This window comes from Ornithodoros turicata, chromosome 5 (genome assembly GCF_037126465.1).
Source record: "Ornithodoros turicata isolate Travis chromosome 5, ASM3712646v1, whole genome shotgun sequence".
In the NCBI taxonomy this organism is placed as follows: Eukaryota; Metazoa; Arthropoda; class Arachnida; order Ixodida; family Argasidae; genus Ornithodoros; species Ornithodoros turicata.
The window spans coordinates 28,391,819-28,463,907 of NC_088205.1; the positions used below are offsets into that span (position 1 = coordinate 28,391,819).

General features: G+C 45.6%; 5 long non-coding RNA genes across 5 annotated transcripts; 4 read left to right on the forward strand and 1 right to left on the reverse strand.

Annotated features, from left to right (window-relative positions):
* Positions 1–22,729: 22,729 nt before the first annotated feature.
* Positions 22,730–23,978, forward strand: LOC135394274 (uncharacterized). The gene is made up of 2 exons (XR_010422812.1): positions 22,730–23,190; positions 23,638–23,978. It is a non-coding gene; the product is annotated as an uncharacterized LOC135394274 (long non-coding RNA).
* Positions 23,979–31,749: 7,771 nt separating this feature from the next.
* Positions 31,750–33,570, forward strand: LOC135394273 (uncharacterized). The gene is made up of 3 exons (XR_010422811.1): positions 31,750–31,852; positions 32,745–33,010; positions 33,417–33,570. It is a non-coding gene; the product is annotated as an uncharacterized LOC135394273 (long non-coding RNA).
* Positions 33,571–41,494: 7,924 nt separating this feature from the next.
* On the forward strand, positions 41,495–43,723 carry LOC135394272 (uncharacterized). Its single transcript, XR_010422810.1, has 3 exons — positions 41,495–41,604; positions 42,977–43,241; positions 43,576–43,723. It is a non-coding gene; the product is annotated as an uncharacterized LOC135394272 (long non-coding RNA).
* An 18,522-nt stretch (positions 43,724–62,245) lies between these two features.
* LOC135395435 (uncharacterized) lies at positions 62,246–64,658 on the reverse strand. The gene is made up of 3 exons (XR_010423084.1): positions 64,558–64,658; positions 63,709–64,484; positions 62,246–62,710 (listed from the first exon to the last, which is right to left on the reverse strand). It is a non-coding gene; the product is annotated as an uncharacterized LOC135395435 (long non-coding RNA).
* A 4,988-nt stretch (positions 64,659–69,646) lies between these two features.
* Positions 69,647–71,819, forward strand: LOC135395436 (uncharacterized). Its single transcript, XR_010423085.1, has 3 exons — positions 69,647–69,751; positions 70,722–71,014; positions 71,695–71,819. It is a non-coding gene; the product is annotated as an uncharacterized LOC135395436 (long non-coding RNA).
* The last annotated feature ends 270 nt before the right edge of the window (positions 71,820–72,089 follow it).

Sequence of the window (72,089 nt, forward strand, 5' to 3'; positions counted from 1 at the left end):
TGCATAGTCTGATGGGGAGCCTTGCAGAAACCAAACGCCATTCTTAGGTACTCGTACTTCCCATCTGGCGTTATGAATGCTGTCTTGTGGACATCTTCTGGCTTTATGCGAATTATTAGGAAGGCAGTCTTGATGTCCATCGTTGTGAAGTAGCGAGTCTCGTTCCTCAAGATATCATCCAGAGAATCTTCGATTATGGGCATCTGGTAAGGTGTGTTTATAGTCTTTTCATTAAGTTTGCGGTAGTCATGGACCATTCGTCTTGGGGTCGTAGGGTGGTGTGGTTGATCTACCACTATTGTTGGAGCGGCGTATTCGCTGTTGCTTCTCCTGATGATTCCTTGATGCGGAATGATTTGTATTTGTAATGATTTGTATTTGTATTGATCTGTATGAATTGTCGATCTGCAGGTGAACAGTGATACGGTCGAGTCGACACTGGGATATCATCCCGTAGTTCGATTGAGTGCTCTGTGTGTGGGCACGTGCCTAGGAGATGATGGCTGGTCGAGAAGGCTTGGTGATGTTTAGCAAGAATTTCTCGTAGTTGTTTACGCTCTTCTGGAGATGCATCTGGGGTCATCATCTTCTCCAGGGGTCCAGTCGATGTGGGGCCTTTTCCAGCATGGCGTTTTTGGCGTATATGTACTGGACTATGGTTTCGTTTCGTCGCAACTTTCGCTCCTTTTGATAATCAAGAAAAACTAGCAGCGACATTTTTCGGTGAAAGCGTTCTGTAATCGCGCTCTTCCAGGTGTCCCAGTCGTGTATGAGACAACCGTACGATCGTTGCCAATGACGGGCTGCGCCACGAAGACGTGTCATTGCGTTGAGCATCGTCAGGTTTGGCGTCCAGTTCGCCAGTGATGCGATTCGTTCGACATCCAATATCCAGTCCCTGAGACTTTCCTTTTCGTCGCCAGCGAAGGTTGGGATAGCGGCGCACGCGTGACCAGTGGAGTGGACTTGGAACGGCTACGAGGGACGTTGTAAGGTGTTCACTAAAGCTTCGATGGTGCTCGTATTGTCCGTTACGTTCAGTGAACCTGACGTGTGGGATGCGGAGGTTGACGTTGCCAAAGCTTGTGCCGATTCGTCGTTGCGTTGTTCGTTATTCGGCAGAGCTTCGTGTTGCGTTCCGCTCGGTTTTGTTGCGTTCGTCAAGGCATTCAATGTCTCCTTGATGGCACGTATTTGCTCTTTGATTTCCAGTATTTCGTTGCGGAAATCATCGTTCGAGCCGTTTTCTGCCATGTTTCTTACGTCTGTAGCCTCGTAGGTGTCAACATTTCGATGGGCACGTTGAAACTTTACTCATGGCTGAGATCTGTCGTCAATCCTGTCGTGCTGCGCCATGTTAGCGGTTTCCCTGGGATGACCAGCGTTACATTTTTACAGATGGTTTTATTTAACTGAGATTACAAACGATGACAAAACAGACTCATTGCCGGAGCGCGTACACCCATTGTTTTGATCGGGCCGGAAGTTCTCTTGTCTATGACACTGCGGCGGGCTGTGTCGCTTTTTGATGTCTGCTGCACTGGCGCTGACACCGATACTAGATCTTGAAGATCCGATTGTAAGCCCATCCTTCCTGATATATGTCTCTGTATCCGCAGAACAACCATCGACACTATTCCTCCTCGTAGTAACGACTGAAAACCATTCGTTGTCGCGTTCGCACAAATTATTTTAACAAATAACAGACGAAGAGACTGAGGGCGTGACCTCGGCTCCGTATTCTGAGCCGCCGACGAGGACACAGGCAGGACACAGGCAGGAGTGGAGGTGGAGGTTTGACACGAGTTTGAGGGCGGCGCTAGTGGAGAGCGTTTGGTGCAACGCTCGGAAACTGGAACCGAGCTCAAAGCTCCGCGATCTCAGTTCAGCGTTGAGCGTCGTTGGTGCATCCGGGGGGTAGTCCTGGAAGTTTTTAAGCTTCGCCTTCTAGATTTCGTTTCATTACCACAAGGCTCGCAATAGACCGTGTCGCGTTACTCTCAAACCACCTCTCCCCGTGCTCTGCCTTGTTCCGAGCGACGGCACAATAGAGGTGGTCTGCCAAAACGGTCTGCTTCTGCTGGGATGAATGCCGGTGGCCGCCGTCTTTAATGAGTATGACTGAAGAGACCGTCAACATTCCAAATATAACTAGCCACCCGGTAATCACCTGAGCAGCGTATGAATGTTTGCAAGATCGAGGAAAAAGAGGATTGCTCGCTTCCGCGTGCGATATGCACAGGTTTCCACGTGAGGGGTGCTGGTAGATGCGATATCGTTTCTACACCGGTTCGTGAGTGAGGAAAAATGAACCAACACGAAATGAACGCCAACAACATGAAAATCAACGAGCACGCACGCAGGAAAATTAAGGAACTCGTCTAACGGCAGTCCACACGAGCACAGTTCCTATATGACTGCAACGAGGTGCCAGCACTAATGGCGGCGCCCATTCATTGCTTCGCGTTTTTGTGTATAGTCTGCTCACACTGGACGCGGCGTCACTACTTTCCCTCGTGTACGTATGGTGCTGACCGCCTGCGAGTAAGGGCAGCTTCCCTGGGTTGTCAAACTGTAGGAATTGTGCCTGACCTGTACCTATACATTCACCACTCACTCACCCCGTACACCGATGTCTCGCATATGGACCGTGCTCAGGGGCTTTCTGCCCTAGTTGCTCAGCGGAACCCATTCCTATTCTTATCACTAGCTTCCGGGCGCTCAGTTCTGCAGATCGCTGAGGAGTACTGCGCACGTCTCACCACGCTCTCAGCCTCTGCGCTGTCTTCTGCACGTGATATCCTTATCGTGCTCGATTCCTCTTCAGACCCTGCCTTGGACGTACCTTTCTCGCTTGTTGAGCTTGAATCTGCCCTGAGGAACTCCCTCAACACACGTCGTCTGAAGCTGACCAGGTGACGTAAAAACCCCTCAGGAATCTCCCCTTATGTGGGCGTCGGCTCCTCTTGAGGCTCTTTAACAGAACGTGGCGGACAGGTGAAGTTCCACGCGGATGGAAAACTGCGATGGTTGTTCCTCTTTGGAATCCAGGAAGGTCGCCGCATGATATTGATTCCTTTCGCCCGATTGCCCTCACAAGCTGCGTTGCGAAGACTAGGAGGGCATGGTTTTCCGCCGCTTGAACTGGTATCTGGAAAGCACGCGCTTTTTTCCTGAATTGATGGCAGGCTATCGTCAGGGACGTTCAGCAATTGACTACGTACAGGATCTCTTCACTGAAGTCCAACAAGCAAAGGCTGAAGGCAACCTCACCGGTGCAGTTTTTCTCGACGTAGAGAAAGCTTATGACAACGTGTTCCACAGCGTCATCGTCGCGACGCTACAAGAGGCGGAAATAGGAGGTTGCGCCGTCTCATGGATCCAAGACTTTCTATCTGACCGACGCATCTTTGTGCGCACAATAGAAGGTGACACCGCTTTACATCCCGTCCGTCGTGGTGTCCCACATGGAAGTGTATTGAGCCCTCTCCTCTTTAATGTTATAATGGCTTCGCTTCCCGCCCAGCTTCGTGATCATACCCGCATCACTTTGTACGCAGACGACATCTGCATATGGACCTCTGCCACCCGTCGAGACACTGTCCAACGCCGGTTACAATGCGCCTTGGATTCTATCGTAGAATACCTTGCCGACCGAGGCCTTATCGGTCTCTCCTGCTAAGACCGTTGCCATGGCTTTCACCCGACGCTCATTCCAAAGGTATCCATTGTTCGTCAGTGGGACACAGCTCAACTTTGTGCCTCATTGCAAGTACCTTGGCGTGACATTAGACAGAGGCACGACGTGGTCCTGGCACGTGAAAACAATAGCCACCAAGACCACCGGTTTTGTGAATGGTCTACGTTGCATTGCTGGATCGTCGTGGGGCCCTTCATGCGCTGACCTCCGTCACGTGCACACAGCGTTGATTCTGGGTACATTGCGGTACAGCCTGCCTATTCTACACGGCCTCAGCTTATCCATTGTTGACCGCCTGAAAGTGCACCTTCCCACCACACCATCAGTGCATTCCTATGCCCCGCCAATATGGACTCTTCGCAGGCCTCCTGTATGTGACCACATTCCTGGTCTTCCGAAGAAAAACTCTGTACCTCCCGTTGTTGCTCACCAACTTACACTGGAGCACCTTAACTCAGCGTACTCTCAACGACTCCCTGTGTACACTGATGGATCAGTGTCTCAAGGCGGATCCACTGCAGTCTTTTATATGCCACATGAAAACCTTGAAGTGGCGCACAAGCTCCCCTACGAAACGTCATCTACCGAGTCCGAGCTCCTCGCCATGCTGACCGCGTTGAACCACATAGCGGTATCAGCGCCTGGGTTGTGTTCACGGACAGTAAGGTGGCGCTAGAAGTTCTTGCAAATTATTGTTCCAGAACAATCGGCGGCCTAGACCCCATGATAGTCGCAATATACAACCGACTTCTATCCTTTGCTCATAGCCTGTGTTTCCAATGGGTACCCAGTCACACCGACTTGCAGCAAAAACACCCACGCAGACGTCTTAGCACGTGGGGCACATGGGGACGGCACCTCCAATAACTGTCTCCTACTACTTTCAGCCTCATCGTGTCGGTTACAGACACAGCGACTCCGTCATAACGGCACTGGGCAGTTTCAAGAGGACGCTGTCCGACTGAACGACCATCTCCGGTCTATCGACCCGTCGATGGATGTCGTTGCCACACACCACTGCTCGCGTCAAGAAGCATCCATTCTACACCGACTACGCCTTAATGCCGCCAGGGCACCTCTACTTCTCTGTAAAATGGGTCTTCTCCAGTCGCCCAAATGCCCCACTTGCGCTGTTGAAGCTGATATTCCACACCTTCTCCTCAACTGTCACAAATTCGACACCCCTCAAGCCAGGCTGAGACGACGCCTACTCGAGCTGCAGTGCACGGACTTTTCTCTGGCCACTCTGCTCGGACCAGTACGACATCACACACAGCGGCCTGTGACCAAAGTGGTTCTGACTTTCTTGAGCGATTCAGGTCTTATGAACAGCCTGTGAACTCAGTCGTGCAATCTCATTCTTCTGTGCCCCACTCTCACCCTCAACGCATTAACCTCATGCTTTCCTTTTAAAGTAATCTTCTGTGATCCATCTCATCATTCTTTCACCGTTTGTTAGTCATATTTTTTTGTCATCTTTGCCTTTAATCTACCTCATCCTTCATCCTTCTTTCATCCTTTGTTAGATTATCATTTATTTCCTAATTCCTTTTCTTTTCTTTTTATTTATTTCTTAATTTTATTTATTTATTTACTTCCGGAATAGCAAGCCGACGTCCCGTTTGGCTGACCTTTCCCCGTTTTTTTTTTCCTTTTCGTCTAATAAATATATCCTCCCCCCTCCGGAACTAAATGGTATCATCCCTAGAAATCAGCATAGGTCTATCCAAACAGCCGTCCACAGAATTCGCCTGGGACAACTCTACACTCAGGCGACTGTTTACCGAATGAGGAGATCAGCATCGCCACTATGCGCAATATGTAAGACGCGGGAGGATACGCTCCACGTGATCATCCAATGCCCCGCCTTCAAACACCACCGAGAAACGCTGGAAGCTGTCCTAAGCAAGCTCGACTCGCGCCACTTCAGTTTTTGTAAGCTGCTAGGTAAATGGCCCTGCTCAAAATTGCAAAAGAAAGCGGAGGAAGTCCTCTTCGTTTTTCTTAAAAGCGGTATCGCAGGCCGCTTCTAAACCTGAACTAAAAAACATGAGACCCAAAGTAAAAGTGTCACGTGTATTCACTCAAGAGTGACATATGCTAAAGACTTTTTTGTGGATATCACCTATTCCACCTACAAGAAATGGAGAAATGGAGAAATGGATAAATGGCGGTAGCAATGCGGGGGAAGTAAGCATTGCTCCCAGCACGGTGTGTCGGAGATTTCGGGCGCACGTCAAAAGAACCCCAGATGGTCCAAATTATCCGCAGTCCTACCCTGCGACACGTGCAACATGTCGCCACACTCTTAAAAATGAACTTCACCGCATAGCACGCTCCTAGCCAACCAACATCTGGAATGATGTCGTTATCTGCCCTGAATTGTTAAAAAACGGAGGGCGTACAAAAAAGGCGTACGCCTCCCATTTCCAACAAATCAGGGCAGATAACGATATCATTCGAGATAATGGTTGGCTAGGAGCGTGCTATGCGGTGAAGGTCATTTTTAAGAGTGCACAATGCGCAGACAAACCTTACGTGTAACATCACAGTACCTTTATTAGTTGAGGGACCTCCTCAGCTGAACGTGTTTTGAGTAAACTCAAGCGCTAAGCCGGTCTTGTGGAAGCGGCGTCTTAAGCCGAGATTGGTGCAACCGCCCGTCGGTAAGAAATCTGCGCGTTGCACTAAAGCCTCCGATGCCCGAAACCCATCTGCCACGCTTAAAAAAAAGGGTGTACTCCAACTCCTTTTTTGGGAGTACACCCTTGCCACATATACCACTCCCGTAGGAGTGTATACCGTTACTCTCCTCCTTAAAGGGGGTACCAGCACTCCCCCCATGGAGTGTACGGGTACTCTCGTTAGGGAGTCTCCTCACTCCCTTATTATGGTTGCCAGTAGACCTTGAGAGGAGTCTAGTAACGCACATGGGGGGGAGGAGTATCACAACACCTAGAGAGGAGTATCATAACACCTTGAGAGGAGCATAGTAACTCCCATGGAAGTCAGTGTCAGTCCCCTTGAGGGGGATTTGCAGTGCTTTGGGACAGCCCTTCACGTGGCAGTAAATACAGTACAAAATCGGAGATTGATGATCCAAAGGCATGTACATAGCGGGGGAGTCAGCCAAGATATACGCAAATGGAAACTGAAGAATTGACAGACTGAATAAGTGGTACCTTTGCTTATTTAGATGATACACAAATTCTACAATAGATACTACGGACAACAAGAATCATAAACTTGTCTCAAATTATGTTACACTTCTGACTCTCGATTTAAATAGTGTTTGTCAGTTATACCGTACTCTTGCAATGCATACAGGAGAACATGTGACTGGTAAAAGATGTAGCCCAATAGTTTTTACTGAGGACTACTAGAACCACAAAATAGACTCATCATTTAAAACGAAATATTTCTCACCCATGCCTTTTTCTGGGACTACAAGGCATGAAGTTTTTTGTACGGCAAGCAATTGTGTTTGCAATGCAGAGGGTAGGAAGAATTTCTCACAGCAACATGCACATGTCCGTAAGACATAGGCTATCACTGCAAGGGGATTAAACCCAAACACATACTAAACCATGACAGGCGATGTGAGTAAGTGAATCAGATTCACACCAGTTCCATGAGCCAAAAGAGCTAATTCTCCTTCGGAACCCATGGCAGCCATTTCAGAACACTCAGAGTAAATAGTCTGGAAACTAAAAGCACTATATTACAAACTATTTCAATTGAGTCGAAATATTAAAAAAAATAAAAAAAACTGCATCGCAATCGAATAAGCAACATGAAATGCATATGCTCCTGAGAGAAAAAAAAGAAAGCAAGTTTCCAAAATGGAAATTGGCAAACGTGGCTAAGCTAGCTGGGTAACGTCCATTTCATCTGTTTAATAAAATGCTTTTGAAGCTCAAGTTTACAAATTTCACAGTTCACATAAATGCGTTACATGGAAAATAGTAGTGAATAATCGACCACATCAGCTCCCATATTCATAGTATATAAATATACATACAAATATTGATACGATACTTCTTTGCTTCAAAACCCTTGTTAAGCACAGTGATGAAACTGTATATACAAGTATTTATATAAAAATATTAATACAAGTACCCATAACATTCCACCATAACTGGTGAAAGATCAGATTTAAATGAAATTATTCCAAAATTTGTGACTGAAACAACTTTTGCAACTCTGAAATAAAGTATATTAAGTGATCTGACAACTAACACTTACATGTGTCAAAAACTCATGAGTCCGATATGAATATGTACTGCCTGTCCTGTTCCTCTTCGAGTCTGTCCATGTTCAGTCAGTTTACTTCTGCTCTGCAAGATCTCCTTTTGTATGCCATATTTAAAGTCTTGTGTCCAGATACTTTGATAAATATCAGTATTGGTGTGTCAGCATCCACATTTATGACTTGTTTGGACTCACTGCGAATCTGTAATGCACAAAAAAGACGGTGTTAATGTTCTGAAAGGCTTTGAGCTCAAAACGCTAAGCACTTAGTATTCTAGTCAGGCAGCAAATATAATACCAATGCAGATCGCAACTTATAATTGATTTCAAGAACGAAAACTATATTCATCACAAAGTAAAGTGCAGACGTGTTGGAACGTCCTGAAGACACTTGACCTCTGTCGTCTAGACATCCTTTTCTGTTGACCTGTGATTTTTTTTCTCTCTCCTTTTTGTGCGTACGTGCCAAAGTTCGGCAAACAGTGCTCATAGGTACTCTCAAATTTACTCTTTACTATTAGACTTACCCTTATCAACAGTTACTCTCGCAATGTCACTCTTTCGCAGGTTACGCTGCATACAGCCGCAGTTGCTTCGCGGCGCTACCACGAAATAATAAATAAAATAAAATATTAATATTAGGCAGACCCTGGCACACATTGCTGTACAATGGTGTTGCAGTTCTGAGTTTTGCTGGATAATTGTTCCTTTGTCCCTGTCAATATATCAATTAAAATCAGGTCAAGCACCGTTAAGAGCAAACCTGTAAATACTAGAATCAGGATATTACATACTTACAGATAATGCACTGAACTCGCACGGCTTTACGTGAAAGACTACGATACTATGACTACATAAAAAATATATTATGAATTACACTTGTAACTTTGAAAACTCACCTGCGCGAGCAAAACATGTGTAACTCAGAGAGCGAAAGGTGATTCCTTCCGAGAGGCTATGACACCCACTACGCCTTTTTCGTAGACTCGAGAAAATACAATAGAAAGTACTCCACTGGATCTCGATCTGTGTCGCATGCTATTTGGGATGCCTTCCCATCAGTGCGCAGACTTGCAGAAATGTTGATGTCAGCAAATTTTCATTTCTTGCTTGCTGCAAGTTTTTCTCGTTGCTTTATCTTTGCTGTCACAGCATAATTATTAGTTTGTTCCTGGAGGGTTAAGTAACCGGGGGGCTAAGTGATCCTGAGGGTTAAGTAATCGGTATTTGTAGGTTATACTAATGTCTTGTATATATGAGCAGTAAATAGGCAGCTGAACTGTGTTCATAGCCTTTTAATATACTTCTTATTGACCACGTTTCCAAATGCCAATTAATATTTGTACCAATATTGGGATTTAACACTTGATTAACTCTGTTTTACTAAAAGGAGTACTTGTAACTGATTCATTATCACGTCACCGACTAACATTTGTAAAGAAAGACTTGAGGGCTGACTTCAAGTATTTTCAACCCTTCGGATCTGGGTGCAAAGTCAACCATGCAGCATTGGTGTGCATAGTACTCCAAAATGGCTATATAATTTATTGCATAAGTTCTCTGTTACTGTAATTGAGATGTACTTTTGTAAATTACTTTTGACAGCCCCGTAAACTGCAACTGGCTTCAGTGTACACAACAAATGCATCGTAACGTTTAATTTAAATATAATATAAGAGCAGAAGCAACATTTTATCATACCTCAAAATATATATTTCTTTTTATTGTCCAGAAATTTAGGAAACATAGTAGGACTTCTTGCCCTCTGATGTTTTGACGTACGTACTTGATAGAGTTGTAAAACCTGCAACAAAATAAACAAGAGAAGTATAAACATTTTTGTCTTTCCCTTTTGAATTTAACAAGCAAGTTATTAACGATGAAAGATGAACGTCACTGAAAAGGTTAGCCAGCTGTAGGACTCGAACCCACATCTTCTAGATTACCGATCCAGGGCTCTACCAATTGAGCTAAGCTAGCACGCCTTCTCTGCGACTTCCAGGGTGCGTCATCTGAAGGGACAACCCAGTCACTCTCTCTCACTCGTCCTCCTTTCACTCTTACATTTTTGCACACTGATACACACATTCATACGACAGGGATCGACGCAAGCGGCAACTGTTGAACATGAGACAACTGATGTTCTGAGGCTGGAACAACATAGAAAGGACAATCACATACAAGGCCTCAAGTTGCCTAAGGAATTAACGTGGGTTAATGTGGGTTCGAGTCCTACAGCTGGCTAACCTTTTCAGTGACTTTCATCTTTCATCGTTAATTCCTTAGGCAACTTGAGGCCTTATATATGATTGTCCTTTCTATGTTGTTCCAGCCTCAGAACATCAGTTCTCTCATGCACATGCAAGTCATGTTTCACCATGTGTGCACTTTTGTATTATCTTGTTGATGAGAAAATTACAGGAACAACATCCTGCATGCTGCAGATAGATCCAACAATGACCTGTCATCTTCATGAAGATGATAACTTTTCTTCACGCGTGCTAAGCAAGACAAAACAAATGTACAATGAAGGCTGTACAAAAACAGAAAATCTCCGTCGACTAAAATTTTATATATGTGGATGCTATCACATCGTGCAGTTTCCATCCAAAAGTAGGACTAGGCAAGATTGTTTAGTTGTTGTTGGCAAGTTGTCGGCATGTTGATGTGCTATACAGTTATAGCACATCAATATAGATGAGGGGCAAACACAGTAGACAGCGTGATGGCTGCAAATTCTCAATTGAAGATTTATTCAATAGAACAAGAAACTGAAAGCATAAGTAGAAAAAGCATAAGCAGTGCCCATGCAACGCAGGACCACCTTAATCTAGGAGCAAATTTAGGACCAATATGATGTAGCCTTGTGTGACTCACTGCAGCTGTGACGCGCTTTGAACAATTCCAGTACGGGTGCTTCGAATACAATGAACTTTCGCTGTTTCAGTGGGCATTCATGTGTAGAGGATGCATCTCTAGAAAATTAATTAACATTCCCTAGTCATAACTGTACCTCAACAGGAAGTAGTCCTCTACCCTTCAAAGAAGCTAGTAGTTCTCATCGGTTTCTTCTCCTGCTGTTGGTGTCATACTAATGTTCTGCACCCGCCCAAAGACGCCAAACATGTCACGAAGTCTGCAACACGTAATAGATCTAGTGATTCTATGTGTGGACTTTGCATACCTGCTTTCAGCTATTTCTGTCAGGTCAACTTGAGTGCCTGGATCACACACACGAAGCAGTCTTGCGCCACTTCAACACTGAAGGGCCCCTAAACTCAAGTTTGTTGATGTTGACAATGCTCAGTAAGGGACACGTACACTCTTAGAAATGAACTTCACCACATAGCACGCTCCCAGCCAACCATCATCTCGAATGCCAACGTTCTCGCCCTTGATTTGTTGAAAACGGGAGGAGGAGCCTATTTTGTGCCATTATGCACGGCACAAAATAGGCTCCACCTCCCGTTTTCAACAAATCTAGGGTAAGAACGTTGTCATTCGGGGTGATGATTGGCTAGGTGCGTGCTATGTGGTGAAGTTCATTTTTAAGAGGTACCCGGGTTCGAATCCCGGTGCCGGCTGTGCTGTCTGGGGTTTTTCCTGGGTTTTCCTCAGACGCTTTCAGACATATGTCGGCACAGTTCCCTTAGAAGTCGGCCCAGGACGCACATTCCCCCAGGGTGTCAGTCGTGACGTTGCCCACCTACGTGAGGCCGACAACGGCAAGCCCTTTCACCACCCACCACCACCACCACCATCATTTTTAAGAGTGTAGGATAACATAAGTTAAATGGAATTGTTATATTATAATTTATACATGCGAGACACCTACACATACCTAAGACGTTGTGTTGAACTCGTCACCTCGATGAAGCAAAATCACTGGTTACTGAATGACAGCTTGCTTCGGACGTCTTCGCAATTCGCTTTCTACGTCGTCTTCGTAGTCATCGGCAGCAAAATGAGCTCAGCACACACGACACTACTGCTGTATCTAATAGCAGAGTGCCTGGAACCACATTCGTTTTCGCGAACTCTCCTGTAGAGTCTTGTGGTAGGAAACGCCCGTCGTCGAAGATGAACGAAGATGATTTTTGCATCCCCGAACACCAAAACTACGCCATGCGGTCTCTCGAATATCATTCACTTCAATTTTCTGCTTCGCGCGACCAGCATGACCAGCATGACCACCCACGAACGTAGACAATAAACCACAATAAACGCCTAGCAGATGGCGTTGCGGATCGTAGCTCGTAGCGGCAGGAGCGGTGGAGTAGCAGAATGCTTTATTAACGCTTTATTAATGTAGAAACTATGGAAGTGAGCGTCATTTTTAAAATGGCGTTTAGCTGTAAGATAGTGTGCGTCAACTTTGTTCTCTACAAAATTAACTCTCACGTGGAAAGGGTTGACTAATCTCTGGGACCCCTGGACCCGAAACCCAAGTTGCTCTTTTTCGCCGTTCGTTGGCAGCACCGTCCATGTTCCGGCAATCTTCAAAATATTTATACGTAAAAAATATGCCGAATTGAGAAGTAATGCTTTCTGTGTGTTATCAAACAATGATGTTGTGCACGATAGTGGGCAAAAATATGGGGGTTATTTTTCACTTTTCAGTCCCTTTAAGAGTGTGGCATATGGTCGGCATGCTGCCCGCGACAAATCCTTCTGAGAAGTGTCGCGGAGACAGTGGCAATGGCTAGGAACCTGGTGACCGTAGTAGGGTGGATAAGTTTTGCATTTCGTGTAGCAAAAATATTAGTCGGAACTTCAATTTACGGTATTTCGCTTGCGGTTTTTCCACTTTCAGAACTACAAATAAAAAATCACCAACTTATAGTGCCTGTACCATTGTCAGTGCCTACATCTGGATTTTTTGCGCCTTTTATAGGAGCCTAAAACAAGGCTTTTTCGTGCCTAAAATTCGGGCTCTAATTATGGACCAATAGGTAGTCGGGAGAGAGCTTAGAAATCTAACAACAACAAGTTTATTTTGGCTTTGGAGAGTGGGGAGGTTCATCGCCACAAGCGATCTCTACCCCATTGCTGGTGGGAATGTGGGAATAAAATAACGAGCCCCTTCACAATAACGATCGAAGTCCATGCCATTACCACATCCAGAAGAATGCCATTACCACATCTGTGACTAGGAGTGCACGAACTTTTCTCTGGCCACTCTGCTCGGCCCAGTACGACATCACACACAGCGGTCTGTGACCAAAGCAGTTCTGACTTGTAGCACTTCTGACACTTCTTGTAGCACTTATGACAAAGCACCTCTGACTCAAGGAAGAAGACAGCATCTCGCGCACCCGGCCGCGGGTTTTTCCAGGTCCCATTAAAACCATCTTCACTTCTCGCTTGATCCTATCTCTTTTGGTCGCTCCTATCTTAGCTCCCACAATTGCGAGACTCAACTGCCAACAGTCAACTGAGAAATCTAGAGATGAGCGGAAGTGGCCAATGAGTGGTTCTCTAGTTCGAAGTAAGGAACAATAAGCAGTTGGGAGGGAGCTTAGGGTTGAGCGGAATTGAACAATGAGTAGATGCCCTAGCTGGACCATCTCCACCAACCTATGAGTGGAATTGACCAATGATCTCTACGATGCAGATGGCGCAATAGCAGTCTACCAGCCTATGAGTAGAAGTGATCAGTGATTGGCTGTCTTAGCCAGACCAATAAGCAGTTGGAACTGTGTGGCTGTTCCCCTGTTGAAAAAAAGCCAAATAGGTTGTATGCGATCCTATTTATCCTATACAAATTGATGTAGGATCCTTTATGTCCTATTTTGTATCATGTGGGAAAGTTGTGGGATCCTACATGTCCTATATTCATTCACATATAGGTGAGTCATAGGATCCTACATGTCTCATATTAGGCTATGTAGGAGAGTTGTGGTGTCCTACTTGTCCCATATTCGGCAATATAGGAGAGTTGTAGGACACTACATTGCCTATATCCGGCTACGTAGCAGACTTGTAGGATCCTACAAGGCATCAAAAAGGAGCTATGGGAGATCTTACGTGACCTGTTTGGTTTCATGTGGGGAGGACGTTAGGAATTATTTTGAGATATGGAAGTGATATATTAACACAGCAACAAACATTATTTGATTGCATATATATATATATATATATATATCCTTCAAAACTGGGGCCCAGAACGAACTAGTCATATTCAATCATGTTTGCCAACGCGCACACATACGGCAGGTTATCAAGTGCGAATTCTATTAGAACCACTGCAAATTAATTTTTTTTAGGTTGAAAACAAATTTTTTTTAGGTTGAAAACAACTGAATGGACTGGTTGCATTCATTTATGGAACATATGCATAGAGTATGTCCATTACTAGTCGACGGAACATCAAGCATACAATGATGCGTGCATTCCTTTGAGTGCTATTTAAGCACAAACTTCGACAGCAGTGCGCAACAGGTCGAGGTGGCGGTTGAACCCCATCGAGCGACATTGCGGTGTCGATGGGGTTCTCGGTCTAATTTCTAGGACTAAACCGGTTCTATCAGGACGCGGTTTGTTGTGACGGATTCCCCAATCCTTCGCCTTCACGTGCGGCTCGCAGGAAATCCTAAGAGTAGTCGAGATACTTGAAAATTCCAGGCCTCCGTCTGCACTACCGATACATTCGGAGCTCCATCACATCCGCCCCGCTGGTCATGTCGACGCCAGAATTTCCGTCCTAGTAGGACTTGAGTCGCTCTACGATCGGTCAAATGGAACCATGGGTCGGTCTTTAGCGGTTCGGGGGTTGTGGGCAGAGACGCGTTCGTAACTCTTGTTTTTCTAAGCTTTGATGCCCTTTTTCGGACGGAAGTCCGCGTCGGACAGTTTTCATCTTTCTAGAGTGTACTCGCCTCAACTCGGTGAAAGTGGCAAAATTTACTACAGCTGTCAAAGTCTTCTGGTTCTCGAGCTACCGGTTTCCGTGTTTACACTCTTCCCACATGGGACTGCCGGCTGTTTTTTTTTTTTTTCATAAAACCGTTTCCATCGCACCTACAGAGTCGTGTTTGACATAGTTTTGAAGCTCTTGACGTGCTCTTTCCAACCGCTTTAATCCCGTAAGCGCGCGACTCTCCGTTCCGCAGATATGGGCTTTGGAGTTGGAGGTCATGGCACTGGCGCCAGCAAGTCCGGCTGACGCCGCTCGGAGACGCTTCCGTGGGTGCCGTTCCTTTAGTGCCGTAATCTCGCTTACCTAACGTCCAATTTACTGGAAATTTTGGATGCGTGTTCTTCGTTCTTTGCTCTACAACTTTTCAATTCGCACCTTCCCTCTCTCTACTACAGGTTATGGCGTTATTCCCGAAATTCCTTAGGCTGACTCTCCTTCTGCAACCTTCGTCCCTGTTTTTAGGTTGGAACCCTGTGGGAGATCTGAATCACCTATTAATGGATTCGTGTACTCCGAACACCGAACGGCTAGAAACTTGCGGGATCTTTTTATCTCTCTCCATTCTCGAGTGAGGACAACATACCAAAAGCGGCTCGTTATACATGGGGCTGGGGGCATTTTTTTCGATGTCGGCTGTTTGTTGGCGTAGAAATGTGATTCAAGACTTATTTTGACGAGAAAAACGTCCTCTTTCCAATGGCACTGGTCACCCGTACGCGCGACTTTCGGCTTTCTGGGTGTAGCGCGAGGAGAGCATGGTGGAGAACCGTTACAGCCAGGAGGCGCCCTTGGAGCTTGGAATTCCTCCAGCTCATTTGGAAGGGAAATCTTAGAAGCGTTCGGACGCATGTCCTGAGAGCTCTCGTTCGGGAAGCGTCTTTCATCGTAGTTTTGGTGCCCCGCAGTGCTGTGACTGTATTTCATGCCTTACTAGTGGTATCTGGACCTGTTTCTGTGTGTGTACCTAGGAAGACCGAAAGCTGTTGGATTTCGTGAATTGAAGGTTAGTTGTGTGCATGTAATGCCATGTTTCGTGCACCTTTTGCTTTGTATTCTTCCTATAGCGTGTGGGTTCCTATAACTTTATCCGCTCAGTGCGATTATTACCCTATTGTTACCTATTTCCTTGTCCCCCATCTGTAATCTTGTGCTCTTACCCTGTTGGTTAACCTGTATCATCACTTAACATCAGGTTGATATCATGTGTGATGCTTCAGCGTCCCTGCTACAGGGTACCGGTGCTCTAAAGATACAGATCTTCTTTTTTTGGTTATTAATTCATAATAACTCAGCTTGGGTCATGCATATTTTCCCCGAGTGTGGAAGGAATATGTACAGAATGTAAATAATTACGGATATTATAACTCAACGTGCATTGTTTTCACCCTGTTAATGCCTTACTGACACCCTTGCTGTAGCCCCAGTTGTCATAGTTAATTGATCTTACTGCTAACAAACAAAACCATTGTCTTTGGACCTCAAGTAACAGCATATGTGGGAAGTCTGGTTAACCTGTGCACGAGTTTTGGCATATTTTATGTGACACATAATGTATTATCCCTTGTTAAATCTCGCTTCCTAACTCGCTTTATTGTTTCAGATGCCTACAAGAAATATATCTTAGAGCTATCATCTAGCATGATCTGTAAAGGTGTTGAAGACGCTGTACATCAGGCAAGAGCATGATTGTTCAACAGACATGTCAGAGGGATGATGAACGATATCAATACAAAATAAAAAAATAGAAGCTGCATGATTTGTTATTTCCTAATATACACAGCACAATAGGGTGCAGAAATTATACAGGATCACCACGAGAGACTTGGACCTATTTGCCTCTAGGACCCAAGGTAGGTCCCACAATCAAATAGGATCCTGTTTATATGTAGGATCGCATTTGCATGTAGGTCCCACAACCAAATAGGATCCTGTTTATATGTATGATCGCATTTGCATGTAGGACCCACAATTAAACAGGATCCTATTTGTATGTCGGTTCCTTCATCATGTAGGACCTGGTGTCATAATACCATATGGAGTCAAGTAGGAATTTCCAATAGGGTCTCTGCGCCGAATAAAGTTTGAAATCAATTTCTCATGATGCGCAGTCTGTCAGAAGCCACTGCCGAGTGGCCCGTGCACAATCTGCTCGGGCCCTGTCTATGTAAGCCTGGGTCAATGGGATAGCTTAAAAACAACCCTGGACCAGGTAAGCAATTTGGAAGCGGACTTGGCAGCCTTGTAAATGCACGTGAAAGCTAGCAATCGTCTTTCAATAGGGGTGGAGCAAATCAGATAGGTCAGGAGCATGGAGTTAGTGAATAGGGGCACAGCCAGCCATAGACTTGGAATAGACCAGTCAGCGTGAAAGGGAAATCTCCGATGGGGGACATACGCCATGAAGGACGGGTACGTGGTATGCAAGCATTTGCCTCACCAGAGAGGAATGAAGCCCAAGCATGGAGTGGCATGTCGTGCCCTATCGGCACCCCGAAAGATACCTTAAACGATGGTACGTGAGTCTAGCCGTTGTTTCAGCTGTTTCACTTCGGCGTTCCACACTCTTAAAAATGAACTTCACCACATCGCACGCTCCTAGCCAACCATCATCTCAAATGATATCGTTACCTGCACTGATTTGTTGAAAACGGGGGGCGTACGCCTTTTCTGTGACACTTATGCTGTTCATAATTGTCACAAAAAAGGCGTACGCCCCCCGTTTTCAACAAATCAGGGCAGATAACGATATCATTTGAGATGATGGTTGGCTAGGAGCGTGCTATGCGGTGAAGTTCATTTTTAAGAGTGCAGGACAGAGAACGGTCGAGCACAACCCCAAGAAACCGGCGGTGGAAAACTCTTGCCAAGGCCTCTCCGTTCAGGTTCAGGGTGAAGCGGGGCAGAAGTATACGGGTGAAAGGTAGGAAGACAGTATTTTCTTTAGAGATATCCATACCCCTTTGCGTTAGGTACCTGTAAAGCTTATCGATAGCATCCTGAAGTCTTCGTTGTAGTGCAGGCCACTGCTTACCGGATGACCAAATGCAGATATCGTCGGCGTATATGCTCGATCGTACTCCCCTCGGCAAAATAGCAGGGATACCAGCCATTACAACGTTGAGAAGGAGAGGACTCAGAACTCCTCCGTGGGGGACCCCGGCTGTTAAACCATGACAGTCTGTATTGCCACTAGATGTTCGTATGAAGACTGTTCTGTTTTGTATGTACTCAGAGAGCCAATGCAGGCATCGGCCGCGGATTCCTATCACATACAAGTCATGGAACAGATACCTGTGGCATACGGTATCATAAGCCCGCTTTATGTCTAGAAATACTGCAGCGGCAAGGCGACCACCTGATTTTTCTTCTTCGATGAACGACACCAAGTCGATGATGCTGTCCATGGCATTGCGTCCCGTCCTGAATCCCGAGGCAGCCTGTGGGAGCAGTTTACGCGCCTCCAGGAACCACTGCAGGCGGTTCAGCACCATCCTTTCAACTATTTTGCACAGACAGCTCGTCAGACTTATTGGTCGGAATGATTCCAAGACCTTCGGTGACTTCCCAGGTTTTAGCACTGGAACCACGACAGAGGTTTTCCAGGAAGGGGGCACTTGGCAATTGTTCCATGATTCGTTAATGAACGTCAGAAGGGCTGTCGTAGCCTTTGGTCCCAGGTTTACAAGCGACTGATAGGAGATACCATCAGCTCCAGGGGAGGACTTGGTTCCAAAGCGGAGGAGTACAGTACGTAATTCCGCCATACTGAAGGCACAGTTCAGCGCGTCATCAGCGGCCAAATCATCCCTATCAATTGAAAACTCAAGAGAGCGCTCCGACATGCGCTCCGACATGTTGAAATCTGGAGGCGGAGCCTATTTTGTACCCTTATGTACGGCAGAAGCATAGCAAAATAGGCCCCGCCTCTCGTTATTTCCCCTTTTTAGGTCGCTGGCACACTGTACTTTGTTCACGAAGCACAAGTCACGGCAGCTATGGTTGAACTGAACTCCCAAAGCACGCGGGCCCTCACCTGCGCGTTCCTGCCGTTATGCTTAGAAGAGAGCGGCAAAAGACCAAACGTAACTTAAACGCGACTGCAAATGAAGCGTGGTAATCGTGAACTGTGACACTCCTTGAGCACATTCTTGTCTGTCTTCATCTCCCACGGTTTCGAGTACAAATATCAGCATCGCCAGAAACACCTCTCCCCAGCGTCCGGCACGTGGCATCCCACGAGACGTACGACGGACCCATATCAAAGAAATGTATCATATCAGCGGCGGCGGGGGGGAAGTACCGGCGTCAGCGTATACCACTTGCGTTGGATCTAATGCTCTCAGGTTGACACGCTACGCGCATATTCAATGCGGAGCCACTGTCTCTGCATCGAATTGTATTAGGACAGTTTGGCTTTTGGGAAGAGCCTGTTACATCACACGAGGGGCGGAGCGAAGGCAAATGCTTCGATTTTGGAGGCGGATCTACCGCTTTGAAATCTCCCAGCCCCTTTCACCTCGCCATTTGAAATATCCACCTGCTGCCGCACTCTTAGAAATGAAATTCACCGCATAGCACGCTCCTAGCCAACTATCATCTCGAATGATATCGGTATCTACCCTGATTTGTTGAAAACTGGAGGCGTACGCCTTTTTTGTGACAATTATGAACAGCATAAGTTTCACAAAAACGGTGTACACCTCCCGTTCATTCCTCGCTCACCTTTCATTCCTGCCAGATGGGATGAGCGATCACGGGTCGGACGCAGGGATTTCCCTACACCCCCCCAGGGGGGGGGGTGTACACCCTCCCTGCATTTTTGCAACCCCCCCCCCCCCTGAAATTTCTCAGGTGACCCCAACCAGCTCGATCATCAACACGTTCTGGTCGAGAGTCCGGCGCAGCGAATTACATCCTGTACTGTCAGACTTGGGCTGTAGGACCACAGTCATGCAGATGATCGTACAATGCATTTGTCCAATCTGTGTGCTAGGTATTCATTGAGCTTCGTGAGACAAGGTGCTAGTCTTTTTTCTTTGTCGGTCGTGTGATTATGCATCTTAATGTTCAAATGACGTTCATAATGAATCTGTTCACCGCATAGCACGCTCTGCGCCAACCATTGCCACGAATGATATCGTTATCTGCCTGAAACCTGGAGGCGTACGTCTTTTCTGTGACAATTATGAACAGCATAAGTGTCACAAAAAAGGCGTACGCCTCCCGTTTTCAACAAATCAGAGCAGATAACGATATCGCTCGAGATTATGGTTGGCTAGGAGCGTGCTATGCGGTGAAGTTCATTACCCAGACAACCACGAAATGTAGAATCAACGTTGAAATAACATTGCAAATCTACAACACCATCGTAGAATCTGCGATAGTGTGCAGCGTAGATTCTACGTAGAAAATGTCCGGTCAAAAACACGTAGAATCTACTATAATTTTATAACGCTATTTCTACGTTGACTGTTGTTTTTTCTACGTTGATAGAACGTTCACCAATTGTTGTGAATTACTGTTTATTCTACGTTGTCTATTGCTAGCTCTTCCTAGTATGCTACTACACTTCTGCTGGGGCAAAAGCGCAGGTATCTCGAAACCTAATTGCCTCAAAATACAATAGTACAAATGTGTAATAATGAATATTCAATAAGATAATGAGGGGCATGACCATTTATGTGCTTGTTTATTAAAATCTTAAATCAAGTAATGAAACATGTACAAGAAAGATAATAAGTGATAATGGTCATAATAATAATAATCACATGGATGGTCGCTACGCCTCTTCGCAACGGTCATCTCTGAAAGATAACCAATAACATAGGTCACTCCATCTAACGGGATAGCAGCTCAAACACTACCATAAATACACGTCCAAAACAGACACTCTACAACCACTGGGAACACGTGCGTGACACCTACCGCAGCATCTTTCGGAGTATAGATGGTGTGATGCGGAAGCAGCCTAATCACTGGCATGTCCAAGCGATATCTTCGTCTTCTGGTTTATGCCCTGCTCTTCATTGTTGTAGAGAGACACCAGGTCCATTACACATGCTTGACACTGTCTATCGATGTGACGAAATCACATGCAGTCCAAGCTCTCTGACAACTGTAACAGAAGCTTTCCATAGCTGTTCATACAAACTACAAACAGCGGTACTAACTCACTCAACAACCAGATTAGCGGTTATACAAAAAACAAGGAACCTTGGAGAACAGCGCAGTCAGATGTGGAAAGGTAACTCATTTCCTTTGCAGCCAATCTTATCTGTACTCTCAGACTGCTCATAGAATATGCCACCGCATTATCTGCATTTTGCAACTTGTAACATCTGAAATAACTGCGCTACGTACTGTTTGAACGTGCGACTTCAACAATGGAGTAAAGCTCCGTTGCAAACTGATGTCGACACTGGGATGGCATTTACAGCAGCCATAAACCAGACAGCATTAAACCTGACCCCAGTAGGATATCATCAGAACATATTTAATAAACACTCGGATACACCAAACTACATATCACACACGCACACCACACAGTCCCACAGTTCGCATAAATTTGTGAGTGATACGCAACCAGATTCTGCAGGTACAGAAAGCGACACAAAGCTGTTTACTTCGGATTCTAAACTGTTATGCACCACACTTCTACCACATGTGATCGTTGAGAAAACAAGACCGCACATATCTTAAGTGAGGCAAAATGAAGAAAGAAAACTCACCTGCACTCTAAAAAAAAAGGGAGTCGAGAGAGAGTATTAAGCAATTTTACACCCCGTGCTGCGGATGAACTCTCACCAAACACCCTTGAAACTCCTTGCTTTTGCATTTCCATGTTTTGATGCTTTAATAACTCCCTTCAACCTGCGCTTTACTCTCTGGGGAGAGTTAAGCGCGACACATCTGCAAATTCCTCGACAGTTTTCCTCCTTGTCATTGCGCAGTCTAGCAACACTGATATCGAGGCCGTTGAGTTTGAGCGCTTGAGCTCTGCGGCGTGCGTCTCTTTCTGCTTGTCGTGCAGAGACTTGTTAACGGTCTGTTGGACCGCTGAATATTATTTTCTCCCAACAGTAACGTTTTTCAGCATGCTGAGGTATAATGAATGCGACGACTGCAAGTCATATAGCTGCGTGTCCTACCACTATGTACTCAAGGTAAGTCTCCGTCCTGTGAAACGTACTTACACGTATACGTTGCTTTGAAAGGAGGACCCGTTTGGGGACACTGCTAACAAAATACGGTAGACGTTGGCCTGTACTTTGTTCACAAATATATGGTTGAGAGTTTCTTTCCTTTCATAAGCTTGGAAGTACGTTTGTTGTGTTCTAAAGGAACTCCGCTAAAGGAATTTTGACAATTATCAGGCCATCTGAATGACGATAGTTGAAATGTGATTTTAGCAAGGACACTGCGTACATGTTTACCAATGTTAACTATATTGCAGAATAGTCTGGCTTTAATCGCACGCACTGCAGATGACGAAGGTGATAATTTCCCCTGAAAGGCCAGCATAGCTTGGCATGACATTTAAGTGACAAACTGTGAAGGTGGTGTGAAGGAGGTCCCCTGCCCTGGTAAGTTTCAGTGGGGTAGGTACTACTGCTGTTCTGTATTAATATTTCATTCATATGTATCCCGTTGATCATATGTGGTGTCAGTGTTGAGTTCTAATGCTGTTGTTAGTAAGTTTCAGATTGACCAGTGGTGTGCACAGCACAGTGGAAAAGACGATGAAATAGCGCTGCTCCACCTCCACAAAGAAAGAAAGTACTATGCAAATTGCAAGGAAGAGAAGGGCAACAGTTGAACAAAATGGTAGGTCCAATGCAGTGAATTAAATCCCCATTATTTTCTTCTTCTATTACATCACATCAGAGTGCTGGACAAAAGTTTACGGAACACGCTACGGAGTATATCTTCCTCAGCGTGACATGCCAGCAGCAAATGGCACCTATAGACTTGCAAACAGATGATTGGGTTACCTAGGCACATGTCTGTAAGTTCATGCAGCCCCGTTAGCTGCCTGCGTGTCACTCTGAGGAAGGCGCCGGAGCGTGTTCCATAAACTTTTGTGTAGCACTGTACTAGCATCAATAAATTTTCCACCCCGTATGATTCAAACCATTCATTTTCCTAGCACTATTTTTGTTTGGCATACGAAATGGTTAATTAGCAAAAATATTTGGCATATGATAGCATCATATATCGCCAATCTCATTGCCTATATTTATGTTGCAAATTATTTCACAGCAGAAGTAATTTATCTCTTTGCTCATCTGGTGAGGGAGATCAATTTGACCTGTTCACTTGTGTAAGTCCTTACTTTATTTCATGTGCTTTATAATAGATATACAGCAAAGTGCGCACACATACCTATTTTAGGAAAGCTGCAACAGATGAACAAGCTGGAGATTCACTCGCACACCAATATGCTCATCCCAAACACTGTTATTTCTGCAGGTCTGGGATGGCACACACATTCTTACATTCTTATGGTTTTTACAGTGCATCCTACTATCTGTCCCATCCTTATATTTAAGGAAGTAAAATGTTTGCAAATAAGCAAGCTCTGAATTTTGGTGTGTATGTGCTCTGTTTGACTTGATTCTTCTCTAACTTTCAGTAATGGAAACAATTACTCTGGCCCTTAGATTAATAGGTCTACATTGCATACTTGACTGATACTACTTGAGAAGGCCATATAGAAAGGAATGTAACATAACTTCGTAATATATCGCTATCGTTTCTCTCCCCTTAGCGGTGTCGCTTAAGACAAAAATGATCTATATCTGACAAAAATGCTCAAGAAAAACCCATTCAAGTTCCAGTCCTGCTGTATCACGGTGAAGGGACGTGCCTGTCCAGTAAATGACCGCATTGAAACATCACGAAGACTTCAACCTGAAGTATGTTGCATTGGTTAGGGAACGCTTTAGGTGCTGTTAATCACTTTAGATCCTAACTGTTTGTTTGTGTTGTTTCTAGGCATATGATTATGTTCCATGTACATAGCGTGTAATGTGCATTGTAATGTTCAATTTCTGCTCTGTATCAGAGGCACAATAAATGTATGTTTTTTAAACATACTGTTTTACAACACTTCCTTGTATGTTTTTCAAGATAAAAAGTTGATTAGAGTAATGTACACCCCAGGATAGGGGCATAATTTTTACGCCTTATGTAGTGTAAGCATAACTCCCCAAAGGAGTTATGTTAACCTCATGAATGGAGTTGCTTTTACACTCGACATGCTGGAGTAAATAGGGAGCTGTTTGGGAGTAACTTTTACTCTGTACTTTAGGGGTAAATTTTACTCCATAGTTCCCGGAGTTGCAGATACTCCTCAAAAAGACTATAATTTTGCACATGGGAGTTAGGGTGTTTTACCCCCGCAAAGGAGTCAGTATGACACCTTTTTTTTTTTAGAGTGTGTGAAACTTGAAGGGCGGAGAACAAAGAAACGCTGCCTCTCGCACACTACGGCATTCGCTGCTACGCTCAACATAGTTGTCCACCGCATTGGTGAGTACTGCCTCGATGCTCCAGAGATTGCGGTACAAAATACCCATGATGCTAACGTTCCCAAGACCTTTCCCTGTGACAAAATGAATGTCCATCCTACCGAACTGCCACGACGACGCGCCTCACCACTCGCCAGCCTCGACTATTTGAAACGGCGGTCGGGGAATGTCGATGGCGATGAGGCAGACGTAGTTGCGCTTGTTATATCCCTCAACCTCCGTGACCGATCATTATAATGGCGTGGAAAAGGTAAAATATGTTTTTTTTGTCTTTGTTTACTGAATACGTGTGATTCGTGATGAGTCGTTTACAAATATGGGTAAAAAGTGTAATGCTATGAGAGTATAAAATAAATAAATATTATTAGTAATGGCAGCATGAGTGATATAAATATCACGTCATACAGGCCTTACTCCACACGCGAACGGCACAATGGAACGTAAAAATAAAATACAGTGCGAAACAATTGGGTGCGCACTGAAGAAGCAACGGGTTTCCATTCGTGATAAAGGTTGACAATATGTTGAAGGTACAATGTAGAACCAACGCAACTGTTTGCTGCGTATAACAACAGTTGATTCTTTCATGAAAAATCAACGTTTTTCTTTGCGTTCACAATCCACCATTGACCAGGTACAGTTGAAACAGCGTTGGTTCAGCGTTATCATTCTACATTCAACATTGTTCAACATTAGTCAACATTAGACAACGTAGATTCTACGTTCCACCAACAGTCTGTGTTATCTGGGTTATTAAGAGTGTACTGTGTTCTAACGTATTAACATGTACAAATAAAACGGGAAAGCTGTGCAGAGATGTCACAATTGTGCCACGATTCTTTCCGTGTCCAAGAAACATTTCTTAAGTGGAACCTTCAGCAAGCATACCCCCCCCTCCCTTGAAAGCTCGGCACCCCCGCAGCAGTGAATTTCTGGGGAAATCACTGGGACGTCACGGGGAGCCCCCCTTCTCCAAGCGGCAAAAGATCAAAGAATAGCCAAACTCTCCCTAGAAACGGCCTTGATTCAGTTACCACTGGTGTCGATTATCACTGAAGATTGTCAGTGTGACAGGGGAATAATATACGCTGCGACAGTTTGTCTCCGTACATTGGAAATGGTACGGTTGGAGAAATCACGTGATTAAGTGTATTCACAAGGCAGCAATAATGTGGTATTCCTTGACCGGCATATGTTCACGGGAGAAACCACGTGCTCATCCCCTTGAAACGTTGCCTCCGTATTTGGGTAGGGATAAATGAGGCCCCTCCACGGGCAATAGGGGAAGGAGGGAAACTGTGGAGCTGCATAGATAGCTAACGTACTTGCAAAGAGTATTACTCGCCCCAGGACGCACTACCTCCAGCAGCACGCTGCTTGGAAACGTATCGAGAGGCTGAAGCCAGCGTATCACCTGGTATGGTGGCGGCGCGTTATGTGATGAAGCCAGGGGAAGACATAGCCGAGAGCGTCACTTCCCACACACACCCCACCCAAGCCTGGATCAGCTACAGGGTGAAATTTTGTTTTGACAGTCTATCGAGCGTTTACCACTCTCAACCAGGGAGGAATAACGGACGTATTTTCGTTACCGTTTCCATTTTCGTTACTGCTATATTTTCGTTTCCGTTATCCCGTTCCGATACCAGCCTTTCAATTACGTTTCTGTTACGTTTCCGTTACTGTTTCCGGTAATGGAACGGCTGTTACAGAGCTGCGGGAGGACAGCCCGTCCGGCTCTATTAGCACCCTGTTTTGCCCAAGTGCTCCTTCGGTGTCATGCGTACACACTACACAAGTAATTTTGCGTCGTTGGGATGCGCACATCTTGCAAGCCTTAAAATGAATAAATAAGGAACATGTGTTTGGTCACTCGGAGTCCAGCAACTCAAGATGGGCGTAACCTTCATCCAATGTCGCATTCATAAGCGGACGCTCTGAGTAGTAAATAATACTACCATGGTCACGGTGAAATGGAAAAAAGTACGAAATAAGTAACTAAAATCGTTGGTTCTCATTCTCGTGCTATGGTGGAGTATAGTTATGTGTTGATGTCATGGAGGAGGTAAGCGAGGGATGCACCCTCGAGATCTATTATTGTGCCTTCTTTCCATGCTATCGTATACTATGTAGAGCATTACAGGGAATGGAGTCATCAAAATACAAAAACAAAAAGGGAAAGTCACTCAACTTCCATCACACAAGAGGAATAGCCATTACCCGAATTCAATACCGGACGATAATTTTCGTTTCGGTTTCTGTTTCCGGTAATGGAGGACCGTGGTATGCGTTTCCGTTTCCGTTATCGTTACCATCTCCAATTTCGGTAATATACCGTTTCTGTTTCAGTTACCATTACCGTTACCCTTCCATGCTCTGAACTAAAGTACGCACGAAAACGATACGGTAAACGTTAACCACACAGATTTCCAAAATCTACGATCGTTTTCTTTTCGCATGAAACGGTCACTGGGGTATAGCAACTCCTCGACTTTTTTCTTTTTTTTTTTCCCTCTCCGTGTTAGGCACGGCTTTTGCGTAGGATCCGAACCCCCCCATGTACAACTTCGTCCAAACTTAACTTGAACACGGCGCCGGCCTGCGGAGCAAGAGGGACGACACCCTGGCGGCTCTAACTGGAATTATCGGGAGAGAGCGTTGAGGGCTGTCCTACTCGCATCACGGGGGTGGCCATCTGAGAAGTGGTGCTCCGCTTCGAATGGGCAATGATAGGAGACGCAAAGCTTCAGCTTGTTTGTAGTGATTACGTGACCTTGTGCCACCTGATATCACTGATCGCTGTGAAGCATCAGTTGCCTCAAAACTGCCGTTTCCTTGCTATTAACTGCGCGGGAGAAGCTCTGCGCGTTCAAGGGCTACAAGATAATTTCACTCTCATAACAAACCCGAGTTATTCTTGAAGCAGCATGGAAGTGGTAATGGACAGTGTATATGTGAATAATGCGAGCGAGTAACCACATTGTGATGTCGCATGAAAAATTCCATTCCTACGACGTTCTACAAGGTGTTCTTTACCGTAAATTATTTCGACGCATAGCAAGCTGCTCATTCTCATTGTTGTTGTTCGAATAAATAAAGGGTAGAAGGGAAGAAAAATAAAGGGTAGCACTCATAAAAGCGCCGACTGCTCCACATTATTTAACATGTTTAACTTCTTCGTTAGCACACTGCGACACAAGGAGAATCACTGGGAGAATGGAACAAGCTCGTCAACTGGCTGGCCGTCGCGAACATATGATACAACGTGGCGCGGAATGCGGTGCTTTAAGCAACGATTTTTTCCAGCGTAATGCATTTACGTGTATTATTATTACATTGCTTTCATTCTATTGCTTAATTCCAATCAATGTGACGCCACTACAGCAATATGACACATACCAATGACATGGCTGCTAACGGCGCGGACAATCACTGATCAGATGGCGAATATTTCAATCGCCCGCAGCAATCTCCAGAACAGACTGGAACGATGCGCAGATAACAAATATCCACGTAAACGTCAGCGCCCGTTCGAAGCGGAGCACCAGTTCTCAGACGGGCACCACCGTGATGCGAGTAGGACAGCCCTCAACGCTCTCTCCCGATAATTCCAGTTAGAGCCGCTAGGGTGTCGTCCCTCTTGCTCCGCAGGCCGGCGCCGTGTTCAAGTTAAGTTTGGACGGAGCTGTACGTTCCACGCGCAAAAGCAACCAGGCAACATAAGCAATCGCGACAGGAGCTACCAAGGTTGCTATCAGCTATAGCCCTATTGCCGCGACATCTGATGAACGCCGACGCAACCACAGCGATTGCCGCGAACGCTGCGACACCTCATGGGGCACCTGTCGTACTTCCGTTTCGTTCGGCTCCGTTTTGTTCTTTTTTCCTTTTTCATTATTATTCCTTCTTCAACTGAATGAAAGGATATATGGTGAAAAATATGGAGATGGTGATGGTTCTCTTAATGTAGATACTACTACTACTTCATGTTGGAGTTGGATTTGGAATTATGAAAGAAAAATATGCAGATGGTGACTCCTACAACATACAGGCGCCGGCTACTCCGAAACACTTCAGAATAAAAAGCAGTAAGCCTACAAAGTTAGAGGCGCTGCAATGTCCACTACTTCATGTCTTGACACTCGATTCGATCGTTCCTATGGGCTCGCAGGTTAATCCTCGCTACCAAGTAGGAAATTTTCTCTATAATAAATCCATGAAGATACTATTGGGATGTTGTAAGTGGCCTTATGCGCAGGTCAATATCGTCATTGTCCTGAACTTATATCAGCGGATACCATAAGTCATCACGCCAGAGAGGAAGCCTGCGACATGGATCACAGCGTTGTTATCTGGTAATCAGTTGTCACTGTAGAGCGGTACAAACATGACTTTTCTTTTTCCTTTGAAGACTACTAAATGCACGTGCCGTAAGTATCGCTAAGAAAACACTCTCTATATATAGGTAATTAAAATACAGAGAAAACATTTTGGACAATTTACTTAATGAAGCTAGCAACCACAGCGTCATATTATTAACTGAAAAACAATGAGCTTCAGGAGAGCCAATATTGTATTTGTCAACCTTTTCGGTCGTGGCATGTTTGGTACATGACTCCCTTAATACTTTGCTCACGTCTCACGAGACTGGAACATAAAGTGGAAAAACGTGTCAAAGGAAAAGCAGGTGAAGTGAAGAAAATGACTGGCTGTTGTATCAACCTCGAAAGATGGCGCGTGCACACGTTGGTGTTGCAACAAGCGAAGCGTTTCTTGCTGGCCAAGCACCAAGGCCTTTTATCTTTTCGTTCTCTTTTTTTTTCTGCCAATAAATCCCCCCCCCCCCCCCCAAGCACCAACAGCACGTGCCGTAAGCGAGCCCCGCAGCCACCATCGTAGGTTTCTATACGACCTCTAAAGAAGCAGACCCGACATCGGGGTGGCTGCGTGGTGAGTGGTGACCGCTTGAATCCGTGGAATACGTATGCAGCCAGACAGGTCGGCAGCAGGGGATTCTCGACATGATGTGATATGATTTCCTGCTGAGGAGTCAGAAAGCGGGGTGTGGGTGTCCAGATGGAACACCTTAGGTGATAACACAGCAATGTCTTGTGCGTGCATATTAGCATATTAAATAGGTTCTGGACAGAACAATATCCTAGTATCACTTTCGGAGTGAAAACAGGTAAGAAAAAAAAAAATGCATTGAGGAACAAAAATGCGAAGGCATGCTGAATCATGTGCAAGGTAGAGGACCACACTTTAAAAACGCTTGATAGCACAACGCACTCTGCGCCAGTAGTATACGAAATACTAAAACTGAGTACATTGAAGAAGTTACTAAATACTCTCCGGAAAAGTAATTGAGTATAGTACTAAATAGTGAGCTGCCAGAAGTGTTTGAGTAGAGTACTAGATGGGATAAAAAGTATTTCGATAGTTCCGAAATACTTTAGTGTTTCAACGTCTACAAATTTTTATCCCAACGTTTTATTTCTTCGAAGCAGAAGCTGTCTGTCAAAATTGGCCGATTGCGAATGCGAGAGCGAGAGGGAAAGCGCGAGCAAGAAAGTCTGCATCCTGCTGACGTGACCGAAGACCGGTGAGTCATGCCTCGCTGCGGCAAACCAATGCAGGTCATTGCCGCGCTACATGAAAACAGAAAGAATGAAGGGTGCTTGATGAATGAACTAACTGTTTGCTGGTTGTTAAAGTTGAATGTATGGAAATATGCGCATCCTTAATTCCAAATGCTAAAAGTGAACGTTTCGCAGAAAACACGAATTTAAAATACCTGAGTAAAATACTAAAAAATGTGTTTAAAATACAGTACTAAATACACAAATGAAAAAGTATTTGCAAGATACCAAAATACATCACAATGCATTTAAAATGCAGTATTTTGAGAAGAGTATTTCGACTACGTACATCACTGCCCTCCGCCAACCAGTACAGTGAAGCTTCTTATTAGAGGGGAGAGCATGGTGTACGCCCTAAAATTACCATAAAAAGGCGTACGCATCATTTTTTCAAGAGAACCAGAAGGATATTTATATTTGTACACGTTGTTATGTTGTTACTATAGTTCATATATAATTTTAGATCGTGCAGCCTATGCAGGGTACGCATAACTGTCATCAACGTGGCCATGAAGAAAAGAATATGCACGCAAAAACAGCAAGTCCGGTTGCCTTCGTGTAAGGTTTATTAGTATCTCTCTTCACTTCTAGCCCACGTCCATCTCTTTTTGGGTGCACCTCTGGACACGCGTTGTTATACCAATTCAAATGGGGCACCGTCATACGCTCCGCACTACGGAGGAACTTCGCAACCTTCCCCGCCCGGAAACAATTACGGTCATTCAAAGTTATGCCGTTGGGTCTCGTGACTTGTTGAAACCACGAAACACACGCCTTTTTGGGTGATTAACGAAAAATGCAAATTGTCCAAAAAGGCGTACGCTTCCATTTTCGCCAAATCCACGAGGGTAAACGATATATCCAGAATGATGGCTAGATGTGAGCGGGTGATCTGCTTGTGTTCTATTTTAGCGGTGTACGCTCTTCCAGCAATACAGCTGTGCTGTAATTGCCACTAAGGGAGCATGCGCTTAAGAAGCAGAAGTTCACAGCATCACACGATGGGGGCGAACCATTGCGCAGAATGATACCGCTATCGCAGTGCTATCGCGGGGCCTTTTTGTGATAAGTAGCATAACTACAAAAGGTGTACGCCTCGCGTTTTCAACAAATCGGAGGACAGGATGATGTCATTCTGGGCAATTTTTGGCTAAGAGAGTGTTATGCGGTTGGGGTTGCGATTATACGCCTGCCGCTTTGAGCAGTCTGAACGCACAACGATATCACTCCGAATGTTTCTTTGGGCTTGTTGCGTGGTGTACTTATCCTTTTACAGTGTAACGTCACACGGACCTTATATAACCTGGCAAGCGTTCCTCGTCCATGTATATATATGGACGAGGAACGATTGCCAGGTTACTGGGACGTGCCAGCCTTTCACTCTGCCTCAGAACGGTGACGAAACACTTTATTCTAAATGCATGGCATCAAGTTCGAGAAATCTATCTGGCACTAACACTGCACATCGTACTACCAGTAGTTTCCATTTCTCAAGACTGTGCCAGCCCAATTAGCTTGTAATGCCAAGATTGCGAACCTGTTTATCGCGTTGAAATCATGCCCGAGTTTGCTCCACAGTAAGCTAGAAGAACCCAACTCACTCCTCGATGAATGCGCACGTGCAATCAGATATAAAAGCACAAGGCGTTCCCCACATATGATGTGAAAACCGTAAACTCAAGGTAGTTTATTGGTTGCTGTTTGTTTTTTTCTGGCATTCCGCCTCAAGGCGACCTTAGTCTCTCCTATAAAAGCGACACTGTTCCTGCTTCCTGTCATACTGGATTACATTTCATCGTCGGAGCACCAACAGGTAATGAGGATCCATTAATTCGAGAGTGCAGCACTCCTTCGTAGTGTTATGCTTTGCGTGAGATGTTCAGCAATAAGTATTGATAAATGACAACAGGTCGTATATACTTTGTCTAGCTTGGGATTAGAGTTTTTGTGTTTACGCAATGCTTGCGGGCAGTTTGTGTGGGTCGAGAAAAATGCTCTACTTTGTACTTTTCTTCTCACTTTTTGTTTCGCTTTGAATCCAATCCCAAGCGCTGAACATGTCCTGATGTTTTCATTTTTAGATTAACAAGGACATGGGGAATCTTAGAGCGCGGGGTGAGGGCGGTAATCATTAAATTAAATGGTTTGCATTACACCACAGATTTTGCTCGCTATTTCGGTACAGTTACGACTCAGGATACAGCGCATATTTCCTCATTTTATTCAAAATTATTGGTCATGGGTAACCAAGATACAAACAGTATAGTTTACAGCAGAGTACAAATGGAGCACTTTACCGCAGTGAATAACGCTCATATGTGCATGGCAATGCACTTGGCGACGCTGCCGATAGGCGTGATGATTTGTATAGCCTTGTCAACCGATATCCATGTCGCTCTCTAAATGCTTTTCGTATCACTTGCACCGAACGTCTTCCGAAACCTTAGAGCTAATGTGAAAACCTATCCTCAAAGTAATCCATCTTTGGGAAACGAATAAGGATGGAACGTTCTGCAGAATCATTGTAGAAATAATTTTCTTTCGCAATAGTGCTAAGTATATCTTAAAATTTTGCTACGGTTTAAAACTGCGTGACTGTCGTCCATGTATTGTTACTTATAATCCTCGTTGTCCATCAGACAAACGACATAAAGAGATGACAGACAAATAACGTCACGGTTTTTATGTACTTTGTTCCTGCGCAGAAAAAAAAAAACATAATGCAGCGTGCAGTGATCGCCATCTTTGTGCTCGTCCTTGTGGCCTGCGCTTTGGTTGCTGTTGAAGCCCAATTCGGCAGAGGCGGCTTTGGAGGTGGTCGCTTCGGCGGTGGCTTCGGCGGTGGCCGAGGATTCGGTGGTGGATTCGGCGGTGGCTTCGGCGGTGGACGAGGATTCGGCGGTGGCCGTGGATTCGGCGGCGGACGTGGATTCGGTGGTGGCCGTGGATTCTATGGTTAATCATACCACTGGTAAGATGTTTACCAACTGATCTACGCTACGCACACTGTAAAGGGCGAAGGGCAAATAGCGTTCTTAGTTGTATCGACAGCGAGAGGAATAGAAGGTGTCCAAACAAGGTCATAGCCCTTCAAAATATTAAAAACAGCTTTACGTACGATAGCCCACATGTGTCTACAGCTGACCTAACGAGTATTTTCTGTATGGAGTGCCCAGGAAAGAAAGGGAAGTGGGTGTTGGGGGCGTAGGGGGATCTGCATAAATCACTGACCTTCACTCCTTTACTGTTATCGTTTACTCAGCCTGTATCGCGGTGATAACTTAGAAAACTAAAACGCGATGCTGATAAAGCATTAAAAGCAAAGCAGATAAAGCAAAACATTTATTATTCTCCACTGACTGTTCCCGTTTTTGCAGACTGTTTCAACTAAAGGCACGGCGATGTCCCATTCCTGCAAGGAAGCTACCGTCCAGGCAGACTGCCATTGAATTTGTAAAATAATAAGAGAGACGTGTGCGACGAACTCTGCTGGACAAAGGACGTGAATAAACACTTATCCAAACAGCGAAATACTGCCTCTTCTCTCTCAACCTTAATGGAGAACCACACGCAGTGGACTCTTTTCCTTAAACATTCCTTTTCCGCATCTCTCTACCTTTTGATACGTCCGGACGTGCTGCAAACGAAGGTAAAATAAAATGAAAATATAAAAATTTAGGAATGTTTTAGCTGTCACGTTTCAGGAAATTGATAACTGATAACTCGCGGCACATCGTAATCAAATTGTGATCATGAGCGAAGCCGTAGTGTGTGGGTTAATTTGGCCCACTCAGGGTATCTCCTCCGTGCACTGAAATCTCAACACGCGGCACGCCACTGCGGAAAACTTCGAGTTTGACTAATTTAATTATATTTCCGATTAGTTGCCGGTGTCCTCGGCACTTTACCTGAAGGTCAACCATTTAGTGGTATGATGCGATACGATAGAGTGATACCAGAGAGTTGTACCGTTATCACTCATGATTTGTGGAAAGGTCGAGGCGTACGCCTTTTTGTGACAATGAACATAACTGCATAAGTGCCACAAAAAGGCTACGCCTCCAGTTTTTATCAAGTCAAGGGAGAGAACGTTGTCATTCGGCATGATGGTTGGCTAGGAGCGTGCTATGCGGTGAAGCTCTGTTTTTAGAGGCCAACAACGGCAAGCCGGTTCGTCACCGACACCACCACCTGTTTTTAGAGTGTATGAGCGCGTTATCTGCTCACGTTCTATTTCAATAGTGTACGTTCCTTTAGACAGAACTCCACCACATAGCACGCAAATGGCCATCCACAATCCTGAATGACATCGTTCTCTCCCTTGAATTGTTAAGAACGAGACGCGTACACCGTTTTGTGACGCGTATGCAGCTGACGTTAACTGTCATGCTGGCAATGTCATGCCATGCTGGAGGTCAACCATTGCGCAGAATATACGTCTATTATGCGTGATTTGTGGAAAGCGCGGTGCGTACGCTTTTTGTGACAGTTAACATAACCGTATGAGTGTCACAAAAGGGCGCACACCTCTTGTTTTCAACAGGTCAGGAGAAAGAGCGATGTCATTTGGAATTATGCTTGGTTCTGGGCGTGTTCTGCAGCGAAGTTCTGTTTCGAGCGTGCCCGTCCCGCGCTTTCCATCAAGTGTGATAACGGTATCATTCCGCGCATGGTATAGGCCCTCAGCGTGTTGTTCGTGTTCTTCTAATATCTCGGCGGCCTCAGTGCGGCACTTCTTGAAAGGGGGCTTGTTGTATCTCCAGAAAAATCTCAATGCTTGGTTTGCATTCCCCGCCGAAAGTACGTGGGCAAGGGTTTCCCTAATCTCTCCATCAACAGCACTCCCATCCCAAGATGTGAGGTTTGTCGTTACCTTGGTGTCACCATTGACAGCTCTTTACGCTGGTCTAGGCTAGTAAGCCAAACGGTGTGTAAAGGCAAGAAGACTCTTAATTTACTCCGAAGGATCAGTGGCAAATCATGGGGCTGCAGTTCAAGTTCGCTGCTCACGCTACACAAAGCCCTCATTCTCTCGCGTATCCTGTACGTGTCGCCGTACGTGGATCTGGGACCTTCACAATGGCAGGCTCTTGAGCGGCTCCATCGGGCAGGGATAAGAACGGCGCTTGGAATACCCAGCTTTTCTGGAATTACCCAGACCTACCTGGAAGCCAAGGAAAAGCCTGTCAGTATCCACTCCGAGCTTAGGGGGCTCCGCCACTTAGACAACTTGGCCACGTCCAGAAGCAAGCACTCTCTTTTTTCTGCCCTCGTAAAAAGGTCACACACGTCTCTCGGCCGCTTGGCCGGCGTATACGCTACTAGCGCCCTGGCCCACAGTGAGCGATCGCCTCAACATCCTGCTGGGTTACCTTCAGTGCCATGGCGAGAGTTTGTACCGGGTGTAACGCTTGACGTTCCGGGCATTCATAAAAAGAGGGAATGTAGCCCCCTGGTCGCTAGAACGGCGGCTGAGAACCTCATAACTGACGTCTACCACTCACATACTCTGGTATTCACTGATGGCTCTATTGACGATCGTACCAAAAGTGCCACGTGTGCCTTCCACATCCCGTCAGTGAACGTGTCCTGGCAAGGGAGATCATCGCGTTACCCGATATCCTCCACGACTGCTGAGCTCCTGGCTCTCCTGCATGCAGCTGCTGCGGTCCAGGTACGAGGGTTTGCCAGAGCAGTCCTACTCACAGACTCGAGAAGCGCTCTATGGGACGTGATGAACCCCATGTGTGACAACATCTTAGCGCGAAGCATCAGAAGATCGTGCGCCCAACATAAACAAGCTGGAGGCGAGATCGCCTTCCAATGGATACCGTCCCACGTCGGTGTCGGCGGCAACGAAAGGGCGGACCAGCTGGCGTCCTCGGCACACCTGGGCTGCAGCAATGTTTTGCCAACTCCGGACGACGCCGACAGGCAGATGTCTGTTCAGCTCCTTGTTGAACTGCGCCACCCTGGAATACGGGACATCATGCGTCATAATCGCCCTCCTCTTCCCACGAAAAATCTTCCTCGAAGCATCCAGGCCATGCTCCATAGGCTCCGCACTGGGTGCGCGTTCACCAATTCTCAGCTGTTCAAGATAGGCTCTAGGGGTGACGCCTGCTGTGGCCACTGTCAACAACCCGAAACAATCGAACACATCCTGCGAGACTGCCGAGCATACCATTCTGCGCGCGAAACATATCTCCCTCGCTCCACCTCGGGCTCGCTAGCAGACATCCTCTACCCCGCTGGTTCTTCTGCCGAACGTTCCGCCAAAGCAAGAAACCTCATTCTCTTCCTGCTGAAGACAGGCCTCGCTGATCGACCCATCTAATACTGTACTCTCCCCGATGAACTCGTGCACCTCACCGCATCCCCATCATTCAACCTCCTCTATCCTCCATCCGTCCGTCCTTCCTTTGTGTTTTGTTTTGCTATGCGTCTTCCTTTTCTTTTTTTGGCTATAGTCGTGACGACGCCCACTTCTGTGTGGCCAACAACGGCGAGCCTATCCTGCCATCCCCCCCCCCTCTAATATCTCGATATTTTTGGAGAAAATCAGAGGCTGATTGCGGGGTACATCCTAAGAACAGAATTTCACCGCATAGCATGCCGTACGCCAACCATTGTCACGAATGATAGGGTTATCGCTTATGATATTATGATCGCTGATTATCGCTGATTATGAGAGAGGGCTGCTCGCGCCTTTTGTGGCAATTGGGGTATGTTATGTTATTGTTATTTTGTGCTATGTTATTATCTTTTGTTATCCCGTTGTGGAAATTGCCATATCTCCCAATTGCTACAAAAAGGCGTACGCCACCCTCACTCTCAGAACAGAAGCGATAACCCTATCATTCGTGGCAATGGCTGGCGCACAGCGCGCTATACGGTGAAGTTCTGTTTATAAAATATACCCTCCTCAGCCTCTCTCTCGTTTTTCTTTTTTTGCTCTAGTCGTGACGATGATCACTCGCAAGCCCGGCTCGACATTTACCCCTCCCTCTGTTTTTTGAGTGTAATGCCACGGTATATCGGCGTTTGAAATACCAGATCTCAAAATCCACAATACCAAAATCACAAGCTGCAAAATCAAAGCTTCTATCTACAAGTTCTGAGAATGACCGTGTTTCAAAGTAGGACGCGGCAGCTCGCCGTATGTTCATCGAAGTCGTGCGTAAGTGCGTAAGTGTTCACCGGTACGTGCCGTAAGTGAAGCTTCGTACGAGCCTCCCCTTTGACATCGTGGCTTTCAATGACTATACTAATGAAGACAATCTGACATTTGCATTTGCTTTTTTATTTTAATTTTTGGAGTCGCAAGCCGGCCTGCTGCCTGGCTGACCTTTCCCTTTTTTTTTCCTTTTTCTTCTTTCTATAAAATATACCCCCTCAGCCTCTCTCTCCTTTTTCTTTTTTTTTTGCTCTAGTCGTGACGATGGTCACTCGCAAGCCCGGCTCGACATTTACCCCTCCCTCTGTTTTTTTTAGTGTAATGCCACGATATATCGGCGTTTGAAATGCCAGATCTCAAAATCCACAATACCAAAATCACAAGTTGCAAAATCAAAGCTTCTATCTACAAGGTCTGAGAATGACCGTGTTTCAAAGTAGCACGCGGCAGCTCGCTGTATGTTCATCGAAGTCGTTTTAGCGAATGAAATGCACATTTCAGCGACGGATAGGCTTAGCAGGGCGGACGCGCTGGAGCAACACAAAATGAAGTGACGTTGGTAAGTGTATGGTCCATGAGAGCCGTCCAGAGGTGTGCTTCCACTTGGGGAGCGATTGCGTGAGGCTCTATGTGAAGCTCTAGACGCTCTATGAACAAAAAAGAAGAAAGGTTCATATGCCGTTCCCAGCTCAAAATTCTCTTGGTACTCGTTTTATTGTCCAACGTAGCTCCCGGAAGCTGCCGCCCGGCGCCCCCCCCTCCCCCCTCCCTTTAGGAACGGCTCTGGTCACGAGAGACCTATATATAGTGCTGTATTGCGACCAAGGTTATAGTACAATTGAATTTAAGGTTGAGTTATTTGATTTCATTTTATAGTTCAAGTTTGTTCACTACAGTTTCCCCGCGGTGCAAAGCGGTTAAGGCGGTGCCAATTTGGGATTTTGAAAGTCTGTGATTTTCAACATTGCCGGGGACGATGTGCGTACACCAGGTGGCGTTCCATTCTCACCTTCGTAGCCTCCTGCGTACTCGTAATTTACTATTACAGAAAATGCGTACCCCTATAGCTTTCAACAGTCAGAAGGCACAACGATGTCACTCCGAATGCTGGATGGACTTAAGCTTGTTGCGTGGCGAAATGGAGCGTTGGAAATGGGGCTGCAGGCGACATATGAAGTCGCCACATAGCTCCAGCAATCACCCACTTGTTCGGTATCCTAGCGGCACTGGAGCATATTATAGGATCAGGGCAGGAAACGTGGGCCATTCTTACCGACAGCAAGGCATCATTAGATATATTGTCGTCATCCCGCCTCAGCATAATAAGCGATTTGCACACCATGACCCTTCAGAAATTCAATCAACACTTAGCCACTGGTTACAACATCACGTTTCAATGGGTCCCTGGCCACATAGGCCTGTATGGAAATACCCGAGCAGACGCAGTAGCGACAAGCGCAGGATCTGATGACACTTCGGCCCTCCCATCTCTGCCGCTTACAGCCTCTACATGCCTTCTACATATTCGCCGTCGGTGTGCCACATGTGCTGGGCAGTTCCGTGCCGAAACTACGACTTACAACACATTCCTACGGTCTATGTCAGCTTCCACGCCACAGACATTGCAGTTTGGTGAATTTAGCCGACCCATCTTGAAGAGAAGTGAGGGCGTACGGGCAACATTGAGTTGTAGGCGGTGGAGAAGGGATTCTTCTTTACGGCTGCGGTGGCAAGTGATGACGAACTCCATCAATGGGGCGGCGACCCATTGATGGAGTTCGTCATCACTTGCCACCGCAGCCATAAAGAAGAATCCCTTCTCCACCGCCTACACTCTTAAAAATGAACTTCACCGCATAGCACGCTCTTAGCCAACCATTATCTCTAATGATATCGCTATGTGCCCTGATTTGTTCAAAGCGGTAGGCGTACGCCTTTTCTGTGACACTTATGCGGTTCATAATTGTCACAAAAATGGCGTACGCCTCCCGTTTTCAACAAATCGGGGCAGATAACGATATCATTCGAGATTATGGTTGGCTAAGAGCGTGCTATGCGGTGAAGTTCATTTTTAAGAGTGTACACTCTTAAAAACGAACTTCACCGCATAGCACGCTCCTAGCCAACCATCATCTCGAATGATATCGGTATCTGCCCCGGTTTGTTGAAAACGGAAGGCGTACGCCTTTTCTGTGACACTTATGCTGTTCATAATTGTCACAAAAAAGGCGTACGCCTCCCGTTTTCAACAAATCAGGGCAGATAACGATATCATTCGAGATGATGGTTGGCTAGGAGCGTGCTATGCGGTGAAGTTCATTTTTAAGAGTGTACGACTCAATGTTGCCCGTACGCACTCACTTCTCTTCAAGATGGGTCGGCTAAATTCACCAAACTGCAATGTCTGTGGCGTGGAAGCTGACATCCCACACCAGCTCCTGCATTGTCAGCAGCACCTTCACCATACACTGTTAAAACAGAACTTCACCACATAGCACGCTCCTAGCCAACTATCATACCGAATGATATCATTCTGTGTCATGATTTGTTCAAAACAGGGGGGAGGGGCCTATCTGGGACAAGATAATCTGTCCCAGATAGGCGCCTCCTCCCATTTTCGCCAAATCAATGCACAGAATGATATCATTCGGAATGATGGTTGGCTAGGAGCGTGCTATGTGGTGAAGTTTCTTTTTTTGGCTATAGTCGTGACGACGCCCACTTCTGTGTGGCCAACGGCGAGCCTATCCTGCCATCACCCCCCCCCCCCCTCTGTTTTAACAGTGTACACTCTTAAAAATGAGGGGGGGGGGAGTGTCGAGGTAGCTTGCCGTTGTTGGCCGCACTCAAGTGGGCATCGTCACGACTATAGCCAAAAAAAGGAAAAGAAGGTGGGAGAAAGGGGAGTTGAGGACTTCAAAGTGATGTAGAAGCAGGATGACCGGTACTGATGGGACAGAAGCACACTGTAGGTGAGAGGTGCACTAGAGTGGTCTCTCCGCTAGGCCCGTTGCTTGGAGAAAGCGCACGAGGCCGCGAGTTTTTGAAAGTCGTTCCGCACAAGAACCTTCGGGGAAGAGGACGTCCGTCAGTATACCAGGCCTGGCGTGGGGAAGATGAACTTCACCGCATAACACGCTCCTAGCCAACCAACATCTCGAATGATATCGTTACCTGCCCTGATTTGTTGAAAACGGGGGGGGGGGGGGGCGTACGCCTTTTTGTGACAATTATGAACAGCATAAATATCACAAAAAAGGCGTACGCCCCCGTTTTCAACAAATCAGGGCAGATAACGATATCATTCGAGATGATGGTTGGCTAGGAGCTTGCTATGCGGTGAGGTTCATTTTTAAGAGTGTAGGAACACCCTCCGTTGCCGTCTGCTCCAGATTGGCAGTAACCACTTTTCGTTGGCCGCTCGCCTTGGCACCGTCCTGCACCCCGACCAGTGGGCTGTCACAGCTGCTCTCCTCGGTTTTCTCCGAGTCTCAGGACTCGTGAACCGCATGTGACGTTGTTCTAGTGTCTCTTTTCTTCTTTCCTTTTCCTTTCTTTCCTTATTTTCGTTTTTTCGTTTTCTCTTTTTTCTTTTTTTTTGGAATAGCAAGCCGGCTCTTTGCCTGACTAACATTTCCTTTCTTTTTTTCTTAATAAACATATACCCTCCAGTTAAGAGAACACGAAGAAGTTCTCATTTTACAGTGTAACGTTACACTAACGCTACAGTACTTGTGGGCAAGGAACAGGGGCGGATTTAAGCGAGGCCGGGGGGGCGGTCGCCCCCCCATACGGTCGTGTTCCCTATGTAAAAACCCTATCTCCTGGACGATGCTGCGCCGCAAAGCACGACACGAAATTTCTTTAAGACCGCCCCCCCCCCCCCCCATGACAGACCCTTAAATCCGCCCCTGCCAAGGAACGCTTGTCAGATGACTGGCACGTGCAGCCTCCTCAGTGTGCCTCACCACGGTTGCGAAACACTAAATGCGCGACATTAAGTTCGAGGAGACTATCTCGCTGAAACACTGCACGGCGTACTACTACCAGTAGTTTTCCTTTCTCTTGACTGTACCCGCACAATTAGCTTGAAAAGCAAATACTGGGAAACTATTTACTGTGTTGCAATCGGACCTAAGCTCGTTAGACTGTGTAAGATGGAAGAACCCGTCTCTTTCCCCGATGATTGCGGACGTGCAACCAGGTATGAAAGCACAGAAGGCGTTCCCCACACACGACGTGAAAACCGTAAACTCAAGGTTGTTTATTGGTTGCTGTTTGTTTTCCTGGCACTCCGCCTGAAGGCGGGCATCATCTCCCCTATAAAAACGACATTGTTCCTGCATCCTGCCGTATTGGAATACATTCCGCCATCGGAGCACCAACAGGTAATGGGGTCCATTAATTCAAGAGTGGCAGCACTCCTCTTCAGTGCGCGGCCCATAAAACGGTCGTCGGGGCAGTATCGCTTGCGGTGCTGTTCCGGAAAGATGTTTCTTAAATCTTTAGTGCTATGCTTTTCGTGATATGTTCAGCAATAATTGTTAAATGACGACAGGTAGTATTCCCTTCGCCTGGCTTGGGTTTAGCGAATTTTCTGCTTACGAAATATTGGCGGGCAGTTTTTGTGTGCGGAGAAAAATGCTCAAATTTTTGCTTTTTTTATCTAAATTTTTGTTTCGCTTTGAATCGATACACTAGTATGAATGACGAAACCGAAACTCTCAATATGTCCTAAAGTTTTCATATTTACATGAACCAGGACATGAACAGACCATATTTACATCTTGCAGCCCGGGTGCGAAACACCTAAATGATTTTTCTTCTTCATTTTGCATCACAGCACAGATTTTGCTCGCTATTTCAATGGATGTAGGACATAATTTCTCGTTTTATTGAAAATTAGTGGTCGGTAGCCAGGACACAAACAGTAGTTTACGACCGAGTATAAATGGCACATCTGGGAGCATGTTTTGTAGCTTCCTCTTAGCTATTTTGTAACCACGCAGGCTTGCGGGTCGCTCAACGTGGTTGACAATTGAAATCGAAGTACGGATAATGCGTTATCAAACGCAAATGAAGAATGCGAAACCAAAAAGTAGTCGGAATCATGCATTGGTAGTTTAGCTTCGTCGCAGACTACAACGCCTACGAACTATGCAGAGAACATCTAATTAAACAAACAGGTCTTCGTACGGTGGAGTTACATGTTGCAAAAATTCGAATTTCTTTATCAGTTTCCGTCGAACAATAAATTTTGCAGTATTGCGGAACACTCTATCGTAGTTCGGGAACACGCTAAGCATCGCTCAAACGTGCAAGGATGCACTTGGCGACGCTGTCGATAAACGTTACACTTTGCATAGCCTTATCAAACGATATATCCATGTTGTTCCTTATATGATTTTCGTATCGCTTGCACCGATCGTCTTCCTAAGGCTTTTAGCTTATATAAAATTCTATCCTCAAAGTTATCCATCTCCTCTGCATGGGAAGTGAACAAACGGGTCGCTGGTTTGCAATGGATGGAACGTTCGGCATAGTAATTTTAGAAATATTGTAATTTCGTCATAGTGCTAAAGTATATCTCGAAATTTCGATTCAGTTGAAAGTTACATAGTGACATCCATGTATGTTCTACTGTGCCCCTTATTAACGATTGATGTGTTACTTATAATCCTCACTGTCCACCCGATAAACGTCCTAAAGAGATGAGAGACAAATAACGTCACGGTTTTTATGTATGCTGTTCCTGTGTAGAAAGAAACATAATGCAGCGTGCAGTGATCGCCATCTTTGTGCTCGTCCTCGTGGCCTGCGCCTTGGTTGCCGTTGAAGCCCAATTCGGCAGAGGCGGGTTTGGAGGTGGCCGTGGCTTCGGCGGTGGTCGTGGCTTCGGAGGAGGCTTCGGCGGTGGCCGTGGATTCGGAGGAGGCTTCGGCGGTGGTCGTGGATTCAGAGGAGGCTTCGGCGGTGGTCGTGGATTCGGTGGTGGCCGTGGATTCTATGGTTGATCATTCTGCTGGTAAGGTTTTTCCCAAATGATCTACGCTACGCACACTGCAAAGGATCAAAAGCGTGCTTAGCTGTACTGGCAACCCGAGGAATAGAAGACGTTAAGACAAGGGCATAGCCTTTCGAAGTATTAAGCACAGCTTTATGCACTGTGGCCGCGTAAAGCTGAAATAACAAGGCCCTTCTGTAGGAGGTGCACAAAGAAAGGGAAGAAGGTGTTGGGGTGCTACTGTTAGCATTTACTCAACGGGCATCGCGCTGTTGATTTGGAAAAAGAAAAGAAAACGCGGAGCTGATATGGCGAAATGTTTAGAATTCTCCACTGACTGTTCCCGTTTTTGCAGACTGTTTCAACTGAAGGCACGGCGAGCTCCCATTCCTGCAAGGATACTACCGTCCAGGCAAACTGCCATTCAATTTGTAAAATAATATATATGTTTGACGAACTCTGCTGGTCAAAGGACGCAAATAAACACTTTTCTAAACAGTGAAGTACCGCTTCTTCTTTATCAGGCTTAATAGAGAGCCACGTGCAATAGCCTGATTTCCTTACGTCTATCTACATCTATCTAACTTTTGATATTCCCGGACGCGCTGCAACACAAAATCCAGGGATGTTTTGGTTCCCACGTATCAGTATAAGTTGATAACTGACACTCGTGGCTTCACGTCGCGAGACCACTGGGATCATGAGAGAAGCTGCAGCTGTCCATCTTATTCCGTGTTAGCGCCGCGAAGCAACTGTGGCTATGAGCGGCGTACGGATGTGGACAGATGGAGATTGGACAGCAGGAAGGAGTGGGGGACAGGGGGGTTAGGATACGTCCAGGGCCGACTTCTGGGGGAACTGTGCCGCCACTCGTCTGAAGTCTTCGGAAAACCCAGGGAAAACCTCAAGCAGCACAGCCGGTGCCGGGATACGCCTGTGGATTAATTTTGCCAACTTAGCTGGGGGATCTTCAGCGCCCACCGAAATCTCAGCGCACTGCGCACAGCATTTAACGTCCACCGCGACGCGTCTAACCAATTTATTTACTCCCTGCCACCAACTTAAGCCGGTATGCTCGAAACCGTATGTTCGAAACCGCATCCTTGGGTTCGGGAGGCGGACACGTTATACCAACTGACCTACAGAAGCCGGTGTAGTAAATTCGTCTCCGACTATACACTTTATTAAAATTACGTTTGACAGCATGTCAATGTCATGTGAATGTCAGCATGCCATGACGCTTGCTAGCGTGTCAACACACTTGGTGGCGCTGCGCGCATGTTTAGTTCAATGACCATTGGTTTGAATTGTCACTGAAGTCTGCGCGTGTGATAGGGGTATAAGCTTCTCTGCGCCACAATGATCGGTGGCATTCACCAATAGCAAGAATGTATATAAATAGAACAGCAGAAGTAATCCAAATTTGTGATTTTGTTCATCATAACCAGTCACTTATTAATATCGCTGCTTATGCGTTACCTCTCGTCAGGATGCTGCATTAATTCATCGGATGCGACTCAGCGTGGCTTTTACAGCTCAGTGGCTCACATCTTTCTCCATTGCCCACACTGCCAGCCGTTCGGGACCACACTCACAGCAGTGGGGGGTTTCAAATCCCCGAAATCGTACATGTGGTAGTGCATTTGGAAGAGGGAAACGAAGAGGAATCATCTTCCCCCATATAAAGTCTCCCATACAACCCCTCTCAAAATATTTTTCTGGCTACGCCACTGGCCCACAGCGTCTCTAAATCGGCTAGACTCTCGCTCTCACACTAATGACAAAATTGCATTGTTCATGGTCAAGTCCAGTGCTTTATTTCCTAGTTCTTTTCTTTTTATTCATTTTATTCTTCTTTTATTTATTTTTCATTTTTCTTTGCGGAATAGCAAGCCGACTTTCCGCTTGGCTGACCTTTCCTCCCTTTTTTTTCTTTGTTCTAATAAATATATCCCCCCCCCCCCAGTGTTTTAACTGGAGTTACTAATTAAGGTACAAATCTGTGTTACTTGTCCAATTGCGCTTTTTTCGTGCGGGACTGAAGCAATAAAAGGCGACTCCATCCAGACAGTGCGTCGATTCCCAGCAGAACCACCAGGGAGCGCGAGGTGTTGCGTTCCTACTGCCCATCGCTTGCGAAACGTCTGAGTCACGAAAGCGACACAAGTGAAAGAGACATCGTCTTACGACTGTGAAGCAATTCGACGGCTCCTATGGTTACACTGTTTTCTTTCGGTACCAATCTTGGAAATTTCACCTATAATGAACCGGTATAGGTACTTCTGATATGCCATAAACCACCTCATGCGCTCGTCAGTATCATCAGTGTAGTCGTTGGATATGATGAGTCATCCTGTCTGAGAGGAAGCTTGTGACGTGGACATGAGAGTTATTACCTCGCAGTCAGTTGTCACTCTACAACGCTCAAGTACAGTTCGCTTTTCGTCTTGCTTTCAAAACTTTCAAACTGAATTGAGCAGCTGTGGCGTTGAGTAAATGTTCTATAGGTTATCTAGAGACTTCACACAACGCTTCGGAGAGTTTAGCGAAATATGCTAGCAACCACAGCATCAACAAAAAAGTTGTTTCAGAGCCATTATGAGCTTGCCCAGCCGTCCTTGGCGAATCACGTTTTTATTACATGAATCCCTTAATACAACCCTCACGTTTTATGCGTCCAAGACATGAGCTGGAAAAACGTGTCTAAGGAGAAGTAGGTGGAGCGAGAAAACGAACTGGTGTTGTGTTCACTTTGAAAGATACTGCGCGCCTACGTAGCTGTTGCAACAAACGAAATAGTACCTCTGTCCAGAGCAAATGGCTGAACACTACCGGTACGTGCCGTAAGTGAAGCTTCGTACGAGCCTCCCCTTTGACATCGTGGCTTTCAATGACTATACTAGTGAAGACAATCTGACATTTGCATTTGCTTTTCTATTTTAATTTTTGGAGTCGCAAGCCGGCGTGCTGCCTGGCTGACCTTTCCCTTTTTTTTCCTTTTTCTTCTTTCTTCATGACAATAAATTACCCAACTCCCTCCGATCTTACATCTGCGGGATACATGGTGATCGACGTCTTCGTTCGTGAATAATGCATGTCACTTTTTCACCGCATAGCACGCTGTGCGCCAACCGTTGCCGCGAATTATAGGGTTATCTCGTCAGATTCGAAGATACAGGGTGACATACGCCTTTTTATGGCAATTTGGATATATGATAATTTTTAAAAAAGGCGCTAGCCTCCCCCACCCTTCCCCCTTCCCCCTGTCTCTTCAAATCAGAAGCGATAGCCCTATCATTCGTGGCGATGGTTGGAGCACAGGGTGCTATACTGTGAAGTTTTGTTTTTAGAGTGCAGGCTGGTTAGATAGCTCCTGCACTATAAAACAGAACTTCACCGCATACCACGCTGTGCGCCAACCATCGCCAGAAATGGTTGGGTTATTGCTTCTGATTCGAAGAGAGAGGGGGCGTACGCCTTTTTGTAGCATTTTGGATATAATATATGATAATTAGAGAGAGTAGTAACTAGCGTGTAATGCCATAGTCAGACGGTAAGCTTAATGCCGTAACTTCACCGGTACCCCAACCATCTTCTCGAATGACATCATTCTCTCCCCAGTTTTGTTGAAAACGGGAGGCGTACGCCTCTGTTGTTACAGCTACGTACTTCAAAACTGTAACCAAAGAGCTCCCGTTTTCAACAAAACAGGGGAGGGCTTGATGCAGGGAGGGCCGGGGAGGGCATGATGGTTGGGCTACCGGTGAAGTTACGGCCTTTTAGTTTACGGCACTAAGTTTATACCGTCTGGCTATGGTATTACCACGCTAGTTACTACGCTTTCAAATTATCATATATTATATCCAAATTGCTACAAAAGCACGTACGCCCCCTGTCTTCGATAACCCTATCATTTGTGGCGGTGGTTGGCCCACAGTGTGCTATGTGGTGAAGTTCTGTTTTATAGTGACAATGGCAGTGACTGCCCTAGATCGCAACTTTCGGCCGTCATCATTCCTTCATCTGTTATCACATCATCTCATCTCATCCTGGCTATACAGTCGTGACGCAGCCCACATTCGTGAGGCCAACAACGGCAAGCCGGTTTTTCGCCACCACCATCACCACCACCATCTGTTTTATAATGCAGGAGCTACAACAACAACATATCCAAATTGACCAAATATGCAACTGACAGGGGAGAGAACGATGTCATGCGACGTCATGGTTGGGCTACCGGTGAAGTTACGGCCGTTCGGTTCACGGCCTTAAGATTGCCGTCTGACTGGGGTTAACACCATGTAACTGGGGCGTACGGTCTCTACACTCTTAACTCCGTACCCTTTAGTAAAGGGTAAAAAATCGCAATATTTTACCCTCTATTTCAGAAGCTACCAGGTACCCTCTGAGCGACCCCTTTTATAAAAGTTACAAGGAAACCCACTAATTAGAGGTTACGGCCTTCAATCCAGCACCTGCCCGTAAAGGGTACGCCAACGCGCGGCTTTTTATACAGGATGTTCATTTTTATTCGCAACAGAGTAGCGCTCATTTGGCAGGTGGGTTATGTGAATTTTTGCTAATTAATCGGTCCGTAGTTACAGACCCATGCGTCAGGAAATGTCGGAGATGTTTGTAACTACGGATGGGTTAATTTGCGAAAATAAACGTAACCCACCTGTCAAATGAGCGCTGGTGTGATGCGAATAAAAACAAACACCCCGTGCGTGGGATATGGACAGACATTTACAGAACACACCAAGGTACCAAAATGAACCCGCAGAAAAGGAGATCTTGAACATATGTATATTACAAAAACAGAAGTATAGCTAGAGGTGACATACTGTGCACAAGTGCGATTCTGATGTGAGGAGGAACCATGATCGCTTTACCATAGGTAATTGGAAAAAAGAACTATCTTCTAAGTGAGAAGCAATGCATAAAAGTGCGAGGAAGCCAGCGAGTCAAAACAACTGAACTATGTTTGCTAAGCTGAACAGACCCAACGAAATGGAGAATTGCAGCAGAAAAAAATTTATTCCACATTCGTGTTGCAGAGGCGAGCGCAAATGGCAATACAGTATTACATAAAACGCACACAACCTTGAGGAATATGAGTGTACAGTAACGCAGGAGACACTACATTACTGCGTTATCAGCGTTGGAGGCGCTCTGGGACGAGTTTGTGAGGTACTGCATTGCGCTGGTGACGGTATATGTGAACCTGCATGTGGGATCCTGGGAACAAAAGTTTGGGCAATGAGAGTAACAATTACGGAACCATTCAAATCGGTACAAAGCACAAGGTACAAAGCAGCATAAATGCAGGAAGGCGTTCACTCCGCGATTGAGTCTTAGAATATCGTAAGAATACAACGAGTAGGAAGCTGCGAATTATATATCTTGATGCATATATCCGCAGCTCGCAAAATGCACGCCGGTGTATTGACTTGGCGACCAAGTAAGAGCAGAAAAGTAGCAAGCGTAAGTGGCGTTCATATGCAGGACCGCAAAACGCTTGCCATAATCACAACAAACATGCGCTAAGAGCTCTTGCTATCAAAATAACGCACGTACCTAGCACAAAACGTACACTTACCCAGTGTATGAAGTGTGTGAATTAGGGCTGCGGTGGTGACGTTCGTTTTCGGTTATATATTCTTTGCAATCTTCGCACTCACCACACTTTCCCCTGAGAACACCGAAAATATCCTTGTTTGCTAGAGACATCTAGCTTTTCCGTTGTTCCTGACGATACTATGATAAACGCGAGGAAAACCACTGATTAAAACAGATTACACTTGTTAACGGACGGACGACGAGCGTTAAGCGTTTCAAGGCAACCGCTCTCAGTGTGGATAGACATAGACCAGGCTCGGCTACGCAGCGAAATCGGAAATCTTGGTGGTTGCGGCATTGACAATGGTTTTCCACCCTTTAGAAAGAAACATACTATCAGTATTCCAGACTGCGAGCTTATAATCTGTGTTCATACAGCATTGATAACATGTAGTCGACGTATAGATGACGCTGAAACAGATAAAAAATAACAGCGTAGATTCTCAACTGTCGTCTCGAATGGGAGGCTGAAACGCGGCAGAAACGCGGCATTATGCTGAAAAATAGAAGGAAAACAAACGATAAGAACATGAACGATAAGAAACTAACAAAGAAATTATCGTTGGAGATTTCGCTTAGAAGTTACAGTGCCGGAGTAGAGGGTACATTTATAAGTTACAACAAGCTGTTTTTGTTTTTTCCGAGATGTAACTTCTATTCGTGTTGTAAAGACATGACCTTGGTCGCTTTTAACCTCTAAATATACGTTACAGTGGTGTAACCTATAAGAAATCTCGAAATCTACGTCTATATAGAAGTTACATGTTTCTAAAAGTTACAATAAAAGGTACGGGTTTAAGAGTGTAGAGTGGCCTCAGTGGAAACAAAGCAACGTCATAGCATCGTTAAGAAAAAGAAAACAAAATGACCGAAAAGACTAAGAAAAAGGCGAGCGCAGACGCACACAGTTACAGGGCCACAGCTACGCTCTTAAAGGGACTCTGACCAGAAGTTCAACAAATCTTTCGTTTGCATCTACTGTAGAAGTGTTTTTTTCCGCTCTGAATTATTTTTCGTGTTTTTCGCGCACACCTCCAATATCGTGAATTTAAGTTCCCGCGAATAGCTCTGGCCATATGAGGGCGAAAATCGTTCGGCGTTCGACGCTATACCGCGACTACCTGACCCTTTCAACTCCATGTAGCATAGGCAGTTTAAGCAAGCGCAGAAGATTGTTTTATCCCATCAGGCAAGATGAAAAGAAATGAAAATTCATCATGCTTTTGTTACTCCTATAAACGCTTTGCACTATACATGCAATATACCACTATACCACGAAGCCAGAACATGCCTTTCCCCGCATTCTCAAAACCAGCTTGAATGATAGTACCACATCTCAACCGAACTGGTCAGTGCCCCGAGTGATAATTAATAAGAACTGCTAAAATAAACTGGTTAACTTGCACACGGCTAGTACTATGGCCTCCTAAAGGGTCCCTAAAGGCCATTTGACAGGACTTTTCCTCCTATCTCTGTGAGGAGAAGAAAGGAATAGACCTAGAATGGCGCAATCCACGTGAACAACGGATGTCTTAGTACGTGCCGAAATATGCCCGAGTATTGACGGCGGCACGATATGCAAGAGCAAAGCACTCCCGGAAACCTGTCTCGCGAATTTAAGTTCTCGCGAATCAATCCTCAAAGCAGCTCTGCTCGAAAAAGCGAAACTATTTTCCACGCGGAAAAAACCACTTCTACAGTATTACGAAGGTATAATATGCCTCCAAGCCACACGCGAAATATTTTGGCTGTGCGCGGCGGCAAAGTTTGCTAAACGGGGAGCTGAAAACCAGCTTGGCTTTTCCTCCTCAGCTCGCGCAATCGGCGCCGAAATCTAGCTTCTTTGTAGTGGATATCCGCCAATTTCCGTGTGCGTGACGAAAACATGAGGTTCATGTTTCATTGGGCGCCCGGACTGGAAGTTCTGTTGTTAGTGAGTTTGTGAGAGCGGCGGCATCCGGAAAGTGATCTTCGATATGGACGTCGAAGCAAGAAATGCGGTGACTTCGAGCCCGGAACTTTTTTCTGACCTTTCTACGATCAAGAAGGAAATTCTGTGTGCTGAACAGTTCGGGAGCCTCGCTTTCGAAACGTCGCCGATGCCACAAATGCGAGCCGAAGTCAGAGCTCTACGAACATCGGTCACAGAGGAAGCAAACAGAATCAGTCGCCTGTCTTCGACAGACAGGTAAGCGATGAGCATTTTAACGCACACTGTGGTCGAACATGTAAACGTTCTCTGAAATTTCGTGTCCTCATATTTAATGCGTACTTGCTGTTTAAGGTGCCGGTGCGGCTGGTGTGTCATAATGCCGAAGGAGATCGAATGCTTGTGCTGCAATAGGAGCTCGAAAGCGAAGCCGAATGACAGCAATATGAGTACAACCAGCGAAGATTTCCAACTTCTATGCTTCAATACGACTGTCCTGAAGGTGGCATATTTTGAATTCCGTGGGCAGCGCGAAATTATGAGTGACCATATTCACAAGTAAGTCACATGTGGCCCTGTCGAACGATGTTAAAATTTGGGCGCTCAAAATTGGTTTGGTCCTGCATTAAAGTCACTAAAAACTCCAGCACAGGGCGCAGCACATAAAAGACGACACAATACAGAACTGTGAATTGGAGAAAAGCAATATAGGCAACTGTGTAATTATCAGTGTGCTGTCTTAAGTCACCTTTTTATGTATTGCCCTGTGCTTAGGTTTTTAGCGTAAGGTTTTAGCGATATTGAATGTTCTTACTTTCGATTCACCGAAAAGTAAAAAAATGTTGGTTTCTAAAAGAATACAGCATGTGTAGTAATATACAGGGTGCGTGCAGATAAATTGCAGTCGCTCTCAAGTACATGTAGAAATGCCATGACACACACCCTGTACTGTGACCGGTTACCTATTTGCCTAAACTATATTTTATGTACATCTGCGCAGACGATATGGATATACCGATATGGCGATATGGATATATCGCCAATTTGCAAAGCGTTTTTACCACAAGCTTGGGAAAAACAAGAGCATGGTCATCCCAGCCTGTGCAGTGAACAGGATCTGGCCAGCCTTCCACACAGAAACTGACACAGGCTTCTAGTACCCAACATCCTAACTGGAGGTACCTCTTCGCACAGCTCGTCTATCGCATATAAAATAATTCAGCACCTGTATCTAGGATGACTTATAGCGCTCAGGATGATGCAGGGTTCATGAGTTCAATAAGTTCTGTTGAAACACAACACTAGTCCTTTTTAATGAGTCTTGTGGAACGATAGATGAGCACTCCTTTCGTGACATTGTGTACCGTTGCTACACTGAACAATTTCTTGAGCAAGACTGATGAACAAATGAAAAGCAGAGTCTGTCTTTCAAAGTTGCATGTTCCTTGTAACTTCTGTATCTGTTAAGTGACCCATGTTGATGTCCCCCTCATGTAATACCCGCAAGGGCCTTTGAGGTATATTCATGAATAAATAAATATCAAAACCAGAAAAAGATGTAACATCTATTGTAATATACCTATCCTCTCTTTCAGTGAATGATACATAAACATTCTCAGAAGGTATGTTGTCACACCTTGCCCCATTGTGCCTAAAGCCTAATTCCACCTCTTACATCATCTCCACATCCTCAATCTCCAAAGCTGTACAAGGCTAAAGTAATCAGGTACTACATAAAAAAAGGGGGAAGGAGGAAATTAAAAGCTGACACATCTAAAATTCAAAGAAACCCTGGTGCTCATGTCTCAGTCCTGGATCAGATCCCCATAGAAAACAGCTTTTCTGAGCCTCAGTGATTGATTCCCTTGATTGCCCTGACTGTGAGGCAATACTCATCGGTTTGGTGTCAAGTGGGCTTGCGTCTGATACTGCGGTTTGGAATAAAGGGAGCAATGAACATCTCTCTACGGTCTTAAGAAGGATATCAACATAACCTGTCAAGGCATAGCATTTCATATTGCTTTCAGTAAGTACAACACTGCTCATAGAAGTTGCGACCATTCATGTCGGGAAAGCATGGTGAAGTTACTCAGGCAGTGCATCCAGAACTGGGAGTCAGGTTCATAGAAAGCACCTTATGAGAAGAACAGCGACAGTGCCCAGTGAAGAAACTCCAGGAATTTTGTGCAGGTTTAGGGGGTCACACCTTTTAACTGTTGTGATGGAAAGCAGGGTGTGTGTAACACTGACCTCTGGTGTATGAGTACTTGTTATCTACAATCAGGTAGCCGTGTTCTAGTAATCTGGAGAAGCCTTAGCTCTCTTGCTCTCTTGCAGGAAATTGCTAATGAATCTGAGTGTCTTCTGTGGAAACAGGATGCAACTGTCTTTCTATCCACCCTTCTTAGTTGCCCTAGCAAAAGCAAATCTGTAATGCTGCACACAATATCTAATGCTAGCACACTAATTGCCTTGAGTGTTCTCACTTCTGAAATGGAGCTACCTCGTGCATACGCTGTGCCATGTTGGCAAGAACATAAATCAGATTGCCTTTACTTTCGAAATTGGCCCTTCAGTGCTTCATGTGACTGTAAGAATGGTATCCCCTAAACAATAGGCAATAAGAATGATTTCTACAATGTAATGAGCTTTGTAAAACAACAACTTTATTTGAAAACATATTCCAAATGCCGGGTGAAGACCTCATAATGTAACATCCTTTACTGCAAACACCGCTTAACACAAAGATTAAAAACGGAGCGTAAACGTTTTGCCGCCTATCCGGGTGGCATCATCAGTACAACAGAGGCCAAAGACGAGCACATCAACCTACTTATCTAAGAGGGCGTCATACACATCCGATAGGGGGCCACAGTTTGTATTACAGGCTGATGCATCACGTCTGATAAACCAGGACTCTAAGGACTTTCTAAGGCCACATCGCTAGTCATGTGCAAAGGTTACCGCAACATCAAAATTAAGTACATGTTCCTTAGGCCAACAAAGGTAGACTAATTCGGTCCTGGTTTGAGTAACATTAGAAGCCCTGGCGACGTCCCTTGTGTGGTCTTTTAGTCTTGTCCCACGTCTTTTGTCTGTCTCGCCAACGTAGGTGGCATCACAGTCTATGCACTTAACTTTATATGCAAAGTCTTAATGCCTTATGGGCAGAGTGCCCTTCAAATGGCGTATGAAAGACCTTGGATGAAAGGAATGCACACCACTGATTTGACTCCTTCGATGTTGTTTTCGACGGTTCTCTGTTGTAGCGATGATGCCACCGGGATAGGCGATGAAACGTTCACTCTCTTTGTTATCAATCGTTGTGTTAAGTCGGAGTTTTCAGTGAAGGATTCTACATTATGAACCTTGTTTGAATGCTGATTTGTGGCGAGCTTCATACCCTGGGCCACTACTCTAACAATTGCTTGCGGTAATGTGGTGAGATGGGGTAATGAGCCTTGTAAACAATTTACTTGGCAATATATTTATTTATCTGTCATAGAATGAAGGACCGTGTGGTGTTACATAACGGAGGGGCGTATAATTATAAAAGACCGATCACCTAAAGGCCTTGCTTCACACTAGATTAAAATGTGATGCAAATGGAACGTGACAAACGCTGCATGGTGGCGATATGATAGGTTCTCCTCACGAATTGTTGACAAGGTTGCGGTTAGTCAAGAAACTGCATATCCAGTTAATGGTAACAGGATCAAATTTGAATGCGGCTAGTTTGGCCAACAAGCGAGCATAAAGCACAGTGCCAAAAGCCCTTACAAATTAAAGAAATACTGCACCTACGTGGACCCAGAAATCAAGACAACAGGCTATAGTGTGCCAAAACCATGGACAAATTGTGACTATTAAAAATCACACGATTATACTAAAATAATATTATAATAAAAATAAACAGTCGAAGAGAAGGCAGGAACAATTGTTGGCATTGTGTGGCTGGTGCCGAGTTTTCCACACTAGGTGTTCAATAATAATGTACGCTAGATATGCTATATCATCAAAAGTACAGCGATATACACACACACATACATTGGATGGTGATGGGGTGGGCGATTCAGCGCCGCTGAGGCGGTACACTGCCCTATTTCGCGTTGGGGGAGGATGAAGGGATGATGATGGGGCTTTCAGAGAGCCGTCGCCAGACCGGTGGAGCACAAGTACTCCGCCAGAAGACGAAGGCCCTGCGTCTGGTGGGCAACGTTCGACCACGGACCGAGGATCTTCGCTAGGTTGAACGGCCGCTTGTCAATGCGTTGCATAGAGAGTTCCATTAGGGCACGCTCGTGGTGGTATTGCCCACAAGCCAGGATGACGTGGCTGAGGTCGCCGTGCACTCCACAAGTAGGGCAGAGGGAAGACGAGGTGGAGCCGAGACGGTGTTGAAAGGCAGGTGTAAAGGCAACGTTGAGCCTCATGCGGTGGAAGAGAGCAGCTAAGGGGCGCGGTAGTCGCGGGGGAAGGACGAGAGAAAGCGTGGGGTCTACATCAGAGAGAAGGGAGTGAGCTATGTCGTGTTCCCACTGAGCCTGCATCTTGGGACCGGTGAGTGTCGAGAGGAGGTGTCTTCGGTCGCAGATCAAGAACAGTACGCCGCAATCATAGGTGAAACGTTCATAATATGGCGAACAACTCCAACACCAACCCAATGACCCGAAAAAGGCAGGATGAGCCGGGAATCACACAAGTTCGCAAGCTCGTCATATGGCAGCCATTACAGCTGACCGGATACGGAATCATATCCCATATGGAACGCAAGACAACAGAACGCAGATTGAAAATACAATCGTAGAACCTACTGCATGTGTTAAATGCAGGGTATAGTTTTATTTTTGAGACCCTGTAACAAACACATATTAACATATAAATGCCATTTCATTAAGGGAATCGACAAACGCGTGACCACGTGACGCGTTTGAGCCCATTGTGGGTGTTGCCAGTGGCCCTCATGTTGACGTCATTTTGGTGATGGGCCGGGGTGGATATTCTATATAAACATATGTTGTCTCGGTTTGACGCTAGGCGTGCTGCACTCGGATGAAGTCGAATGTTTAAAATTCGAGTTTAGAGAAACTGTGTGGTTTTAATGCGTGAATTTTCGCATGAAGAGTCCTTGTTGGGTGTTTTATCGACTGCAAGTACGAAAGAGCTCCCACAACTTCTGGTCAGAGTCCCTTTAAAATGGGGCTTCATTTCATTCCATAACACGTTTGAAGGCCAACCACTGAGCAGAGTGATGATATCGTGGTCACTCCTGCGCGGAGCGTACGCCTGTTTGTCACAATTAACACCACATATTAAGTGTACGCCTACAGTTTCCAACAAATCAAGGGGAGAGCGATGCCATTCTCCCGGTTGGTAAAGGTTGGTTCCCAGCTTGTTATGCGGTGAAGTTCTGTTTTTATAGTGTAGCAGGATACGAATACCTCTCCTCAACATAACCTTGAAGCAAAGAACATACAAGAAAAAAAAAGGCAGCACTTCAACACCGATTTCTTTAATACAATAAATTTGTCATGTGAACTACGCAAGGCATAGCGGAGAACAGATCTCAAGTTGCATAAAACTCCCATGAAATCAGAAGGAGTCTTCCAATCCTATACAACCAGAAATATTGCAGAATCTCTCTCTCTCTCTCTCTTTGCAGAATCTCTCTTTTCGTTCTTTTGATCCTCACGAATACGTATATTTGAAACGTCAATATATATATATATATATAAGGAGGGAAAAAAAGCCGATGCGCAGCTACCCAGAGCTGACGAGCCGCAAACACGGCGAAACACGTGTCCTCTGGTGCTGTCACATCGTTCCATGAGTATATATATATATATATTTGAAAGGAAAAAGAGAAAATGGAGACAGCCTTTTCAGAAAATTATAGACTCGGCTGCTGCATACTATAACACAACAGTCACTGTGGATGAATAAAAGGCAAGACGAGCAAACCGCATTATTCCATGTATCCACACAAGTGACATTCCCCCGGATTACTCCAGCGGATGATGCGTAATACGTCATTGATTTTAGCGGCTGCGTGAGTAAAATTGCTGTACGACGTAAGTATGTATCTCCTCGTGCACTACTAACTGCGGGAAATATCCTGGGGCGCAGCCAGAAGATATTCCTTAGCAGACGACAAGAAGAGACGCATTTCATTGCTGCATTTCAGTTGACATTCCGACACGGTGCGAATGCTCAATGTAATACGCAGGTTTTTCCCCCTGAGCAGTTTCTTTTTCGCTTTTTTTCCGCTAGACTGTTCCGTGGGGATGACAGAAGACGCGAACTATATCGCAATTTGTGATAGCATGGTTGTGTAAGTGGGTACAGTCCTATACGACATCCTAGATATAGTTGTGAAAAGATCCCGATCACGTCCCGGGATCCCGGGATCCACATTTTGAAATCCCGAAATCCCCGGATTGTAAAAACGGCTCGGGATTCCGAACCCTAGCTAGGGGCGTCCATATATGTAGCTCCCAGAGATGTCCACCAGACATTCATCTCAGGACATGGACGTCAGGATTAATTTCGGTCGTCCGCAGGAGATAGTGTTCTGTCTCGGCCCTCGCCCACCCTCGTTTTCCACAAGTCAGGTAAGAAAACGACATCATTCATGCGGTGAAATTCTGTCTTTAGAGCCCGAAGACTAGACTATGGCTCAGGGTTACTTGCTCACGGGACCTCTCAGCGATCCTAACAGTGACCGATCTAATCGTTAACTTTCTACAGTCATCTTTTCTTATAATCGCATCCCGACTACAGACGTGACGCTGCCCACATGAATGAGACCAGCAACGAGAAGCGTTACTACCACAACCATAAAGAACAATATTATCCGCATAATTACAAAAGAAATTAGAAAGATTGGAAAGATTAGAAATTCGAAAAGAACTGCGCTGCTGCAACAGCTGTTGCAGTGAAGTTTGCACAGCGCCATTCTTGGATAGAACGACCTTGGATAGAATGGCCACTAGTGCACTTTTCTATTGGCGGCGAGCGCGACCTACAGGGGGCGCTCTAAAAGTCACGTGATCCGCCGGTAGTGTGGAAACAACGGGATGCGTGTCTGCGGTAGTGACCGCGTTTGGTCGTGTTTATGCGGCGTTGCGCTGTTTTTAATTGCAAATCGTCATAAGCTACACTTGGAATGAACTTCCAGAACTAGCCAAAACATGAAAAGTTTATAATATTACGCTTATCTTGATAATCAAGCGGCGAAACGGAAAGCAAGCGCCAGAAAAATTGATGCACTATGAGGCATGTTCGTAGCATTTCGCCGAAACGTACGTCGGAATGAAATAAAAGGGTAAGGTACTACTTGGTGGACAGAAAACTGCAACAATATGGTGCTCTTGGTTTCCCGTCCAGATCCGAAACGTTGTTTTCAGGAACGAAATATTGTGCCGTCAAGAAATCTACCCACGTATGCTCGACAAGCCTCCATCAAAAAACCGGCCTGAGAAAATCGTCATTGCGCTGCACTGTCAGATATGCTTTTGGGCGATTTCGTTTATTGTGCTATCGATCTTCGTAGTGCTTTGCCGTTATCGCAGGATACAGATTAGGTGCCACACCTGAAGAAAATTTGTATCACATCAGTCACATATCTCCAGCTAGTTATGTAGGAATAAAGGTGTTACACTGCTGTATGGTTTCCACTGTAGAGTAGTGCATGGACTTATACATCACACTGTACAATATAACAATAATCATATTAATGAAACAAACAAACACGAATACATACAAGTTCCTACTGGCGTCCGGAACGAAACTACTACGCACACACAAGATAGCAACATATATGATCACTGATGACAGCGTTCAATGTATGCAATATGCAGCTCCTTGAGGACTGTCACTGTAGTGCTAAAGGGGGAGATCAAGCTTGCACCTCACACAATTGCAGACCTGTCGTTATTCGTTTAAATGAAAAAGGATGAAAACTGTTAACACATTACCATTCGAAAGTTTATCTGTATTGAATAACTGTGTACTAGCTGCTAATGTCCACGATCCTCAAATGTATTGTTACACGTTGCACTCATTCTATGACGCCCCGCTTTTTATCTTTCAATTCAGTTCGAACTTTACGGTGCCCATGAGCAACCGGATTGGTCTCAGTAATTCTGCACTACACCAAATAATTGTAATCAAAGATAATACACTGACGGTAACCAAGCACGAGAAACAAATAATTGTGACACGGCGCTCAAGGCCGATAAGAAGGCTGTTTTTACACAAAAAATATCCGCATCTGTAAGCTGGTGTGGGCATCGATAGGAAAATTGGAAGGCAAAGTTCGTCCGTAACAGCACTTCATCAAGCGCGCACCTTTCTAGCGCGCATAAATTTAAACAGGAACATACTCATTACGAATTCAATGTTCATTTGACTCTGTCTAGCCACGCTTCAGGACAGGCAACATTCATGCGGCTGTCCCTCCGCTGAACACCATTATCAAACTCAACTAAACGTGCGTTGGCAAGCTGGCGAACGGCGTTGCATCCACACTACGCAGTTCGCTCCGCCGCCGCGGGAGGGGCGCCACCGTTCGCGCTCGTCCCCAATACTCTGGAGTCTGCACGCAGGTTACATACAGTGACCGCGAGAGGACGCAAGGCACCGTTGTCCGGGAACGTGTGATAGCAATGGGGGAGAAGAAGAGGCTGCGGAGAATGGGAAATTAAAATGTGAGTGTATTCAGGACGGCACAAGGGAATGCAGCAGCTCGGTGGGAAGCACTGGGATTTTAAATTGACAGAAACAAAGTGCACGTGAAATTAGTACAGCGGAAATACCAACTACAAATGATTAATGGGGTAAAAAGAAAGTTAGCAATTGTATTTTGCACGCAGTAAGTCGGATTGCTCAAATGGCCAGTTGCTTTTTCCTTTTTGAAGGACATTCAAGTGCAAAAATTCCTCCTCGCAAAATCAAATTCCTTTTGTGTGAGTGGCTTCCGCCACGAGAAATTTTCACACTTCGGTGTCCCTTTAAAAGAATTAAGATGAGCTCTTGGATTACATACAGATGGCGCAGCGCCAAAAAAAACGCTACACTTGGAGAATTGCATCACCGCGTATCGAAGCCACCAAACGCTCGCTTCCAAAAAAAAAGAAAAAAAGAAACAGCAGGAATTGCGTTTCTGCATTACTTGTACATACAAGAAGTGCATTGCATTTCCGTTATCAAGCACCGCACAAGGGCAACCGATTGGACGATCGGTCTCATTAATTTACAACATCGCTAGATTTTGCTTGCCGATCGTGAAGATTCCTGCCGCAGTAGGGCTTTTCCGTCGACTGCCGTATTCCACTGGTTCATGTTCTTGGGTTCATAGAGGCATGTGTTGCGTTCCTGTCTCAAGTTTTCCGTGGGTTTTCCACGGCTAAATGCGAAGGCGTTGTGTCCCCCGTACGCTACCGAACTGTTCTCTGCATTAACTTCACGGTTGTAAGCTCGACCAGTCATATGGGACTACCGTCTAAAAGTAACTAAGTTACAGTTACAGTTCTTTTTCGAAAAAAGTGACTTAGTTATAGTAGTGTTACCGCTTTCAGAACTAGTTACAGTTAAGGTTAAGTAATCCAGTTACTATACAGTTACTTTACAGTTACTTTGCATACAAGCCTGGACGGACAACTGTAAGTGCACAGCAACACATGCAACTCGTTAGATAAGAATCTTAAGTATCATCTGAACGAGTTGCATTTTTATCATTAATATACCCAAGCTTGAGTCCAAAGATGCCACTGCCAACACTGAAGAGCCTTTCAACTGGTGCACTTGACGGAATTCCGGTGCTGAACACCACGAAGAACTTCCTTAAACGCGGAAAATAATTGAGAGGCAACATGGGGCTGCAATTGCTCTGTCTCTACCTCTCCAGTTCCCCCTCATTGAAGGAATCCTGGAGCTGAAAGAAGTATTTGGCATCCTCTTCATGGGCTGACAACACCACGTCGGCAGATGGTTCCTTCTCGATGATCTTGCATTCCTCCGACAGCATGTTGAACCATCGTATATATAAACACCCTGGCAGCTAAGAACCAGCTGAAAAAAGATTCTACACTCTCACGTAGCAACTGAGTTACAGTAACTAGTTGCCGAACATTGGTAACTATACATTCAACAGTTACATTTTTTCAAGAAAAGTAACTAGTTACCAGAGCTGTGCAAGTTACTCATGAAATGCAGTTACATTGCTCTGAAAGTAACAAAGTTACAGGAAAAGTTACTTCCAGTGAAATGCAATTGAGTTACAGTTACCCATGAAAACGAAAAATAAAGTGCATAATACGACCACGGCAATGATACTGCTGAGTTAGGACATTCTTGTGACGATGCAGAGTCCTCCACGGCATTAGACGACACCTTCGAAAAGGCGTTCCTGAAAGTGCGTTTGCAAAAGCGCTCGGACGCGCGCGATCTGACAGTCGGACTACTGATACAGTTACCCTTTTTAGAACGTACTTTGGTACAGTAATTAATTACTGAGAAAATAATTAGTTACAGTAACTTGTAATTAGTTACCTCGTAGCTATGCTAGTTCGGAGTCTAATACCTATTTACTGTAACTAGTCACTTGTAACTGAGTTACTCCCCATTACCGAGCTCGGCTTTGAAACCGCGAAGTCCATGTCGCAACATAAAGTACGTGTATAATCTCATCTCCCTGCTAGGAACATTGCGTTTCCCCTGCATATATGATTTTTTATAAAAAAAGAACCATAAAGGAAAAAGAATGATAGCGCGGAACCCTAATGATGAGTAGGGCCCGGGAGTTCATAGAATGCATATCTTTTGAGTGCGTTCTAACGTATATTCTGACACACACACACATACATTGGATGGTGATGGGGTGGGCGATTCACCGCCGCTGAGGCGGTACACTGCCCTATTTCGCGTTGGGGGAGGATGAAGGGATGACGATGGGGCTTTCAAAGAGCCGTCGCCAGACCGGTGGAGCACAAGTACTCCGCCAGAAGACGAAGGCCCTGCGTCTGGTGGGCAGCGTTCGACCACGGACCGAGGATCTTCGCTAGGTTGAACGGCCGCTTGTCAATGCGTTGCATAGAGAGTTCCATTAGGGCACGCTCGTGGTGGTATTGCCCGCAGCCGTATATTCTGAGGTTTCTCCACAGATTCCCAATCACAAAGACACAAATCTACCATGGTTTGCGCGTCATATAATTGCATATTTCCGCATATTTCTTCCTGATCATCATATAATATGATGATTGCATATTATGTCATATTTTGGTGCAACTGGATTGCATATTGGAGTTGGAATTAGAAAGAAAAATATGGAGATGGTGGCTGTGGTGCGTATTACGTCATACTACGGCCCCATTTGAACGTTTTTGTTTTACATTTTTTAACGTTTGCCGTTGACTTTTGTTTTGCCACTGCACATATTATTTCGAAGGGGGTCGCTGTCCTAAAACCCGTATTCCACACTCTTAATTTTTTTACACCCTTTAGGGTGTAATAAGGGTGTAATCCCAAAGTGCGATAACTCACTCCCTTTAGGGTGTAATATTACACCCTTTTCCACCGGCTACAACCTCAAAAAAGGGTGTAATTTGCTACTTCAAAAACACCCTTTAGGGTGTAATCCAAAAGTGCTATAACTCACTCCCTTTAGGGTGTAATTTAACACCCCTGGTAATATTACACCCTTCAAAAAGGTGTTGTTTATCTGTCAAGTAATACGTGTGCTACTTGAGAGATAGATGCTATAGTTCTCACAAATGCCAGCAGCCCGAAACTGTGAATCTATGCACATGTACGCAGTCCAATAAATGAGGAGTTGAATTACTCATACATAATTCAGGGGAGTGCCTCTCTGCTAATTACTGTGGACACAAGAAATTTCCACGAGCACCAAATGCACAGCCACTGCAGCATTTGGGAAATGCACCTGAAAAGAAAAGTCCAGACGTAGGTCAAGTATACAGGTTCTTTATTTCATAGTGCTTGAGGTCCAATCGCTACCGCAGTTACAATCCTTTGTATTGCTAATGAGGCCAAACCAGACAAACACCACATATCAATACTAGAACCGTAATTACCACCGAAGCTATATATGGCATGAAACTCTTGCTTGCCAGGATACAAAGCACCTGCTTTGTGCATTGCATAACAAAGCTCGGTCTCCCTTAGTTCTGGGGTCTTAAATGAAACATTCAACAAGAATGATGTAAAGTCCTGCTGGGCAACACTGCTTTAAAACTCCTGACGTCAGTATATCAAAGTGTGCCAAACCTTAATGTGCCCTCAAGGAGCAGCGGCTTTTTCGCTTCACAGGTTTTCTTGAATGCTCTGAAAAAAAGTCATATTGAGCTGGACATGTACTGCTGACGACATACTGTCTGTCATTTGGGTTTCATGGTTTCGCTGCTTTCTGCGGCATGCTGCAGGTAGTGAGTAAAAAACAGGCACAGCAGATTTTTCCCGACCTGCCTGCTGCTTACTACTTGCAATAACTCTTCACAGAGGCTGCAGAATGCTGTGAAAGCCCGAAACTCAAACTTCAGACCAGTACGTCTCAAATAGGTACAATGTACATTCTAAACCCATTGACGGATAGGTGCCGCCTGATCAACTGGCACATTTCTCAAAAAGTGCACCAGATCACTTCAAGAGGCAGCCTGCGAAAGCTGTAGGTGCCCTGTGCCCCCTGAAACAACTGGTACGGCATCGCTGCTGACGCCAGGAGCCACAGTGTACCGGACGTAATGAAGGAATACTTGCACCAACTAATACGCGAGACACATTATGCCTCTCGAGTTCTCTAAAGAAAATGATCTCCAGGATTCGCAAAAAAAGAAAAAGAAAAAAGAAGAAGAAGAAAATAGGGGAAAAACTGCACCAAGGACATTGAACTTGAAACACCAAATTTTATTGGCGTGCACATACCTTTAAATTTCATCCAGTACATCATCGTTGGCCGAATGGAAAGCATACACGGTTCACTAATCCCAACTCACACATATGGAGCACACGTTGCATGGGCACAACCCCTCCGATGCACCAGGCTGGCACTGCAAAGCTCAACCAAGGTCATCCTTGACGAACACGACAGTTCCTCAAACGAAATGGCCGACGAATAATTGTCCGAGCATGTGGCACCAGACCCCTCTTCGATGTGAGAAGCAGTTGCAGTTTTGCACGCATATGCGTGACCGTTGAGACAGCGAGTGAGCCAGAAATCCCACATTGGACCCCCTCCGATCTAACCCTGGGAACGAGGCTTAGACGGAAGTGAGCACAGTCTCGAACAACTGCGGGGGGGAACCCCCCCCCGGACCCCCCCCCCCCGCGCGTGTAAAATGTACTGACCTAACCTAACCTAACCTCACTACAGAATTTGCACATTACAGCGCAATTTATTACTAGCGACGCGCGACTTCCGGTTAGCCTTGTTCCCAGGAGGGGGGTCCGATATGGGAATTTTGCAATTTCGGTTGAGACAGGACACTACCTGTAAAGAAACCGAAGTGAACATCACGCTGGTATTGTTCAAACGTTAATGCTAGAATATTACAGCTTTTTGTAACTCACGTCCTTGCAGTCGATACAGTCCCACGTTCACCTATAACGACAGAATACAATTAGCCTCGCTTGTAATATAAATCGTCGCTTCACCGATGTAGCCGATCCACCCCTGCCGCCATTTGCAATGTGTCCATCGTCTGCAACAGAACAATTGTTAAACACAAGTAAAACGCAGGCGTCGTACGTTGCATCACAGCCAGGTTGACTTACCTTAAGCAAACATTAAACTTGTAATTAAAAAGCAAGGTTGTCGTCCTTTCAAAGGCGAGGTTGCAGCGCACATAACAGGCACGAACGCAGCGACGAATGCACTGCGGTCAGAGGAGGCACAGTAAGCCGGTTTCGCGGCCGCGCAAATAGTGTCGCCACTGGCATTTCCCGCCAAATTCCGGCTATTTACTTTCCATTGGCTCCGGTCTCCCACGTGACCCTTCTCGATCATGATTGGCTGAGGCTCATTTAACCGGTGGATTCGCCCGCGTTCGTTTCTCCGAGGCGCCGACCCGTCTGACCGTTGTGTAGCTCGCGTCTGCCTATGTGAGCAGGCGGTGATTTCGTTTCGTGGATTTCGAAGATCTTCGAGTCATGGATGAGGTGAACGCCTGAATGAAAGGTAAGCAGACAAACGTATGATGCATGTCAGTGATCAGACGTTTAATACTGTCGCCTAACTGTGTGCACCTTGCCCCGTATTACATCACTTTCTGCCGGTTAACAGTCATGATCTGGTTGATGATTCTGCGTGGCGTTGCTTCTTGCGTTTTGTTCCGCTGTTTGAATGTGTCTGATGCTTAGTACACTGGTGTGCATGAAAAGGAAAACAGCGTGCATCGCGTACGCAGGGCTCCTCCAATTTTGTCATTAGTCGACATTAGACGCGTAACGCTGGCATGTCTTATAGAGCGTATTCAGCCAATTTACGTTGCCTGTGCTCCAGTTTACCATATTATTAACAGGTTCCCTTGTTTTTTGTTTTTTCATTCAGACACAGACAGCTGTTCGTGGCCCTGCGATCCGCGAGCATGTGGCCCCTGTCACCAGAAAATTCGACAGTTGTGCTGGGATGAAGCGGATGACTTCTGCGACTCATCACGTGCTATAGATATGTATAATAATATCTACTTTCTCCAAACCGAATAGGTTCCCTTAAGGATTGTATAATATGATAGTCACGCTTTCTGTTGCTCGGCGCTATTTATTCTCTGTTTATTCTGCAGTATTCTGTAGTAATCGTGTAGATTTACTTGCATTCAAATGTTGCTTCTTGTGTATATGTTTACCGTGTCAATAAATTTGTACATGTGAATTCCTTCGTCTTCTGGATTTTCATTTTCTGCTTCCCGATAATATTAGCGGATGACCTGGCGAAGCGCTCGGAACAGGGGGGGGGGGGAGGAGAGGGTGTGGAGAGGGCACGCAACGCACATGCGCAGTTCGATCAGCCAGCGCGCGCTCTTGGGCGCCGTTTTCCGGCTATTTTGTCGTGATTCGTTACGGATGATCACGTGGTCAAGGGGGGCGGTGGTTTTCGTGGCGAAACTGTGGAAGCTACAGCTGCACTCCACTGCTGCGGTGGAATACGCGGTGCCACGTCACTCCTCACGGGCGGAGCGCGGAACAACGTAGTACGCTCCAGCGAAGGGCGAAGGCACACATATTCAGCCGGCACACGGATTATTCGACAAGCACACGAGTATACGGCTCAGGAGGCACACATATTATTCAGCGGGGCACACATATTTGGCGATAAGGATCGTTGAGCTTACTATTTGATAGCTGTTACGGCTGCTTCCAGACGGTTACGGCTGTGTACCGGCTGTACTTTCTGAGGGAACTTTTTTAACCGGCACATGTTCGTCACAGGATTTAGAGTGTAGACTCAAAATTTCTACTGAGGTGCCCTATTGTATGCATCTGTAGGTAACATGAAGCATATCATTGTGGTTTCAAAAGAAATACAGTTCATGTAAAAGCTCTATGCCCGCTACACCCATTTTACGCCTCTTTTACACCCGAGCTCAGTGGACGTTGTAAATAAGCTGTTACGTTATTATTACACCCATTTAACACCCCTCATCCCAGGATGTTTCTTCGAGCTGGTGTAATTTGGGAGTAAAAATTAGTTTACACCCCAGTTACACCCGGATTACACCCTAAAGGGTGTTTTAAATTTAAGAGTGCAGCTACACATCTAAGTTACGCTACTTTTCGGCTGCTTCGTGCTATGCAACCGGTGGATTCAGCTAGCACCACTAGCACCCCCAGAACCCCCTTCTCAAAACTAAAGATGCGACAAGTAGTCAGCGAGTTCAAGTTGTACTTGACAAAAATAAGGAAATCAAAGTATTACAGTCTGTGAGCGCCATTCTCGAGGGCAATAAACATCACAACGAAGAGCTGTCTGCACATGGTGTAGAAGGGGGGGGGGGGATATATTTATTAGACGAAAAGGAAGAAAAAGAAAGAAGGAAAGGTGTAGATGGGGTTGGTAGCTATAGTTCGACGGAACAACATGCAGTGACATGCGCACATTCTCGCGGTACATGGCTTTCGTAACTGGCAAAGCAGGAAACTCTAAATCGTCCCATGTAAAGATGCATATGTGTGTGTCTGTGCACCTTTTAAAACCTGCGTATGGCTACGGTGGCATACCGCAATGACCAACGAGGAGTACCTGTGTGTGCATGCGTGAGCTTACGTTCCAATTGCCAATAAGAGATGTGCATTTTGATTTGTAGAACGTTTCTTAGACAATTTGCGTATTTATACAGTTCCAAGGTATGTAAAAGCTTCCGGAGCAACATAATATGTATATTTGGTGCATATTTGCATGCATATTTTGGAATATGTTCGTGCATAAAGTCCCGGGCCCTAATGATCAGTTTGTCCGCAGCTGAAGGGCAACCTCCATGGAGCGAATGTACAGCGAAAAAGCTGCGAACTTCGCTCAGCGTCGGACGCCCTGCGCGAGGCGTCAAAAATGTGAGCGTCCGCCGCCGATCTGCCCGTGCCAGATATTTTCGTCCAGCGTCCGCGATTCCGGAAGCGTCAACTGCAGATGAACCAATCAAAGTGCTCTTCCGCTACGAATCTACGCCAGATCGCCTGCACGTGGTCGTCTGCTCTCGTGAATCATCGTCGTCGTCCTCTTCTTGCAACTGGATGCTGTCGTCTGCTCGCTGTTTCGCCAACTGCATCGTTAGAACGTGAGGCATTCTCTGCCAAGAAACATATTTTCTGTTCGCAGTAGTGAATATGCTTTTCAGTACGTTACTGGGCGCATCTTTTCAGACAGATGTTGGATTTAGTTGCAAAATTTGTGACATTAAATGCACTTTTTCGAGCAATTGATTTCACTAAGCTTTCACCTGGCAACAGTGACATCACAGCATGACTTCCCGACGCCGTCCGCTGGTTTTTCGCTCCATGGAGCTGGTGCCGGCGAACAACTGGCGGCGGAACGCGCATGGCAGTCTGCCGCGCGAACTTCGTCGCAAAAATTCGCTCCATGGAGGTTGCCCTTTATCCTCCAGTCTACGCGAGGACGTGCGAACAGCTTAACTAGGCACGTAACAAAGGGTTTCTTTTTGTTTTCCGCAAAAACTGCTGCAATGTACCAGAAATAACCTAAACGCAACCATAGGTGGGGAGTAACGCGTTACAAGGTAGTGCGTTACCGGTAACGCGTTACATTCGAGTAGTGAGATATGGTAACGCATTACATTTGGGAGAAAAGTAATGAGTAACGTAACGTCATTACATTTTTAATAACTAACGCGTAACGGCGTTACGCGTTACTGCGTGTTCGGGAACATTGCTTCATCGTCTAAACTTGAAAAGCTTGAGCGAGGACCGTGCGTGCGGAATCCGGGAAAATCCTCGATTTTTTCTATTCATCTTCAACAAACAAGAAGGTCACATCCACCCACGAAGAACGCAAAAGAAGGGTTATTGACCTACCCTGGTTGAGATGTCACCTTTGTTTACCACATCTGTTTTTCACTCTCTCTGGTATTTTACGGACGAATTGGGCATAAGCGGCAGAAAAATAGCCTCTACCCTCTGAACAAGTAACAAAGTACCAAGGGATTGGCTGTTTGGATTTGTACTGTGTGATTTAAAAGGTCACCGTCTCTATCAACCTTGACAAGGAGCACTCACTTGTCATTAGGCGTCCTCTCAGGCCAACGGGCGAAGCTCACAGATGAAAATTTTGAACATCAACTACTTCTGCGTTGCAATAAATCGTATATGTAAGTTGTGTTCATGCGTGACCCTTGTTTGTGCCCAACACTGCTTCTATTGATTTGCGGAATGCACTTATGTGACTCAACCAAAAATGGTACATATTATAAGGACAACTGGTGAAGTAATGCAAAAGTAACGGCATTACTTATTAGAAGTAACGGCGTTAGTAACGCGTTACCAACTACCGCAACAGTAACGAATAACGTAACGCGTTACTTCTTGAAAAAGTAGTGAGTAACGGTAGTGCACTACAAAATAAAAGTAACTTCCCCACCTATGAACGCAACCCACCCAACATATGAAAGCGTTTACTATTTCCCCCACCATCTTCCCATTCTATCACCCATTTTCGTCCTCTCCTCCCCTTTCTTTAAATAAACGATCCTCCCCCCCCCCCTCCCCGTCGCTGTCCCACAGATGGAATAGGCAACTGCCACACAGATAACGAAAGATTACTCTCCTTAAAATGACCTTTCGGCTCGTGTGTCATCAACAAAACACGTGAAATTTCTCACTTTGACATATCGTCGAAGCTAATATAAGAAATGCACCTCACTCGTGGATGTATCTCAACTGCGTCTCCCGTCCTCTGGAAGGTGGTTTCCCTGCTCTGGTGACCTTCATCGTTACTCTGTTTTGTCGAGTCCGGAATGTTCCGTACTGCACGCGGCCGTCCTGGTACGTCGATTCAGGCTTCAACGTCATTATGAACGTAAATCCCCAATGTATTTTAGTATAACAATGACAATGACCATTTACGAGCGTACACGAGTGCTCAAATATGCAATCGCAATGATGAATCTGCGCGTTTAATAATACCGAGTTTGCTCGAGAAGCCCTTTGTGTCGTGCATCGCTGGTCATCGGGGTCAGCACGGGTGAAGAGCCGCCGCCTCGAGAAGATTTAAAGTTGCCCCAAACTCACTGCAGGGGAATTCCCACAACAAGCCCTTGTACGAGACTTCCATGAGCCCTTGTGTAGTCTGGAGAGGAGGGGGCGCAGACACGTGTTGGGGGCAAAGGACGGGGATCGAGGAGGGGGAAGGGATGCTCAGCGACAGTGATGCTCGGAAGGAGTGCGCGGAGACCCATATAAAAGGAACCCCAAAAGTGAAAACCTGTTCGTACTGTCTCGCGGCTACAGAGGAACCACTGAGGTGAGTCGTTCAGAGCCATGTTGTCATGTTCGCGTTTGAGTCCCTACCTATACGAGATTCCAGATATACTGAACTGCAAGCCCAGTACTAAATACGATTGCATGTTCTTTGGTGACCCGTGCTATTCGAGCTTTGATTGTTAAAAATGATTACGGTCGACTGAAAAAAATAATTACAGTTGATGATCTCTGTTCTCAATGGGTGGTTTGTGAAACGTAACGCAGTGAGAAGAGTCATGCTTACAGCCCTCGTTGTCTTGCGTGCTTGAAGGCCGTAAACCACAACCGTAAATATGTTATTTATTACAGCTAGTCACGCATAAAAATTATGCGTGCAACGACCTAGTAATACTTGCGCAATATTCCTGAGTAAACGGATATTTTTCGCTTCCCGCAACAAGTGAGAAGGCTACAACATTATCATTGTCACGTTATTATGGCATCATAGCGCAATGCGCTTTCCTTACTAATTTTGTTGAAGGGCTCCTGCGTGAACTCTGAACATTCATCTTCGTCATCACTCACCATCTTCTCCCCCTCAAGCAATGGGATAGGGTGCTGCCTCAGCGGCGAAACATCCCACGACATCATCATTACTTATTTGTTGTTGTTGTTGTTGAAATCGATTCGAAAAATGCATGATACTTGTGAGAGAATTACACATAGGTACGGTACGCTAAATGAATCACGCTAGTAAGAAATAAGTATCAGACAGTTGTACCTCATGTGTTAGATAACCAGTTACGACATGATTATTAACGAAACATGTTTCAACCTCCTCTCGACCGTGTTTGCCATTTTCCTCCTTCCGATCTTAATTGTTCATCTCTTTGATGGATGCGCAACATTTTACGTTTTCCGAATATCTGTGGTTCTTATTGAGCGTCACTGCACGTGTCACCATTGGGTATAGAAGGACCGTTCAAGCATTTTACTGAGCGCACATTTTACTCTATCTACTTTCTTTTAAGGCCATGAAGTCCCTGCTCGCTATTCTTCTCGTTGTGGCCCTGTGCCTGGTTGTCGCCTACGCGCAATTTGGATACGGAGGGTACGGCGGCTATGGAGGATACGGCGGTTATGGTGGATACCGTCGCCCATACTACGGTGGATACGGTGGATACGGTCGCTTTCGACGATACGGAGGCTACGGTGGCGGCTACGGTGGCGGCTACGGTGGCGGTTACGGTGGCGGCTATGGTCGCTACGGTGGATATGGCAGATACCCATACGGCGGCGGTGGATTCTACGGTTAAATTACCGGGTGAGCATCACAGAATAAGGTTACACCACTTATTAGCGTATAGTGGATAACCGGTGTGTCGTATGCTCGGTGACCGCCGTCTACAGTCGTTATACCAAGGAAAGCTCAGGAGATTTCCACGTCCGAAAGTCTGTAGTAATCTGCAGTCAATGCCTCATTAAATGGTACCTCTGTCAGCCGCTTTTTTTGCTTCATGTTCCTTTTTAATGTCAGTATTGCACTACTATATCGTACGATGTAAAAATGCCATAAGGTACGCAATATACTAGAAGCAACTTTGATGCGTTACGGGAGGAGGGGAGAGGGGGGCACATTCGTCCTATCTGTCATGACGGAAGTTCATTTTGGATACCCTTTGAAAACATACTGCAGCTCTTCTCAAGATGGAGCTGCTGGTACATACACCATTTTAAACGAACTTACTGCAAGCAAATAACAGCATGTCATGAACATGTCTTTATATTGCAATACTTCGGAAATTAAATAGCGATACCAGACACTGATATATTTCTGAGAGGATAACATCGCTGAAGCACTTCTAAAGTTCTCTGCCCTCACAGCTCTTTTAGCTATTCGGGCACAGGTATTCGAACATACAAAGTTCCCCCGAAGATGGAGGTGTGTCATATATTTATTTGATCTATACTCGTTGCCTAACTAAATTGTCCTTTCTCTTACAGAATCCCACACCCAACTGTCTTCACCTTCTCAACAGTTCCACCTCCGGCCTACTGTGGGCCATGTGATACGAATGTCGAATTCTTTTAATTCCTGTCCGGAAATAAACAGCCTGTTTTGTTTGTAAGCCTGTGTTATGTTTGACAGGGGATATCGTACAGAAGCGCGGATGGGTAGGTCTTCACTTCGCTATGAAATGGCGGAGAGGAAGGGGTAAACGCAGAGGAGCGGATATTTTGTAAAGCATTACCTTCACTGATAACAGTTTTAGGAAGTAATTAATTACATTACTCGTTATAGTTGCAATATTGTATAGTTGCAACTCGTATAGTCGCAAAATAACGCATTACCTTATCTATTACTTTTTCATGCTTAGTAATGCATAACCAACGTCAGT